Source organism: Nelumbo lutea, chromosome 4 (assembly GCF_056320005.1).
Source record: "Nelumbo lutea isolate HS-2025 chromosome 4, American lotus-T2T, whole genome shotgun sequence".
Lineage (NCBI taxonomy): Eukaryota > Viridiplantae > Streptophyta > Magnoliopsida > Proteales > Nelumbonaceae > Nelumbo > Nelumbo lutea.
Window position 1 is genome coordinate 19,402,294 of NC_142687.1, and position 60,138 is coordinate 19,462,431.

Below are 60,138 nucleotides of genomic sequence, written 5' to 3' on the forward strand. Positions count from 1 at the left end.
TCAACACAACTCCGAGAAGCACTATGATCTGATAATCCTAGGAGCTTCTGGTTTCACTGGAAAATACGTGATAAGAGAAGCTCTCAAGTTCCTCAATACCCCTTCATCTCCCCTCAAAACCATCGCTCTAGCAGGCAGGAATCCTACCAAATTGGTCGAATCCCTGAAATGGGCATCTCACCCTGCAACCCCTCCTTCCCTTCCCATCATCAGAGCCGATGTCTCCGACCCATCATCTCTGCGGGATCTCTGCACCAAAACCAAACTTATCTTGAATTGCATTGGACCCTTTCGCCGCTACGGCGAGCCAGTTGTCTCAGCCTGTGTCGAAGCGGGCTGCGATTACTTGGATATCTGTGGTGAACCTGAATTCATGGAGAAAATGGAGGCAATTTACCACGAGAAGGCAGTGGAGAAGGGGTCCTTGGTGGTCTCCGCTTGTGGGTTCGATTCGATTCCTGCGGAACTTGGATTGATGTTCAATTCTAGGCAGTGGGTGTCGCCGGCGGCACCAAACAGCGTTGAGGCGTACTTGAGCTTGGAGTCGGACAAGAGGATTGTCTTGAATTTCGGGACGTTTGAGTCGGCTGTTTTGGGCGTGGCGAATGCACATAACTTGCCGGAGCTGAGGAAGTCTAGACCCAAGAGACCTAGACCAGTGGTAAGAAGCCTTTTTTTTCTTATCTTCCTTCATCCTTCTGTTTTGAGGATTTTAATGTGATTATATTTTTTCTGAAGAAGAGAAAAGTATACATCTGTTTGCAGGTTGATGCATTTGGGATTCTTTCTGTCTTGTAATTTGTTTTGTACATCATTCATTCTTTATTATGTGTTCAGTTTTCGTTTTTTTTTTTTTTTTTAAAGGCAGTTTTCAGTTTTCATATTGGATCTGCCCTTCTGGTCTAATCGAATTGGGCCGGTATAACATGTATAGAAAAATAATCAATCTTGAGTTTGATTTTCGATTCTTCATAGTTTGGGTTTGTTCTCTATATGGGGCCTAGATTGCTTTTGCAGTTGCAAATTTTCTGATAGAAAATAAGTTATCAACCTGTGGAATTCAATTGCCATATCTCTTGATATATACAAAGAAAAAGAGTTTTTCCCCTACACTCAGGTGTCCTGGCTCATTATTTTCAGATTTCATTTCATAATGTGCCGAATTTTTTTATTCATAATGTTCCCTGCTATTTACATTAATTTTGTCTCGGATTGTTGGTGGATCAGACCTTATCTGAAGGCTGAGTACCCTGCTGTATTCCCCCTTTTGTGGGGTTGTTGCCTTTTTATCTAATGAAGAATTTTCTACCAAAACAAAAAACAAAAAAAAAAGAAAAAAGAAAAAGGAAATTTGTGTCATTGTTGATCAAAGTTCCAGTCGGATTCTTCCTCACTGTTTCATTTGTCTTTTAGCTATTGTGCTCAAAGCTTTTGCTTTCTGCTTTCTGTTCTTCCCCCTCTTTTTTTTATTTTGTAATTGGGGGTTCCCGTTTGATCCAAGTAATGCCGTGTTTTGTTCTTAAATCTAACTTTTATCTGCATCATTATTTAATTGATGCTCCATGAGTTGCATGCATAGGGGAGAAATGTGCAGCACTGCACTGCCTTCACCATGTTTGGATTGTTAAATTGGAGCCTTGCCCACAAGTACTCATCCCATAGACCACAAAAGGAAGGGAAAATTACTTAGGGGTGTTCTACAAAATGAATGTTTCTTGTTTTCATTTGTTTTTGAAATTGTCACATCAGTCAAAAAATAAAAGCATGTTCTTGAGTTCTGTTATTGTTTTGAGAGGCAAAACAACTACTTGGTTTTGCTACAAAAAAAAAATACATGTTTTGGAACCATATAAAAAATGTAAGAATTTATCAAGTCTACATAAATAATTCTAAGTATTAAAATAATTATTCTATTAATAGTATTTTTATTTGTATAAATTTATTGAAATTAAAAACCATTTATATATAAGAATTTGATAAATTATTTATTTTACTGATTTATAAAATAATAATTTTGAATATTATTCTTGTTATTTTGTACTTGGAGTTATTTATTGAATATACTATTTATTTAAATTAAATGTAAGAATTAATATTAATAAAAGATCATTTATTATTACGAAATGGAAGATGACTTGATGGTTAAAATTCTTGCACTCTTACTCATTAGATACCACTAAAAGGTGATGAATGATATCAGAATGCAACTCATAGGCTTCGCTTTGGGTATGAATTAGGTTTAAAGCTCATAAATGAACCAAACCACTCAGGCCTCAGCATAGGAGATTTGAGTTCATATGGCAGTGGTCATGAGTCATGACCGCCGCTCAAAGTTTCTTCCTGTTGAGTATTGAGTGTTTGACCGTTATTCAATATTTATCCAAACTTTGTTTTACGTTATCCTAATAACTTGGACCACTATGGTGTGTCTAATTACATTGGCGGTTCAGACTTTAATAGATTTTTTTATTTTTCAAAACATGGAAAATTTCTAAAAATTAAAAATATATATTTTATATGTTTTAAATGATTTTGATTGTAGGAAAGATCTATAAGATGGATATATCAATGTCTTATTGAAGTCATTAATATAATAACTAATTTATGTCAAAATGATAATTTTTAAAATTTTTAAGAAAAATCCAATAAGTTTAAAAAACAGTTTACTTTATATATTCTAATGATTTTCATGTTAAGTAAGAACTATAAGATGAATCTATCAATGATCAAACTAATTGATATAACAACAATCTTATCTGTCTTATAATGAATTTTAGTAGATTTTAAGCAGAAATAAAGTTATTTTATAATATTTATATCTTCTAAACTGCTAAATGCTAATACCGTTTGATTATAATCAAGGTTTTATAAGGTTAAAGGCCTAAGCCTCAAGGCGGTTTGAGGCATAAGCCTAAAACTTTATATGTAATTTTATTTTAGTTTTTATACATAGAAGATATTTACAAAATATTTAAATGTATGTATGATATATACAATTTATATTATAAAGTTAATTTATATAATTTTTTTACATTTTTTTTCATATTTTTTCTTTTAATGTGAATATTATGTTTTTTAAAGGGGGTGTTCTTTTACTGGATTTTGAGAGGGGAGAAAGTTGGTCAATGGGATTTTGATTCTCATTGACCAAGAATCCCATGTTCTTTTTTAGATTTATGTGGGGACCAAAGAAAGTTTATTTTCCTAGGTATCACTTATTCGGGCAAGTGATACCCATTCCCTAGGTGGGTAAATAACCTTCCCACGTGTGGGGAAAGTTAGGGGTGTAAATGGATTGAATTCGAATGGAATCAGGCAATATCCGAATTCAAATCCGATTAAAAGTTTGATATCCAAATTTGATTCGTTTCAAATTTGACTAATTAATTATTTTAGGCAATTAATAAATATATAAAATAAATATTTTATTTATATAAATATATAAATTATTTACATAATTTAATTATTATATATATTATATAAAACATTTAAAAATTTTATATATTATATATAAGAATTAAATAATCGATCGAATTTGAATATTTATCGAATCGAATCAGGTCATATCCGAATTCGAATCCAATTAACTATTTAGTATGAATAGAATATACGAATTCAACCAGTTAGATATTTGAATTATCCGAATTCGATTCGATTATATCAAATCTCAAATTCGAAATTGGATTCCCGAATACCGTTGACACCCCTAAGGAAAGTTGCCAACACTTGAATAGGACAAAATACACCTTTTAATAATGGATTTTTATGGCTAAAATGGTCATTGCCTTATTTACGTGAGAAATAAAAGAACATGGTAAATGCACTTACCCAGGTAAGTCTTTCCTCGAAAGCACTTACCCGGGTAAATAACTTACCGAAAAGCGAACGGGGCCTAAATCTTTATTTACATTTTGTTTCATATCTATAACATTTTCTGTCTGAATTATTTAAATTATATAACCTATACATGCAAATTAAAATTATTTGTAATATTTTTATGGATTAATTTGTTTCCTCGTAAAAGAAAATTGTTTCATATCATTATTTTTTTATATTTACTTTCATACTTCTAATCTCTTCTCTCCCTTCTCCAAAAAAACAAGCACATGGGCCCTTCGAAATCCCAACTTCTAACATCAAAATCATGTGAAACATGAAAAGCCAGTTTTCTCTTCCAAATACCAATGAGGAAAGAGTAGCAAGTAACAACATTGAAACGCATGAATCCAGCTGGCCCCTATTCCTAACGAGGAGATCGGATCTGCTTCTCATATAGGGCACCTCACATGCACATCCTACCATGCATTGGGAACATCTTTCATACTTTTAAGTTGTTATTCACGGGAGATGTTCCCAATGCAAAGTGGATGTGCATGTGAGGTGCCCAAGTGTGAGGAGCAGATCCCGTTCCCCTAACGAGATTGGCTTCAGTGCTCACACTGTTCACATAGTCTTTTACAGCTGTGAATTGGGAATATCTCTGTACTTGTATGTTTTTTTCATGGAGAGGCATTCCCGTGCAAGGGACTGTGCAAACGGTGTGAGGTACCCTCTCTCTCTCTCTCTCTCTCTCTCTCTCTCTCTACCAAATAAAATAAAATGGAAAAAAAATTCCTCCCAAGAGGGGAGAGAGCAATAAAAGAGATCTATATAGCAAGAGAGTGGTAGTGAACACTTCAGCCATGGAAGATCTATTGAACAGTTTTGATAATTGACCACAGAAAATAGCAGTTTATAGAAGAAAAATCTCCTATTTCAATCTCAAGAAGAAGAAGAAGCACACCCACCTGTTATTTGGTTGTAACTAAGGGTGTCAATGGACCGGTTTTGGATTAGGCCTCATTCAGTCCAAAATCAATTTAGACGGATTGGACAGACCAACAAGACATATTGGATTGGACCAATCTGGTCCAAAATATTTATTAGATTGGATTAGACCTGGTCCATTCGCAACAAATTTATATTGGATTAAGTTGGATTAAGCCAATATTTGGTCCATTGATATAAGATAAGAAGAATATATGTTTCAATGAACCAGGTTTGGGTTGAAACCAATCTAAATCAAAATAAATTTGAACAGATTGAATGGTCCAGACATTGAATTGGACCAGTCCAAATTGGTCCAAAACATTCATTGGATTGGATTGAACCTGGCCCATTTATAATGGACTCACATTGGACTGGATCGGATTGGACCAAATCCAGTCCAATTGACACCCATAGTTGTAACCAGTCACCGACAGCAATTACCTCCTTCAGTTAGGATTTGTATATAGCAGGCAGCACTGCATCAATAGTTCCGGTTCCGAATTGAGAAGAGAGAGAAAACTATTCTGTCATTTCTGCTCCTTAAGAAAACTATTTCCTTGAAAAGTGCAATACATTGAGGCTCTCTTCTTACACAACTCCATACCTCTAACACCTTCACGCAAGGCTACCAAGAACAGGCGATTTTTGAGTGCCTTGCCTCTAATGCCTTTTAAACTATGATTATAATATATTTCTTCATATGACTAACTTGTAAAAATATACATTTTTTATGTGTTTATATCTTATTCATAGCTCAATCTATATTTACTATTTTGATGTATTTGTAGAATTTGTAAAAATTTGTCTAACATATCCACACATATCTATGTCCACCATGTACATGCTTGTCCAAAGCATATTATGATACAAATCCATATCCAAACGCAATTTCCATTTCCGCCTGCTTAAGGGTCCTTGTGATCAATTAGGCTGCATTTGGAAACGATGCAAATATGTAGAGTGTAAAATGGTTCATATAAATTGTAAAATTGGGTTAGTTTTGCATTGACAAATTCACCTTCTTATCAAATAGACTTTTATCTGTAATGGATGCAAACATGAATTTCAATAAAGCATATGCTTTTTTTTTTTTATCAAAAGCCCACTGTAATGCAAATTTACTTCTTTTTATTGATGTACTTTTACATCTTATTATCAATGTAAATATGCATTGATTTGTCATTTGTCAATGCATAAATGTAATGTTGCCAAACACAAGCAAAAGTGAACCAGAGTGCAAATTTACCTCAAAACCGGGATTTACACTCCATTTGTATCGTTTCCAAATGCAACCTTACATAGAATTCAGAAAAGATTCCTTTAAAGAGATGATTAAAATAAAAAAAAAATCATTGAATTGGATGGAAAAATCTCTGTAAGATTAAATTAAATGGTGGACTAGGATTTAGAGATACCCAAGCTTTCGACAAAATTTGCCTGGAAGATTCTAAACAAATAGCTTTTGGTCTATCCAAACGCCAAAGAAATGCTCACAAGGCTTCTAAAGCCTTTTAGCTATGAGGGATGTTTTCCAATGTGATGCAAGGTGATAAACGGGTGAAAAAAAAAATAACATATGGGATGACTCATGGCTCAAACAGTTACCCAATTTGAAACCCTGTGGCCCAAGGCTTAATCCAAATGAATTAAAGTGGATTAATGAACTGATTGACCAAAGCAATGGTGGAAGCAAATTCTCAGTAAAGTCAACCTGTGTCAATTCTTAAATTATCTACAACAACTAAAGAGGGTAATATTAATAATGGTATGTCAAAAAATCAATGGAAAATAATTTAGACTCATAACATCCCACCAAAAATAAGAATTTTGTTTTTATTTTTTATTTTTATGAAGGTGTTGCTTAAACAGCATTGCAATTGGCAAAGAATTTGTTTAAATTAGGTGTGGTGAATAACAAAAAATAAAAACTCTCATTTGCAAGAAAAACCCTAAGAGCATCATTCATGCTTTAGTACTTTGTGATCATGCAAAAACATCTTGGTGTAGGTGCAAATTGGGTTTAACTGTTGATTCTATGCCTACAAAAAATGGTTTCAGCATTTTTGTGCTGACAGGATGATTTAGTGAGAAAGCTTCTCCTCAAGAATGCAAAAAATCTGTCCAAACTAATAAGGGAAATTTTCATTTTAGTACCCTGAACTTTGGGGATAGTGCTAAGTTGGTATCCAAACTTTTAAGTGTGTCACTGCAGTATCTAAACTTTCAAAAAGTGTCAAGTTGGTCCCTATCATTAACTGACTGTCAATTATCTATTGAAAATGTCAAAATTAACTTTCAAAAAAAGATACTGTTCATTATCTTCTACATTGAGACTAAACCAGTTATCTTCAAAGAAAAAGAGAGAAAAAACATGGAATATGATAAAGGGAAACAGTAACTGAAAAAAAAAAAAAGATATAACTAGATAAAAATGTATTTCAGATCTTAAGGTAGAAGGCAATGACTTCATTAGTCTAGAATCTCAAGCACTTCAACCACTTCAGTCTCAAGGTAGAAGACAATGAACAGTGTCTTCTTTTGAATGGTAACTTTGACATTTTCAACAAATAACTGACGGTCAGTTAACGGCTGGGACCAACTTGACACTTTTTGAAAGTTTAGGTACTGCAGTGACATCTGAAAGTTCAGGTACTAACTTGACACTACCCCAAATACTAAATACTAAAGTGGAATTTTCCCAACTAATAATTCATGGTATGGATCTTATTTTTGGCATCCTCCAAAGCCAGGAAACTGTCGAAGCAAATGTGGATGGTAGTTTTTCTAAACTGGGTTTGGGAGACTTTGGAATAGTGCTTAGAGATTCCAATGGATGTTTTTTGCTGGCCAAGAATGGTCCTTGTCATGCTTTATCTGCAGAATATTCTGAATTATTTGTTGTTACAGAAATTTGCTACCTTGTTGTGGATGTTGGGTTAGAAAGTGATTCCCAAACTGCTTTTAAAGCTCTTTCAAACAAATCTTATGATGCTTCTACTACTGTTTGGTTTTTGCTGAATGACATCTTCAAGATGTCTGATTTAAATGCTAAGTTCAGTTTCATATTCAGAGATTGCAATAAGGTTGCTCATGAGCTTGCAGCTACAGGGGTTGGAGCCTGGGGACTCGGTTTGATTGCAGCCTCCACCTTGGTTTAGTTTCTATCTTTGGATTGTTCTGGTTTTGGGGACAGCAGATGCGTTCATCCCCCGTAACTGTGTTTGCTCAATTGCTAGAGTCGTTTGTGTGATATCTTATAGTGCACCTCTTTCAATTGTACACCGGAAACATCTCCCTGGACTGAGGAACAAATCCGATTTCTGCTTGAAACCGGATCTGCTCCTCACAGAGCACACCTCGGACTAACCTCTCACATGTCCTGGCCGTACATTGACAACGCTGTGAGGTTGGTGTTGAGGCACGCTCTGTGAGGATCAGATCCCAATTCGGATAGCTTTACTACCCCAATTCAATTACTTCGATTTTAAGAGTTTCAATCATGGTTTTTAAAAACGACCCAGAAACCGAACCATTCAGGGGTCCGGTTACCGACCATTCAACCCAAACGGTCAGCCCATTCTGAGAAAAAATAAAAAAAAAATTAAAAATCAAAAAACGGTCAAAACCGTTGTAACAGTTTGAACGGTTAACTGCTTGGGTCAACAGTTTGCTGACCAAAATCAACAGTTTTGGACAAATTTCCGTTTTGAGAAAAACCGAACCGGTTCCTGATTTTTCCAGTCCAACCATCCTGTCCAGTCCGGTTTTGAAAACCATGGTTTCAATTCCTTGCGATATGCATCTACGAATTTGTGTTTGCATATGCTCCAATTTTTGTCACTCAACTTTGCCTAGGGACTACGATACAGGAAAAAGAAACAAATGATTTTATTTCCATATTTTTCTCTTCAAAAATTACATAAAATAAAAAATTAAAAAAAAAAACAACGGAAGAAAATTACTTGTACACAAGGAACAATCAAATTAATCCCACCCAACCTACGAAAAGAAATAAAAAAGGGCAAAAGAATTCAAAAATTAAAAAACAAAAATCCTGTATCGTATGCATGTTTGGTGATACTCACATACCAGACTAAAATACACAATTATGGACGGTGATACACATATTTGGTTCTAGGGTCCACAATAAGACCTTTCCCTCCATTCACTTCGAGGTCATGCCTGCAAAAACATACATCATCCTCCACTACTTAGATCTGTTCCATTTTAACTCTCTCTTGGATTGCATCCAACGCCTACACAACTAAATTAAAAAAAAAAAAAAGTACAAAAAGAAAAACCAAATGGGAGAGAGATTAGAAAACTCAACTGGAACACAAAATCAGGAATAGTCAACTGCTCGCGTGGAACATATCTGAACAGCTGCAGTAGCCGATCGACATATACGACTTTCTTCCATGACTAGATAGAACCCATACATATCAGTGGCTAAATCCATAACCATAAGATCTAGAAAACATAAATTAAAGTTCAAAGAAAAAACCAAAGGAAATGAAGAAAAAAAAAGAAAACGAAAAAAGGAAAGAGTTGGCTTCCGGCTATCTTCACTTGCCAATGATTTCTCTGAGGAATCTCACTTTCATTGGCACATGTTCTGCCAGCACTCAGAAACCATTGAATTGAAATCTTTAATTTAGGTTTTCTGAAAGCAACATAATATCCATACCATATTCTTGAAAAGGTTCTTAATGGAAAGCTGAAAGAAATACATATGAAGTCATTTTAGGGCTTCAAGACAATGAAGACATTAACTCGTTAGTTAATTAGATTAATTCAGATTAGCTGAATGTGATCGCTGTTCAGCGGGCTGTGGAACCAATGATAACACACAACACCCGAAATAATTCATGGGCCCCAAGTATTTTATTACTGGTGTTTTTTTTTTTGTTAATAGGTCTGAACAGCTATATTGCATTCAGCTAATCCTTTCTCCAATTAGATGATGAACATGCATTTAAATGCTACAGAATTTCACCAAAATGATTGAAGGGAATCTTTTTGACATACCTCACCATCTACGAGCAATTGTAGAGCAAGTATTGCTGTCTTCAGCCCAAAGGTAGGATGAAGAACGTATATTGCCTAAACATGATAGAGAAATTAGATTAAGAGAACCATGTGACCCTACTCAAATGGGAATACAAGTCTTCTTACATGAAGGTTACGCTGGTGTTTCCGACCAAGTATTTGTTGCAATCTCTTCATCCATCCTAAGTTTGGTTGACTGAAAATAAGAAATAAGGAAAGAGAAGGATACAAAGAAGAAGTTTTAATGAAATCTTCATGATAAAGGTTCCAGAAGACCAGAACCTAACTAGATTTGCAAAAGAAAATGATATCATCTACTTTTTCTCTTCTTTTTTTTCTTTGGTGATAAAGAATGAGTGTTGGATCAAGAAACCAACAATATACTTGAAGGGGAAGGGCAGAGCTCTTCCTCTGACTCACTTTTCTTTTTATCTCTCAGGATAAAACGGCCTTCTCCTTTCCTTTTTCCATATAATGTGCATGTGTTCCAAGTAATCAAAGGCTTTTCGAGATTTTTACTTACTTTAGAAAAATTTAACACAATAAAAAAAGAAAAAAAAAAAGTTTCAGTAACATTTCAAGATTTAACCGCTACAGAATTTTTAAGGGAAAAAATAGCAAAGATCAATTTTGGCAAGTGCCCCAGTTGTGCGGAGACCATTCCTCATTGGAAGGGAGCAAAAATAAGAAAATTTTCTTGGTCAAAAGAATAGGCTCCAAATGTTTATTTGTCATTTCAAGAGCTTAAAAATTGTGAGCAAAGCAAAGAACCGTCTGAAAATAGCATACTCAATCAACACTGTTTCTTGCTGCATTAGGTGCTACTCAACTTTTCTTCCTATAAACATTTTTTTGGAAAATTACAGACTGCCACCGTGTACTTGGGGGTAGTGACATTTAGCCCCCCAAACATTCATTTGTGACGAAGGCCCACCCTGAACTTTCAGATTACAGAACTTTTCCCCCACCACATTAATAGACTTGATGGTAAAGATAAAATTATGAAAATGCCCATTCAAAATTCTGTATTATTTTGTGTTTTTCTGTCTTCCTGTACTTTCCTCTTTTTCTTTGTCTGTATTTTTTATTTGCTTTTTCAATTTCTGTTTGTTGTATATTTTTCTCTTTTTACAATTTTCAGTGTTTTCTGTATCTTCCTGTTTTTTCTGTATTTCCCTATTTTTCTTTGTTATATTTTATGTTTTCTGTATTTTGTTTTATTCTTCTCTTTTTCTTCACATTTATTGTATTTTCTGCAATTTCCTATTTTTCTTTTATTTTCTTTCTTTTTGTTGTATTTTATCACTTTTCTACAAAATAATCTCATAAAATGATATAATTGCAGTTTGCAGATGTTTGAACATGCACGACTACATGAGAGCCACATGAGAATCTTTTCTGAAGTTCAGGGTGGGTCTTTCTCACAAATGGAAGTTCAGGGGCTCTTTGTCACGTGTCCAGATCACCTGGAAACAAAACAAGTTCCAACCCTCTACCAACATGATCTCACACCGCACATCTCATACATGGCGGGTCCCACTTTTATGGTGGATCCCAGTCTCATGGTGAGATGTGTGGTGTTAAATGAAGTTGGTAGAGGGTTGAACGTGTTTTGTTGGCAGAATATCTCAACTCAAGTGTCACTATTTTTGAAGACTTTGGAAAGAGAATTCCACAGCACAAGGTGAGGCAGTTAAGCATAAACCAAAATAAAAATAAAATAAAGAAGATGTGAGATTTCTTCATATTAAGATGGCCTTGGCATAAATCAATTTCTGGGAATGTATGGGACCCAGTGGAGGTGACTGAGATTCAGTTTGGTGAGGTTGCAAAAATCTTAGAATCCCAAAGCCTCTAAGAAGAGGAGGTGCATGAAGGATAATCTGGTAGAGGTTGATGGAAGCTCTAACCTCTAATTCATAGAGATCGAGTAGGATTGGTGCCTCTCTTTGAGATTGAAAAAACTCTAAATAGAGCCATATAGATACAGGAGTTCCATCACCTATCAGTCCAAGAAGAGAAGACCCTCCACAATTGGTTCTTAGAAGATTTCAGCCAAGTTGTGTGTTTGGTTTCAAGAAGGAGAATAATACAAGGAGAAGAAACACAGAGGGTTGCTGCCTACAGAAGAACCATGGATGCTGCTTTTGTTTCCTATGCTCAAGGTAAGTAGCAGTAGGAACAGTTTTAAAATCTATGGGAAAAATAGTGGCTATATTAGAGAAGATATCCATAGAACACTTGCAATCTCTTTGAAACCATAATTTCAAACAGCACTTTGCTCAGTTCCACATGAAATGTTTCTCCATCTTTTTCCCTGTTTATTTATTTATTTTGTTAGAGGGGGAAGGAAGAAAAGATGGAAGACCTTGGGGGAAAAAGTTCCCCATATAATATACAGTCTATTATACACCATACAGTGAGCCAGTTAAACAGGAGCTAAAACAAAATAGAATAAAAGATATAGTGTTGAAACTTCTACGTATTGCAAGACAATCATACCATACTTACAGCTGTAAAGATGCTGCAGAGTGGAAGTATACAATAGTATAAGGCTTCTGTATCAAGGGCTCAAACTCCTGAAATTTTAATAATTAAAACAGCAGTTCAGTCTCACAAAAACATTTGAGTAAATGGTAAGATTGATAAATAACTATCTCTGTTCAGCTGCCTGTGTAAATCATACATTTCCTATTAAAAATACTATTGAGAACTCCTTGAATGGTAACTGTTAACGCTGTTATTTTTTCCTATGTATAGTACCGCAGGGGTACTATTGTACTTTTGCTCCTTTTTTATTTTAGTTGCCGTCGCCCTAGTATATATATTAAAAAGCTGCACCACCAACAGTATCTTTGAGCTCTCAGTTCTCTCTTCTTTCATTCTTCTCTCCTGCATAACATGGTATCAGAGCAGGACTACCAGATCTGAAAGGAGAAGTCAAGCGAACAGTCCTTTTTTCTTCTTCACACCAGATTTCCAGATCTGCCGCCCTCATCTGCTGTTCGGCTGATGGAAGATCCCACATTGAAGTAACCTTTCTCTCTCTCTCTTACCTTTTTTTTTGGTCGTGTGCCAGGGCAGAACCTGTACTAGGTCTGCCGATTGGATGTGAGGTGATCAGCACCTCTTTCTTTCCTTTATTGTGGGGTCGACTGATCCCTGAGAAACTGTAGGTCGTGAGGACCTTTTTTGTGTGCTGCAACAACAGCTTTTATGGTAAACTGAAGGTCAGAAAGTGACCAGTACTTGCTGTAACAGTAGTCCTGTTGATGCGTATGTCAAGAGATGACCTGTATGCACTGTGGCAACACTTGTGTTGAACTTGTAAGTCAAGGGATGACCTGTTAGTGCTGTAACAGCACCTGTAACAACACTTTAAGGCTGTGTACCCCATTTAAGAGTTGTTTTTGAATCTGAAATCATGAGTGGTGAAGATTCTGCTACATCCGGTGTTTCCTCAATGCTGAATGGAATGAGTGGGGGTGTGGATCTATCATTTCCCATGACTGTTATCCCTCTTGATGGTTTAAATTATTTAGAGTGCTCAAGAGGGATCAAGCTATACATCACTGCAAGGGGAAAGATAGGTTATATTAATGGGAGAATCAAAGAACCACATTCTGGGAGTGCTGAATATGACAAATGGAACCAGGAAAATAGCATGGTCATGTCCTGGCTTTTAGTTTCTATGAAACCTCAAATAAGAAGGAATTTCATGTGGGCTGAAACGGCAAATGAGATCTGGGAACAAGCAAAATCAACATATTCGGAACTGCGACACTATGCAAAAATCTACCAACTACAGGTAGAATCGTCTACTTGTAAACAGGGGGAGAGGTGTCTATCTGTGTACTACTCAGACTTGACCTCTGTCTGGAAGGAGTTAGATCATTATCAGAGTGTGAACTGGAAGTGTGATGAAGATGCAAAACTGTACAAAAAACTCGTCTCCTAGCAGAGAGTGTTTACTTTCTTACATGGTTTGAACCCTACATATGAATCTATCAGAGTTCAGATCATAGGTAGCAAGGATCTTCCATCAGTTCAGGAAGTTTATGCTCTTGTACAATCAGAAGAAAACAGAAGGAATTTGATGAACAGTTCTGGAGGAGATGCAGTTGTGTTGGCAGCGAAAGGGAGTGTTACTACCGGTGGGGGAAATACTTCTAGGAAGGGAGATCTTCAAAAAAAGATGGATGACAAGGACAAATTGTGGTGTACTCATTGCCAGAAACTCCGACACACCCGAGACACATGTTAGGATCTTCATGGGAAGCCGAAATGGGCTCAAGATCTGAATAAGAAGCAAGGTTCATATATGAATAAAAAGTTAGGACAGCAAGGTACAAGAAAACATACTATGGCAAACATGGCTACTCAGGAAAATCAGCCCCCCCCATTCATATTGTGACTCAAACACATTCATCTGGATCTGACCCAAGGGAGGATATTATAAATTCCTTCTGTAACCATTTAGAGCTCTATGGTAGAGCAATTCGACATATGGATGCTCCTCCCTCAACTTCATTTGTGTCTACATCAGGTAACTCTGCCACAGCTTTCTGCTTCTCATAACCCTGACACTCCCTGGATCATTGATTCTGGAGCGTCAAAACACATGACTGGTACGTCCTCTTACTTTCAAACCTATCACCTTCTTTCTGGAAGAGACAAGGTGAGACTAGCTGATGGATCATATACTACCATAGCTGGTTAATGAACCATTTCTCTCCCTCTCGGCCTTACCCTCTTTGATGTTTTACATGTTCCGAAATTTCTCATTAATTTGTTCTCTGTTAGTAGTATTATTAATTCCTTGAACTATTCAATGACCTTTTTCCCTTCTTACTGTGTGATCCAAGATCTGGCCTCGGGGAGGACGATTGGTAGAGGATGTATGGTTGATGGACTTTACATGCTGGAGAATAAGGCTGGTCTTCGAGTCACAAAGTCTAAGAGTCAGTCCTGTAAGAGTCAAGTTTATTTATGGCATTGTCGTCTTGGTCATTTATCTTTTGAGTCTTTGAAAGTGGTGTTTCCAGAATTGTTTAAGTCAGTGTATGTTTCAGATTTCTCTTGTCAAACTTGTCAATTGAGTAAGCAGTGTAGAACTCATTTTCTTTCAAAAAATAATAAAGCTGAATTTCCTTTTCAAATTGTTCATTCTGATGTGTGGAGCCCTGTTACTTTACCATCTGAGAGTGGCTACAAGTATTTTATTACCATTATCGATGATTATTCTAGATATACATGGGTATATCCCATGCGGACCAGGGATAAAGTACCCAAAATTATCCAAGATTTTCAACGGATGGTCTTCACCCAATTTCAAACTGAAATCCAAATTTTTCAGTCAGATAATGCCAAAGAGTATTTTCATAGTGATCTCACGGAATTTTTTGCGTCACGTGGTTCACTTCATCGTAGCTCTTGTGCCCGAACACCACAACAAAATGGTGTTGCTGAAAGAAAGAACCGACACCTCCTTGAAATGGCCCGGGGTTTACTACTCCATATGAATGTCCCAAAACGCTTTTGGCTTGAGGTTGTCCTTTGTGCTACCTACCTCATCAACTGTATGCCCTCTCGTTGGTTAGAATGCAAAGCCCCACATCAGCTTCTCTTTCCTAAGGCTCCCCTTCTTCTCATTCCTCCTCGTGTGTTTGGTTGTCGTTGCTTTGTCCAAAATTTGTCCCCCACTCGTGGAAAATTGGATCCCCGTGCTATTCCTTGCATATTCCTGGGGTACTCCTTCACTCAGAAGGGATACTGTTGTTTTGATCCTGTTTCTCGAAAATTCTATATTTCCATGGATGTCTCTTTTTTTGAGAGTGAGCCTTTTTTCCCTGTTTCTCCTCAGGGGGAGAGTAGGAATGAGGAGAAACTAGTTCAGCTCCCTCCTCTTCCTAATCCTCCTCCTTTCCGTGTCTTCTTCCATCGTCATAAAGGCCAACCAAATTCAAGAGTTGTGGAGAATCTAGAAGTTGTACCTCCAGCGCCATTAAACTCTTTGGGGACGAATCATACCCACTCATGTATCTTGGTTCCCATTGATGTTCCTGACCCCATTGCAGTTGATACCTCTGTTGCTAACGACCTTGACCTTCCTATTGCTCATAGGAAAGGTGTTAGATCATGCACCACTAAACACCCCATTTCCCACTTTGTTTCTTATGAAAACATTTCACCTTCTTTTCGAGTCTTTCTCACATCCATTGACAGTGTCCCTATCCCTAAGAATGTGGCAGAATCTCTTTCAGTACCTGAATGGACAGATGCTATGAAGGAAGAAATTAATGCCCTTCATAAAAATGGCACATGGGAACTTGTAGATCTTCCTAAGGGAAATGATCCAGTTGGATGTAAATGGGTATTCACAATCAAACATAGGGTTGATGGCACGGTGGAGAGGTATAAAGCTCGTTTAGTGGCAAAGGGGTTTACACAAGTGTACGGAGTTGATTATGCAGAGACTTTTGCACCCGTTGCCAAAATGAACTCCATTAGAGTTCTATTCTCTCTTGCTGCTAATCTTGATTGGAATCTACATCAGCTTGATATCAAGAATGCGTTATTGAATGCTGACCTTGAAGAGGAAGTTTGCATGATACAACCCCCTGGTTTTCAGGCTCAAGGCAATGAACAAAAGGTGTGCAGGTTGAATAAGTCTTTATACGGGCTGAAACAATCACCGAGAGCCTGGTTCAGTAGATTCCATGCAGCGGTTAAATAGAAAGGATACAAGCAATGTCAATCTGATCACACATTGTTTGTGAAAAGAGGAGAAGGTAAAACTGCTGCTTTGATAGTATATGTTGATGATATAATTATCACTAGCGACTGGAATGATGAAATCCAAAAGTTGAAGAGTTTTCTTGCCACACAATTTGAAGTAAAGGATCTAGGTCCTCTAAGATACTTCCTAAGAATTGAAGTTGCCCGCTCAAAAAGGAGTATCTTCATTTCCCAAAGGAAGTATGTCCTACATTTACTCTAAGATACAGGAAAAATGGGAATGAAGCCAGTTGATTCCCCCATTGATCCTAACCATAAATTAGGTGACAACCAAGGTGAACCTATCAAGGATGTGAAACAGTTTCATTGACTTATAGGGAGATTGTTATATCTTTCTATGACCCACCCAGACATTGCTTATGCAGTTGGTGTCCTTAGCCAGTTCATGCATGCCCCTATGACCACTCATCTTGAAGTAGCAGAAAGAATCCTCCGATACCTTAAAAGGTTTCCAGGTGTTGGCTTGTTGTTTCAAAGGCATAGACATTTGAAAGTTGAAGGGTATACTGATGCAGATTGGGCAGGATCCCTAAATGACAGAAAGTCAAACTAGCGGCTATTGCACCTTCATAGGAGGAAATCTAGTTACCTGGAGAAGCAAAAAGCAAAGTGTGGTGGCTAGATCCAGTGCTGAAGCTGAATATCGAGCAATGGCTCATGGAGTGGCTGAAATTATGTAGATAAAGAATCTGTTGAGTGAGTTGGATTTTTCTAGTGGACAGACCTATGACCCTATTCTGTAATAACAAAGCAACCATAAACATTGTTGCTAACCCTATGCTACATGATAGAACTAAACACATCGAAGTCGGCAAGCATTTTATCAAAGAGAAAGTTATCACAGGGGAAGTGTGTACTCCCTATGTCAGCTCTGAGGATCAACTTACAGACATCTTTACAAAAGGACTACACCACTCAAGACATCATGATTTATGTGACAATTTGGGCATGATTGACATCTATGTCCCAACTTGAGGGGGAGTGTTAACAGCTGTTATTTTTTCCTATGTATAGTACCGCAGGGATACTATTGTACTTTTGCTCCTTTTTTATTTTAGTTGTTGTCGCCCTAGTATATATATTAAAAAGCTGCGCCGGCAGCAGTATCTTTGAGCTCTCAGTTCTCTCTTCTCTCTTCTTCTCTCTCTTTTCTCTCTTCTTTCATTCTTCTCTCTTGCATAATAGTAACCATAATCATTATTAAAAAATAAATTAGTACATTATACTTCTAACTTTCAAACCCCTTCCTTGGGGGTAGATGGGCCTAGCCTACCATATTGAGGTGCTTGGCACATTTTTGTATATCGTAATATGTAATACTTGCACATTCTTTCAATTTAATCAACAAACCAGTATGCTTTTTTGCTGATCAAAAAACAAAAAGCATAATCCACCCCTCCTGTCAGGTGACAAGCGCACCATTTTATATCTCTCATCTGCTCACTTTTCATTGAATTGGATTAAATACAGTTCTCTCTCCTTAAGTTTCCCCTATTCATTGCACTCTTAATATCTAATAACTGGCAATTCCCTATTCTGCATATCATATTTGCCGATTAATCACTTTCCCAACAAAGGTGTCCACATGCCACAAATCCCTTCTTCTTGATTAAATCTCCTTAGAGGAAGTTGACAAAACAAAAATAAAAGCTTTAGCAACCCATGACTCTATTGTTGTTACTTAGGGTACAAACTCAGACAACTAGATACCTATATTAGACAAGAGATTTCTATAATTTAGCATGTCTGGCACTGACACAAACACAATCCATGTACCTTTACTACATAGAGTACAAACCGCTCCAGATCAAGACATCGCAGCAGAAAATGAGCCCCCACAATAACCATAACAGGTCGCCCTTCACTATCTACCCCACCACGGTAACTGAAATACAAAAAAAAAAAGAAAAGACAGATCAACAAGTGTTCTGGATATCAGGATAATGATTATAATAATAATAATAACAGTAATTTATAATATTTCTGCTATTTTATAATATAAATACATATACCCTAAAAACTGATGACTACATTCTAGATATGGAACATCATATGCAAAAGAAGTACCCGTTTTGATTGAATAAATTGCAAAAACAAACAAATCTATGATGTGCATGCAAATAAAACTTGGCATACTTACACTATTTTCATTTCCGCAATTTCAGAAAGATTAAGGGAATTTGCTTTAGCAAGATATCTAGAATGAAGTGAGTATTCTTCTGCAATGGACAAGGGAGGACCACCAAGATCACCAAATCCAAGAAATTTAGCACAATTCCAACCACTTTGTGCTCGAGCAGCCTTCTCCCATTGTTCTCTTCGTCTCTGATCTGGATCCTTAATCAAAGACATGAATGCAGGATCCAGATATGAATCCAAATAGGATGAATTCCTGTTGAGATAACTTTCTTCAGTAAAATCATTCAACCAATGAAACAGAAAAGGGCACTAGCCTGTAAAAGATGGTTCAATTGCAATTTGCAAAGTAACCAAATTAACATATTTAATGTGAGTGCCTTGTCTATTGACATCATTCACAATTTGGGTGTACACATCGATATCACATAAAATTTTATGTGATAATATTTTGGGTCCCCCATGTTTCAGTTTGTTTTGACATAAAAAAGGCAGAAATTTTTCAGTTACATTCATGCCCCATTTATCTAAAGAAAAAAAAAAAAAAAACTTTGTTTGCTGCCCCTTTCCAAATTGGATGTTTGGAGTTTGTATTTACCAACAAATAAAACAAAACGGATGCTAAAGGTCAACCAAATGAGTTAAAGAGTCATGGTTGCAAGTGGCAGACTGGTGCTTTTTGAGCTATTCAACATTTATGTACATGAAAGTGATAAGGTTAAATAAGGAAAAAAACACGCCAAATACAGATATTTTTTCTGGTCATAAATCAATTGAAAGATGAGATTCATAATCGTTGCACATATTAGCTGATTTGAATCTTTCTGGGAATCAAAAGTTTAATCGTTAAACATTAAAACAGGAAATCAACATCAGCCTTGAATGAGGTCAGCAAGCAAGAACTTTTCAGCAGCAATCTGTATTAACTGTCTTATAAAAATTTAAAACACGAAGAATAGAAACAGATGTAATTTCACTAACCGTCTCATTGTTAACCCAACATCACTAACGGGAAGAGCTTCAGGAGTAATGGGAGGTTTTGGGACACTGGTAGTTATAGCAGGCAAGGGCTTTATTCTGATTTTGCGTTCATCTATTATTGTCTCACCATTCTCATCCCCAACATCAGCAGGAAGCTTTGACAGTGCCACCTCCTCCTCATGTTTATCTCGAGGAAAGTACAGCGGAAGAAGTCTACAAAGTGAAAAAAAAAATGATTAGGGAATAAAATCAACAAAGCTAGCAAGTAGCAGATCTCATTGTGGCCACATATAAGTTCTGTATCAACTTATTCAAATAATGGTATTTTTTGCACTAAAACAACAAAAAGAATAGCACATAGAACAGAGATACCTTTTATATATTTCAGTATCAGATGCCGTGGTAGTACAAAAAACAACAGCTGTAATTTTATCTTTGTGCTTCTCTAGAAACCGTCGAACAGTCCCTGGTTACCCCCACATAAAGATGAAATGAACAAAAGTAAATAGAATTAGGTTTCCTGAACAGAAAAAGGGGGGTGGGGGGGGATATCATTCTAGACAACACAACAAGGGCATTGTGGGATATCTCACTTATTGCCACATGTGCAGCAGGTTCACGAGGATAATTTTTAGCCTCTGTATATATACAGCCCATAGCAATGCTGCATTAGACAAACAAATCTAAGTTACTCAGTATCTTCACAAGAAGTAGAATGGACCTATGAAATGAACAAGGCTAGAAGTGCAATATGTAGAATATCAACCAACAAACAACCTCTGAAGTCCATTTTCTATAAGAAGTTCAAGGCAAGAGCGGTAGCAGTGACTCAGAGCATTCTCTGCAGCAGTATGATACTTGACTGCATACTTCGGACCAACAGTGTGAATCACCCGCCTGAAAGATCACAAAGATAAGTTTTCCAGGCTCAATTGTAATCTAAATATCCAGCATAGAAAAGCAACATAAAACCTAAAGGGTATTTTTTAAGTTAAATGCCAAGTAATGGCATAAACAATATCTTATCAGATGCATAAATCAGTGTAGTTAAGTTGACCAAGTGGCATCAGTGCTGATTTTTAGCTCCCCAGGCACACCCATATTGACCCAAAATGGGTTAGACAGACTACAATCAATATATTGAGGGAACACAATAACCTATTTGCCTCCATTAAGATGCTTACATCTATATCAAGTCCAACTGACTAGTTGGTCACCTAGGCAATAGGCCTCCAAAATACCCAGCTGCCACCTAGGCAACTCTTTAATCAACTTTTAAAGTTCAATGTATGTTCATCAAAAACAATAGCTGATAATGAATAGCATCCGTGCAACTTGACAAGCAAGCTCAAGAGGACCAAAAGAGAGAAAGAGAGAGAGAGAGAGAGAGAAAGAGAGAGGTTGCACAACTGAATACAAGTTACAGAAGTTTAATGTACATACATATACATATCCAGGATACTTGATCATAAGTTCTAGTTTTGAAAGGTCAATAGAGAATTTATCATTTTCTGAACTTCAAAATTATATTTCAATGTTTTAGAAGATCAATAATTCTTAGAATTAAAATTATCATGCGGTTATGTATGTTGACAATATGACTTAACATATTCCAAAAATTGGGCTGCAATATCTACAACTCTCTCTGAAACAATAAAAATATATCTAAATTTTTCACAAAGGGCATTAGGTGTTTCCCAAGTAGATATTGGGGGTGTATAACCAAGGTTCAAAGTATTGATACGTATCAGGCCATATTGGCCTATACGTACCGTATCGGGGGCTTCCCGATACACCCCTACAGGGGGTGTTTCGGGGACCCAACCAGTTCAGAGGGTGGATGGACCTTAAACCGGTCCCTCCGAACCAGATTTGAAAAAAAAAGTACAAAAATAAGCTACCGATATGCCACTACCAGCATATCGAGCATATCAATATGTTGAACCTTGTGTATAACCACATTTATGAAGCATTAAATCCAATCTTATACTTTCTAGGTAAGTACTAGCATGTTATAACTTTTTTTTTATCAAACTAGCATGTTATAACTTCATAAGTGAAGTACTTTCCAGAATACGCCATGAACGGGTAAACGCTGCTCCATCCAAAAGAGAAAAGACTGTTGCTTTTGTAGTCATTTAGAACAATTTGGGCTCACAGGTGGTCAGTGGGTGAATTCATTTGATGCAGAAAAGCATATATGAACTGGGCATCATTCGAAGTTTTATTCTTGTGTGTTCTAAGAAACCAAACAAAGACTTACAAATTTCCTTTTTCTTTATGTTCCAGACTATAGGAATATAGTCAATACAAATACCAAAAGAAAATATTCAAAACCAACAAACATAGACTCACCTAGCAGGTAGATCATATGCATTGGTAACCTTGGCCATTCCTGTTCGACATCCACCCTGTGAAAAATGAAGGGATATGGATATCAAGTTTGCCAAAAGAAAGAACTATATGACTTAGTGGAGATTAAGCAAATTATTTCAAGTAACTTTGTATTACCAGCGTCATGCATTCTTCAGCAAGACCAGGTCCAGCTGCAGCATGCAAACCAGGACTGCTATGTGCTTCATCCAAACTCTGTGAAATACCCACTTGAAAATTGAGTCTTCAGCCTTGGAAGTGAGCATATTTATTACTTGATTTCATCATGTAAGTTATTGAAGCCCATCATACTTAAGAGGCCATGTTAACTAGAAAAAGCAAGGACAGAACTGGACAACGTGTTGGCATGGAATTTATAGTAAATATTGAAGTGCCTGGCATGATGGATATCCATGTGCATGCATCCATATATGATGAGATAAAAGAAATCTAAATCTCTAGGTGTACAAAAATTTAAGACTTTGCACAATCCACTATTAGTACTTATTACTTAATGCAAATTTAATAGTTCAACAGAAAATTGGGAGCCAAACAATCATCAGTGAGTTGCAAAGATCCCATAAAGATAAAGGAGAGAGAGAGAGAGAGAGAGAGAGAGAGAGAGAGGAAAACGACTTTAGGAAAGTACTTATTGCTCACCTCATTTGTGGAGTTGACGACTGCATCAACCTCAAGATTCCAAGGGTTTCCCCGCCAGAGATATACCTTTGAGTTTATTTCATGATCGACAGGAAACCTTGATGTAGTCCCACTGGCGCCATTATCTGCTCCAGAAGCGGATGTGAGGGGATCCAAAAAGTACGAGCTAGGAAAGGAAACATCCTCGTTCTCATATGCCAAAGAAGACCTCTGCTCAGCATCGCTCCAACGTGGAACTTGATCAAGTTGAACCACACAGTCTCCGCTGTCTGTAGGTAGTCCACCCCGGGTGGTAGCCGAAGACACACTCCGGTACATCTCCCCTACCCCAAGGTCAAAGCTTTACTAACCTATCTATCGAGTTCCTCCAAACTAAAACCAGAAGCTCTTGGATTCCGCACTACTCAACGAACCCAAAATTCCCCCACTTCCACAACTGCGAATAAGAATTCCGCAACTCAACTCAAAGCCCTAGTTGATCAGTATATCATCCTGCAAAAGCAATGAATCCTTATCACGTCTAGAGTACATCAAATACGCATGTAAGAGCTATAATTCCGTCCAAAATTTTAGAAACAAAAACCCATAAAGGCGGTGATTTTTGGCCATCTATGCACGCCAATCACTGTCAATGGGAAAAAATCAAATAATATGACAAAACAGCTCGCCGTCAACAACATGATGGTATAGATATCTCCGATATCAGTCGATAAAATTAAGTAAGCAGTGAAAGGAATAGAAAACACAAAGGAAAATCATGTGATCACCACATCTGAAACCAGCAGAATTTAGGTATTTTGTTACGAGCACATACAAATTTGGAAACTGAATTGGACAGAATTTCAAAGAAGGAAGAAAGCAATAATGGTGGAATTGAAAACATAAACAAAAAAAATCCCTAGTTTTCGAGTTCAATGATGGAATATATGTTGAAGAGAAATACCTTAGCTTTTGCCCCCTTTCAACCCTCTCAGTGCTTGGTAAGGTTACAACTCAACAACTGTTCTTGCCGTATCGTGAATTCGTGTCTACCGTCTCGATGAATTTTAATTGATAGAGAAGAAAATAATTTACGGAAGGATGAAATATGTATTTTCTACAAATACCCTCAATATCTCTGACAAATAGAAAGAAACCCCTACCCTTAAGGATAAATTATAAATCCGCCCCTCCATGAATCTACGCTGAGTCGCTTACGGCCGCCTCCCTACTGGCTCAGGTCCTCAGCAGGCGCATGGCCAAAATAACAGATCGGCCCAATTTTTTATACATCGAGTATCGACGGCGTTTATCGGTTGAACCGGTAGTCCGTCACCCGGACGGAAAATCGTTTCCGTTTTGGGTTGTGCTTGGCCTTGGCGCCACGTTTACCGTTTACCGGAAGACGAAGGTGAAAATTGGAGGATCCGCAATCCGCATTTCGGACTTACATGTGTTTTTCTTTTGGGGGAGTCAAGTTACGGAAGGAGAGAGGTGCAGTGTCTGTTGCGGGAGAGTGTGTGGAGTGGGATGCTTCTTGGAAGATTGTCTAGCAGTCTAGGCGTCATTGAATTTGAACCCAATCTCTTCCTTTGCTCAAAATAAGGGGCTTAGGGTCTGTTTGGGAGGGCTGACGCTTTAGCTTGGTTGCTTCTATTTAACTCCTTTTGTATAAACCACGAAAAAAAGTTTCAGAGAAAACCATATTTTTGGCTGTAAGGTAGTTACTTACTTTGGGTGTTCTGGGCTTTTCAGCTTTTCACCAAGGCCTGGTTCTTTTGGGGCTTTTTGGAGTTTCGGTTTCTAACGTTTGGTAAGGCTGAAGCTTTAGCTGGGTTGCTTCCATTGAGTTCCTTCGGAGAAACCACAAAAAGAAGCTTCAGTGAAAAACTCTTGACAGAAAAAGTGATAAATTTCCCGAGAAAATCCAATAAATTTAAATATATATATATATATATATATATATATAAGAGATATTCTCAATATGTGATTGGATATTATATGAACAAAAAGTATTTTTTACAGCAGATCTGGAGTATTTTGGGCTTTTTGGGGTTTTCACCAAACTCACACTAGGGCCCATAACATGCATTGAGTCTATGTATTTTATGAATCTGTACCCAGCCCACCAAATATGAATCCAATACGCTTTATTTTATGTTATGTTATGAACTCAAACCCAACCCAACCCAACTACTTCAGCCAAGTCCTTCTACTGGAAATGGAAAGGGGGATAGGTTAGCGTTGGCAATTGAACCCTTTGTCACCCCACTATGTTATGAGACGGGATCCCGAAAAAAATTATGCACATACTCTGAAAAGTGCATTGTGTTAATAATTTCTAACCAGTCAACTGGAATCATAAAGGTAGTGGCCAATTAGGTGTTATTTATTAAAATTTATGTGTAGATTTTGATTGATCAAAACTCTTCTCCTACTATATCTTTTCAGCATCATAGATTTTTTCAATATACATATATGGGAGATATTTCTGATGTACAACTGGATACTATGAACCCATGTAAGTAGTGGTTTAGCATTCCAAAAACCCATATTGGCTTTCCGAAGCTTCTGGCATTCCCATGTTGGGCCCAACTCAGAATGCTAGAAGCCGTGCCCCGAAAGTCCTCCCAATTTTTTGCTTTCAAGAGATTTGGGCTCTTACGTTACATTCCCCTTGTAGAGGGCCTAAATAAAATAAAGTTGGAATGATTATTAATTCAGTGTAGAAAATTATTTCCATCAGATGGTTAAGGAGTGAAACTTAAAATTGATTTGGATCTTTGATGGAGTAGTTGATCCGCCAAATTAAGGCCGAATTAAATTATGTTCTGTTTGGATAAGTTTCTGCTTTTAAGCTTTGAGCTGTGGAAGACCAAACTGAGTCAAAAAGTATTTCAAGTGTTTGGTAAGAGCTACTTTAAAAACGTAATAATCTAAAGCCAAAACATTTTTTAAGTTCAAAGCCTAAAATTGGAGCTTTGTGATTTTTGGATTTAAAAGCTTAAATCTTGAAGTTTATCCGATCACAACCTAATATTATGGTAAAAATTCTGGGCCTTGGGTGAGTATCAGATGAAAGATAACGGACGACTAGGCTGGGTTCCAATGTTGGATTACAAATCAATTATAGGGGGTATTTTATAACGTGAATTGTTTTGCTTGTTTCTGGTTCCAAAAAATAAATCAAAACCAACTTGTTTGAAAACCGATTGTTTCTCAAAACAAAAAATAGAAGGGACATGTTATTGATTGTATATGTGTTTTTTGTAAAAATAGAGTTAAAGAAAATGCTTTTATTTTTACTGATGTGATGATTCTAAAAAACAAATTTTGTTTGTAATTAATTAGAACCGGAAATTGGAGAAGTAAAAGTGTTAAACCATACATATCGTTACGCAAACAAACGCCTATTACATCAATAGTAAGTATCAGGACGACTGCCGTCTTCTTATCTTTATCTATTAGAAAAGAGTAATGGTATTAGACCAAGTCGTGACTCGGGATCTTGCTGTTTCCACTATGCTCTGGATTGGGTTGTGAGTTGTGACCCCCAATCACATTCGGACATGTTTATTTCATATGTGTGGAGCAATTAATGTGTGATTACTTAAGCCATATGAATTAGGATTTAAGAAAGATATAACCAGATGGGCTTTGACTTGGTCAATCTGAAAGAACTGAACTGACCGAACCAATTTTATTTGTTCTGGTTTGGATTTTTGTATCGATTAATCATTATTGAGTTGGTTTTGGTTTCTGCATTTGTACGTGCAGTGGTAACGCTGCATATATTTATCCTTCCCTAGCCTCGCATTGGGAGATTGTGCATTGGCCGGCTCGAATTTCTGGTTCTTGCTCTTTATAAATCGACTGTTTTTTCTTTTGCTCCCAAAACCGAGTGGTCTGTTAATAATATATAAAAGTTTCTTAGTTTTTTTATAATTTTTATTATATTTGTGTCTAAAAGGTGACCATTTGACTCTCCCAATTCCACGATTTGGTTGTTTCTAGTTGGATGGCACTTTGAATATAAGTCTACTTAGATGGTCGGTCGAACTACAAGAAAGCACAATCAGAGAACTTGGTCGATCGAACCGAGTGGGCACTCCCGATGCTTAAATTAGCGAGATGGATATTGCAAGCTAAGAGATTTAGTAAGCTAGAGAGCAAGTAATCATGTGTACCTTATAACGTTGGGGTGAAGCCCTTATATAGGCGAGCTGCCGTAGGTCTTACAAAACACCTCCAAGATTCCTGGCCCGCACTACCAGGATTTTGTTCCGCATTCGAAGGTGGACTTCGTATGAATTGATAAGGCTTATCGAGTCCGTCCGATCCAGGCGGGGTAAGGATAAGGCTTGCGGACGTGCAATATGATCCCAGAGAGATCAGAGACAACTGGCTAGCTTCTAGAAGTTGGCTGCGTGTCACCTCGACAAGTCAGGCCATCACAAGCTACTCGGACCTCGATCTTGACCAAGGTGCCCGAGGTACCCAAGCTGACCTGGTTTGCTGAGGTGGTAGAAAATGTTGAATCATCGTCCAGTCATCAAGTCGATCCACGTGTCCACATGCTAACAAATCAGACCAAACTACCCTTCATCACCACCCATTTGAATAGTGGGTCAAGATGGGCCTAGTGACCCATAAGGGTCAAAAAACGGGTTAGGGTCAATTGGGTCAATGAGTAACATTGACCCTCTCTTTAGGGTTGGATTTATTCTCCTCAAACCCTCCCTCTCCCTCTCCCTCTCTCTTCTTCTCTTGCCCAGATCTTCGTTTAAAGCCAACCACCGCACCAATTCCTCATATCTATGGAAGGTGGACGTTGACCACCCCTCTATTTGAAGATGGCTACAACACCGACTCCACAGATCGGATCTATGGAAGGTGGGCACCACCACCTCTCTCTCTCTCTCTCTCTCTCTCTGATGTTGAAGTTGGTCGCTAAACCACACCACCACCCTCTAATCTACCACTCAAATCTCCGATTTGAATTAACCACCGCATCGCCACTCTCTCTTCCACACTCAGATCTTCAAATTGAAGATTTGAATCTTTACGATCAGATATTTCAGCCACTAGTGTTTTGAAATTCTAAATTTTGCAATTTGAATATGGAATGTATATTTTACATCATTTATGCAAAAATATTTTTGTAAATTTTTATCTTATTGTATGAGGTATTTTTTTTTAATTTGTTGCAATGTTGGATGCTATATTTAATTTTTGTTTGATTTTTTTTTTGAAAAAAATTACCATTTTATTAGTTTATCACTATATCTACAATTTATATCTTTTCTAATATGTATTCTTTGTAGTTTCTGATTTTGTCCGAGATTTTTTTTTTTTGAAAATATATCATTTTCTTGTTTTTCTACATTTCTTTTACTTTTTTGCTATAATATATAAATTTTTGAATATTTTATCATTTAATGTATCTTTGCAATTTCTATTTTTATCCAAATTTGATATTTTTCTAATTTTTTTTGTCTTTTCCAATTTCTTTTTTTTTTGCAATTTCTGATGTTATGAATATATATAGTATCATTTTTCTGTATTTTATATTTGAATTTTTTTTTAACTTTTTATCTTTCTTCATATATTTTTAGTTGATATATATATATATATATATATATATATATATATATATATATGTATATATGCGTGTGTGTGTGTGTGTGTGTGTACATTTTTCTGTAATTGTCTACAAATTTCCTGTGTTATTTTTGCAATTTCTAGTGTTTTACATGAAACATATATTATTTACCATTTTTTGTGTTTTTTATAGTTTTTATATTTTTATTTGAAAATTTGAAACTTTTTATATTCCTTTATTCTATGTTTTTCATACAATTAAAATAGAGAAAAGTAAAAAAAAAAAAAAAAAAAAAACTTAATTTAAATTAGAGTGTCAAATGGGCAGGTTAGGGTGGGTCAGTGTTAGAATGGGTTGTGACCCACAACATGGGTGGCAAATGGGTTAGCGGGTTGATATGGGTGGGTTGATACAACCAAACTCACCCATTTGTCAGAGCAAATTTGATAGATAATATATAATACAATTTCAGTTAAAAACACTTGATTCATTAATATATAAATAATTTACTATTTTACTATAATTTATTATCATTAAAACTATGCAGTGAAAAGTTAAGTTTTAATTATGTTATTTACATAAATAATTAAATATACCATTATAATCGGGTCAATCACATTGGACCCGATTATCCAGATTAAAAATCAAGATGGTTCTAGGTTTATGGTTTTGTGTTGATTAATAATAAATTTAGGAGTGAGGACTAGGACACCCTTGTCGAAACTCATTGACAGCCTTAACTTGACCAATCAAAACCGCCAAGGGGTTTTTTGTAATATTGGTTGATTGGTTACAACTTACAAGTTTTCCGATATCATAGTTAAACTCCTTTTTTATAGAGGATCTGATAGTGGAGAGAAGCATTGCTGCTCATTGGAATAAGAAGATATTTGTTATTGGTTTAGCTTAATTGGACAAGATCTGAGATGAGAGAATGGACGTCTGTCTAAACAATTCAAGCATTGTCTCTAACTTAGATTGCTAATCCATAGATTAATTGGTTTTCAAAATCTATAGATTAGCAATACATTCTATTCAAAGCCATATACATAGTCAAATTACTAGTGCTTAACTTATTTCTTACAAGTGAGAGGGATAGGGGTAGCCCAATTGGTGCACTTTGATGTTTTACTATTCACTTAAAAGAATAAAGGGGTGTCATGCATTGACTAATAACAACACCTTCTGTTTGGTATAGATGTTGCATATAAGAAAATGGTGTCTTTTTTTTTTCTTTGAAAAGTTGTTGCCAGGTAGGACTTTCCTATGGCAATAACAATACCTTTTGTTTGGTACCGAGTCCAGATCTGCTCCTCACCGCCTAGCACCTCACAAAGTCCTCACAAAATGTAAGGACGCCATGTGTCCCCAAAATCATGTGAATTAGCATGCGAGTGGGGAGCCTAACAGTCGTTAGTCTCCATTCCATTAACACCCCCCCCCACACCGAGTATTCCCCCTCCACAAGTCTTCTAATTTTCTATTCTTTCCCACTAAGCCTCTACTAAACCCTAGCGCCACTGATTGCACTGTTTTCTCCGATGGATGGCAATTTCATTGGCGACAATATAAAGTATCCCTGCGATCACCAACAAAACAAGACTAACAACTCTGCTAATTTCTTTTTCCTGCCTAAACTCTCATCCTTGTTCCTTTTCACGAAGGACCCAAACTAATTACAATCTATTAACTGCGTGACCATTATGGCACTATCGGTTCAGTTGCATTCAGATGGTAATCTTTTTGTATGAACAAATTAAGAATTAGTGGGATATGACATAAGAACTAGTTATTTAGAAAAAAAAAGGGGAAAAGTAGACAACAAATTCTAAAGTTGTTGGTCTCAATGAACAAACTTTCTAGAAATAGAAAACACTGTTCACTAGAACTAGTCTCTGTATGCTCCAGTTTGAACTAGAAAACACCACATTCATTTGAATCGATTTGGAAGAAAAGAGAGAGAGAGAGAGAAACAAAAAACCCCAACTTGAGATTTTTCAACAGCCTTTTGTTCTTAGGATTTTGGAAGATTTACTTGTGTTTGAATCATCAGAATTGAGTTGCCCTGTCTATTCTTGCTGATGAGATTAAGCCCCGCTAGAGAGACAAAAAGATTTGGATCCTAACAAGAAGAGAAAAAGAGGGCTTGGGTCCTTCGTGAAGAGAAAAGAAAGAGAAATGAGAGTTTGGACAGGAAAAGAGAGCAGCAGAGTTATCGAAATCTCATTTCGTCGATGATCACAAGGAGCCTTCATATTGTCGCCAGTAAAATTGGCAGCTGCTGAGGAAAGCACTGCAACCGGTGGAGGGTGCTAGGGACTAGGGTTTCATATTTTCATTGTTAGAGAGAAAACAGGAGAGACAAGAGGGAATACTCAAGCGGGGTGGGGGCACGGGCTAATGGAATAGAGACTAACGACTGTTAGGCTCCCCACTCGTGTGCACTAATTCACATGATTTTGAAACGCGTGGCATCCTCACGAAATATGAGGACTTTGCGAGGCACCAGGTAGTGAGGAGCATATCTGGGCTCTTTGGTACTGGTGCTCCATATCTGTTTTCAGCACCGGTGCCCATTATAGGAAGTTCATGTCACTGCCACATCATATACTTATTGGCTACAATGAATTTCAAATTGAAAAAACGTCGAATTCAACGTTTTCCCATAACACGCCTTCTCGATTTCCAAGGCATGGTTTAAAGTACCATTTTAAACCATGATTTTTCAACATGACGCTGGTGTATTACGATTCCATGGAGCAACAACGTCGATGTCAAACACCGCCAAAAATAGTTAGAAGTAGTGTTTTGATTTTAAAGACGAGTAAAAAGGGCACATGCAAGATGGAAGAGATGAATAAACAAATAGATGAAACCAACAGGTATAGTTGTGTCATTTCTTCTTTCAGTCTCATTATTATCAACAGGTATTGAGATTTGAGTTTCTCTGTCATTTTCTGTGGATTCATTTTCTACAGGTTCAGAACACAGTTTATTTTCAAAGAATTCAACATCTCTAGTTTCAATTATTATCTTGGACTCTAAGTCTAGAAGTCTATAGGCCTTGCTATGTTCTGCATATCCAACAAACATACTTTTCTTAGCTCTGAGTCCTAATTTGGTTCTTTTAGGATCTAGAACTCTATAATATGCTAAGCACCCCCACATTTTTAGATATGCTAAATTAGGTTTTCTTCTTGTCCATAATTCATATGGGCATTTGTTATTAACTCTAGAAATAATTATGTTATGTAAATGGCAGGCTGTTACGAGTGCTTTCCCCCACAGGTTTAAGGGTGCATTAGCTTTTAACAACATGTAGTTTATCATTTTTGTAAGTGTTCTATTTTTCCTTTCAGCCAGACCATTTTGCTGAGGGGTATAGGGAGCAGAACACTAATGTATTATTCCAAATTCTTCATATAAAGAATTAAACTCATTTTTAAAGTATTCAGCACCCCTATCACTTCTAAGGATTTTAGTTTTCTTTTCTAGTTGATTTTCAACTTCAGTCTTATATAGTTTAAACATGTCAAAGGTTCATTCTTAGTTCTCATAAAGTAGGCATAGGTGCACCTAGAAAAGTCATCTATAAATGTTATGAAGTATCTCTTGCCTCCTCTAGTTAATACACCATTGAGTTCACAGATGTCAGAATGGATTAGTTCTAGAAGTTGAGAATTTCTCTCAACACTAGGGAAAGGTTTCTTAGCCATTTTAGATTTTATACATATTTCACATTTTCCAGTTGATTCATTACTATAAGCAATTATACCTAGTTTGCTCATGTTCTTTATGGATTTAAAATTCAAGTGTGCTAATCTATCATGCTATAAAGGGAAAGAATCAATAATATAAGCAGAAACTTTTCCTTCATTAATACTTAATTTGAACATACTATTACAACCATATCCCTTTCCAACAAACATCCCATTCTTGGATATGATTAGTTTGTTGGATTCAAAGACAACTTTGAATCCCCTCTTACAAACAAGATTTACTGAGACCAAGTTCTTCTAATGTCAGGAACATGGAGAACATTCAGGAGAGTCAGTGTCTTTCCGGAGGTGAAGTTCAACTCTACGTTGCCTCTTCCAGCAACTTTGGCACATGTTTGGTTTCCCATCTGTACCTCCTGGCCATCAGTCACTTCTTCATATGTCTTGAATAAGGACTTGTCCTTACAAACATGGACTGTGGCGCCTGAATCAAACCACCATCCAGAAAACGATTCTGCCATGTTGACTTCAGTAATCATGGCCACGAGATTGTCTTCTACCATGTTTGTAGACTTGGTTTCGCCTTTCCAATATCGGAAGACTCGAGCATAATGCCCCTTCTTTCCACAAACCTAATAGGATCCTTTCTTATTGTTGCTCTTTTTGAAGTTCCCATCCTTCTTCTTTACTTGTAATGCAGGGTTAGTCTTCTTCGATCCGTTTTCCACAAAATTTACCTTAGAGTTCAGCATACCAGTCAGGGTCTTATCCTTACTGCCTCTAATTTGAGACTCTTCTTCAATACGAAGGTGTTGCTGAATTTGCTCCAAGGTAAGTTCTTCAGCCTTGTGCAGAAGCTTCTTCCTGTAATCCTTCCAAGAGGGTGGAAGTTTGGCAATGATTGCTCCCACTTGGAAAGATTCAGGAATGATGATGTTAAGGGATCGAATTTTATTGACTATCACCTGTAGTTCATGAACTTGCTCTAGTATAGGTTTATGGTCGTTCATGGTGAAGTCAAAGTATTCTGCAATAAGATACTTATTCGTACCTGCTTATTGCACCTTGTATTTGAATTCCAGGGCCTTCCAGATTTCTTTTGGAGATGTAAGTTCCTTGTAGAAGTTGTAGAGCCGGTCTGATAAGGCATTCAGTATGTGTCCTCAGCACAGAAGTGAGTCATCTTCCCATTTTGCTCTTTCTTTCTTTAGTTTCTCAGAGTCTTTGTCAGTGGGTTCAGGAAGTGATTGCAGATTCGGGTCCAACAGATAGTATAGTTTCAGTGTGGTCAGAAAGAAGATCATCTTATCTTGCCATCGGCTGAAATTTGTTCCATCAAACTGGTCTAGTCGAACAAGATCTTGGTTCATCATCTTGATCGAAGTCATGCTTGCTTCCGCCTCCATTGCAAAATAACGTTCTAAAATTGTTGGGGAATATGGGGTCACTGTAACTTAGGAGGAGAAGCTCTAAGGTGCGTCTGAAGACAATGTCTTTAGAACGTTATTTGCCCCCACTCAGTTTTACTGAGTTTGCTGTTGGGTTACAGGCAAATTCGTTCCCAGGATACAATAGAGCCTTGGGCGAGAATTTGCAACCAGCAAAGTTAAAGAGTCTCCAAAGAAACCTTATGTGAGACTATAGTAGACCGGACTGAGAGAGAGAGAGATAGTGAATTTCGAAATTGTGTTTTTGGAGTCTGATTCATGCTCCTTAAATAACTTGTGAAGAGGTATGAGGAAAAGGTAGGTGCTGGTTTAGAGAAGGCACCTTGAACAGTCACAATTTCAACCATTGTAATTGCTTAAAAAGTTGTTAACAGTTGGTGACTGTTAACTTTGAATTGTGCCTCTTGATCACACCCGATCGAATCGTGACCGTTGATCTCATCAATGGTGATCAACCGTCATCAACGTACCAAACCCAAAGCCGCCCATCGCAAGCCACGCACACCTCTAAAGCGCCTCATTGCGTCACACATGCGCACGCACGCGCGTTGCGCGGTATCCAATCCCCATACTCTCCTCTACTAATTCTAAGGAGTGTAAATCAGCTCCTATTGAAATATTGAAAACAAAACTTATAATTTTCCAATGTGGGACAAGTTCAAAACTGGGTTTTGTAAGAGAAAAACTGATTTTTTCAAATAAGTGTACAGGTGCAATTTCTCATGTAATTGACCAATCAAACCCATTGGATTTAATCTCTTATGAGATTAAAATCCAACATGTACTCGTATGACTCCAGCGGACCAATAGCCAGCACAAGCGGAAGCCCACTCACGACAATGCCGTTATTCAACACCTAAAGTGACTCTCGCTCCAAGCTCTCGAAGGTGTTTATTAGGATCCCTTTGGCTTGGATGAGTGCTCCACCATTTGCTTTAATTAATGTCGTAAAGAGGTGGGCTGGGTTGAAGAGGGGTGGAGGAATCCATGATTTTGGCACTGATACCCCCGTCAATGCTCGAGGTGTCTGCAATGGTGGGGAAGTGTGCAACGAGGGCAAGCATTTTAGCGGAGGAAGTGAAGAGGATATAGTTGGGAAGGGAGAGATTGGCAGCAACAGGAGCAACGGCATCGGCTAGCAGGATGTCAATGACGAGAGAAGAGAGAGGAGGGGAGAGAGAAGGTGAGCAGAGCGTCGGATGGCCTCAAATTGAAGAAAGAATGGGTCGATGCTGTTGGCAGTAGCAGGGTCCAACTCCAAGGGAAGGATGTGGAATTCAAGGGACTGAATTCTGGGGTGGGTGGACAGGAAGTGGTTGAGGTGGGATGATTCTGCAAGAGAGACTGTAGGGCGAACAACGAGAAAAGAGACCATACAACCATGGGCATCTAGCGTGACAGCCAAACGAAGGAAGGGGGTCAGATGACCCATGCCCAGCACTGGGAAGCAGAGCAACATGGGGCTTCACTGCCAGTCTGGGACGTAGTGACTATTAAGGGCCTTGAGGCTTAGCAGAACGGAGAAACCAAGAAATTGATGAAGATATAATTGCAGAATACCTGTATGTATATAAATTATAAATTAGGCAAACATATATTGTATTTGTTGTTTATCTACCGGGACCATGTGATGATGTATGGATTGGTGAAAAAATGCCCCATATTCCAGTGGAGTGAATAATATATTCACTGCTTGGTGTTTGGACAAAATCACAAAATTAATCCTAAAAAGAGCAATCTTTTTTGAATTCTTCCACAACTTAGATTGAGTATTAAATGAAATCGACTCAAGGTCTGCTCGTTTGTTCTGAAGCCTAACATTTGAAAGTACAATAATTATATTAAGAGATATATTGGTATTTGTGAACTTTTCTTTCCTCTGAACTCTCAATGCAAAGAATATTGTTCTAAACTCTGAATTCTAAAAATTATCAAATATCCATTTTAACCCCATATATGAGAGTTTTTGTTTGTCTATTTTGGGAGTATCATTGGAAAACAAAAACTTGTATAATTGCACTTTAAGAAATAAGAGATAAGAAAAAATGAACAACTATTTTTCTCTTAAAGTTAAAAAATTCCTCTTAAGAGATAAGAGTTAAGAAGAAACGAACAAGCCCTCAATCATTTGATTAGACATCCCCACCTAATTAAGTATAAGTTTTGCTCAACAGTTGACACTATGGTCCCGGTTTGAATGTTTAACCATGTGAAAAGAGGTTAAAGAAAACAACTTAAAGAAAAAAAAAAAAAACAGTTTGCACTTGGCAAGCAACTTTGTCAAGGGACCCAACCTCAATATTTGAGCATCTAATGAGCTTCAGTCATCATTCCATCCATTAAATTCTCTTCTATATGCTTTCTTTCTTTTGCATTCTCTTCCACGAAACTTGTAGAGCTTATCATTGGTTTTGGTTACAGTTTTACCCCGGATGATAAAAGCAAAAATACTAATCACCATTGTTGAAGCAGAAACAAGATTTTTTACAAGGAACCTCACTTTCTATGATTCCTGTTTCCTGATACATGAATGATGGTTTTGCTGGCTCTGTTAATTTATGAAGTATTCAACCATTTAACCTTCAAGCATGGCTTTAGCAGCATCAATCAGCAAGGGTCTGAAACCAACTGAAGCTCGACCAAGCACGGTATATCCATCCTTATCTTCAACATCCACATCTGCTCCATGCCTTATCAAAAGTAGAGATACCTGTCAACCAAACACATCTCAACTAAGATTTGAGGATTGGGGGAATGGCAAACTCCAAATCTTCAAGTTACCTAAATCAGAGAATCATGGTTCCACATCCAGTTCCCACGACTTTTACTTCCTCAGTCACAGAATGAGATAAGAAAAACTAGGGAGTATTTTCACTATTTCACAACTATTTATTTATTTTCTATATTTCCGATTTCCTTTAACTGCACAGTCAGATGTCTAACATTTAAACATGTGGTGTGGTGACTTTCATGCAATAAAGAGGTTAGCTCTACAAAATTATAGAGCAAAAACTTGTGTTTGGGTTTTTATCTATGAGGGGAAAACTTGTATTTGGGTTTACAGGAACCATAACCAGCCTGGGCGCTGGGCCCCATAACTTGTCCTAATTAGGATTATCAGGACACCTTTCATGGTTTCCTACCTTGAAGATCAATGTGTGCAATAATCAGCTTAAATTCTAATACAAAATGTGTGTTCTTAAAAGCACATAAGATGTTCTGAACACATCTGATCATGGTGATTTTTTATATAGGCCCTCTCTAGGATCATCCAATGACGGCTCCTTATCTTTTGTATATGTACTTTGAGCATTTGGATACTGTTTTTTATTTTTTATTTTTTTTTTAGCATTTGGATATTTACTTGGAGCTCAAAATTGTAACACTAATTTACAAGGAGAATCAATTAAATAAATAGTATTTAGTCTGCCACACTAACACTTTTTAATTCAATGGGCAAAAGAACCCTTGAGAAATCAGGTAGAACTAATTGCCTTTTTGCCACTAGCTAATTGTATAAATACACAACTACACATTTATGTATTTAAATAAGTCTAAGTACTTGCAGAGTTGCAGAATCTTGGGAATGAATTGTAGATTTATTCTCTGTACTTGCACAGTTGCACTGATTTATGCTTCCACACTATTTTATTATTCCATTATTTATATTAGAAAAAAGTGAACTTTCAAAAAATTAAAGCATACATGCCAAGTCCCTAAATCACTATTCTTTTTTCCTGGGCTTGCATCAGATATCTTGTAGACTTACCAATGTCAGATTCTGATACTTGTACCCAAATCCATGTAAGGGTACTAATATATGTTTATTTTGGAGGCAGCAAGGAACTTTCTTCCTATCCTTGCGTCTCCATTACAATAATAATCTGGTTGAATACGAAAATGGGAGTTAAATAATTCAATTCTCCCCACTAGTAGAAAATATAATAAAATTTACCTCTTTGTTATGGCATAAATGGAAATTAAATATTTCAATTCCCCCCACTAGTAGAAAATTTAATGCAATTTACCTCTTTGTTATGGCATATTACTGCATTCATAAGAGGAGTTTGACCTGCTTTATCAATAGCATCAACCTCTGCTCCTTCTTCAATCAACATTTCACACAGCTCTGCATTCCCTGTGCTTGCTGCTCTATGCAATGGTGTGCAGCCAACCTGAACCACAATACAACTCAGAATATCAGTGATGGAAGAAAAGAGTAGACACTCGGAGCTTGTATCAACAATCCACATGCTTGCTAGACTGATGTAAACAGAGTGGACATTAAATGCAAAACAAAATCATTTTAACACAAGTGTCAAAACTGAGCGTTGAATGAAAGAGAAAATGGTTCAGTTTGAAGTAACAAGCCTTGTCCTTGAGATTGATTTTTGCACCATGAGAAATCAGAACTTCAGCTATTTTCAACCATCCCTTGCTAGCAACGTAGTGCAGAGCAGTGCGACCACCATTATTTTTTAAATTGACATCAGCTCCTGTTCATGGTAATCCTATTTTAGATTTGCATATAAACCACAGTAGATATGGCTGTAAATAGAACGGATTGGCAAAATAGGATTCATGTAGCCAACCCCATATAGTTGGGATAAGGCATGGATAATGATGATGATGATGATGATATAAACCACAGTAATAAAACTGTTTGTAAAAAAATGTGAATGCTTAAATGGATTTTTGTTTTTCCTTTTTTTTGGTCACCAGTCATCACAAATGCTTAGATGGATGCATGATAATGCTAGAAAAGACAAGGAGAAAAATAAGAGGCAACAAGAGAAAAGATGTTCTGGGGTCCATTGCTTTATGTAAGGGGTTCATTCTGGTATTGTATTGGTGTAGTGGCTAGCCAAGGCTATCCACCTATGTAATGTACTATACTTATTATTAACAAAATTCCTGTTTTTCTTACTGATCAAAATAACAAAAAAGCTGAAAAGAAATCTCCCAACAGATAAATTAACCATCCAGTCTATGACAAATTTTGGATTGTCACAGACCTAAAAGTTCTCAATTCATCAGTGTCCAAAGTCATATGTCCAAAAAATGTGTGGCAGAAGTGCAAAAGTTTAGATGGACAATTGGAAAAACTAACAAGAATAGGACAAAAAATGAGCTTATTTAAAGGAACCTAAAAGTAGCTCCAATAGGTGATAAATGAGGGAAAGTAGACTAAGATGGTCTGGGGATATGGCACCAAATAGAAAGGAATGGTGGAATAGTTTTCATGAGCCAATCCCATGTAGTTGGCACAAGGCTTTGGTGATGCTGATGATGGAATTTACCATGAAATATTCCTTACGAAACAACAAAATATATCATCAGCATGGAAACAATTTACACAAATGAGTTTCCCTTTCAAAGATGTTCCTTTTTCAAGTTCCTCTGCCAATCTCCCTCTCATCAGAGTTTCCCTTTCAAAGAAGTCTGGTGTAGGCCGGTCCCCCCCAAGGTTATGGCTTTGTGTTGGGAAGTGTGGCATGGTAAAGTAAACACGATGGACAACCTACAAAAGAGAAGACCCATCCTTTGTATTTCACCAAACTGGTGTATTCTTTGCAGATCTCATGGTGAGGATTGTAATTATCTATTTTTATCTTGTAGTGTCACTGCAGAGCTCTGGGCTTGGCTTCTATCTTTGTTTGGATCTAGTTGGGATATGCCAGCAGAAGTAAGCACAATCTTTAACCCTTCTTTCTTCTCTTGACCCCATAAAAGAGGAAGGAAAATGTGGAGATGCTCACGAGCAGCATTGTTATGGACAGTATGGGAAGAAAGGAATGCCAGAATCTTCCAAGAAAAAGGAAGAAGCAGTCAAACCTTAAAGGACTGCATTTTGTCTAGGTCTTTACATTGGTTAAATACTAAAATTATTTAACCATTTTACTTTTGCTGATTGTTGGAAGGATTGGAAGTTGGTAGCAAGCTGTTCCTCCTACAAGGGAAGGGTAGTGACTAGCTGGGTCCCCCCTCCTCTTGGTTCTTTGAAGCTGAATTTTGATGGGAGTAGCCAGGGTAACCCGGGTCCCTCTGGGAATGGGAGGTGTACTGAGGAATGAGGCTAGAGAGGTTGTCTTAATCTACTCTGGCCCTTTAGGAGTTGGGAACTCTATCCGAGCAGAACTGCTAGCTGCAATACAAGGAATACTTCTTGCAAAAGAAGTGGGCGTGGAGCAGCTTCTGATTGAAGGAGACTCTAAGACAGTGGTGGACTTGTTAAATAGTCTGGAGGATGTCACTTGGGGCTACAAAAATGAGTTAAAGAAATTCAAATGGCTGACAAGAAATATGTCTATAACAGTACAATGGGTTGGGAGATCAGCTAATGCTTTTGCTGATGTCTTGGCAAAACAAGGGATAAATAGGGAAACATTGTTCTAGGCACAATTGTAACTATTTTAATTTCAACATTCATATTTTCTTTGTTGTAGTTTGTGTATTTGCTGTTTGGAGAGGCTGCTCCTCGCGCCTCTAAGGGGATCTTCTTGTATCTATTCATTATTTTAATAGAATTGATGTTATTTATCAAAAAAAAAACAAACAAACTACATAAATGAGGTGCATAAATATATAGGATATAATTCTTTATGCATGTATGTCAAGAGTTCCTAGTCACTAAACAATTGATGGACCATGGACCCACTAATATAGAATCGAAGTATCAAATTGCTCATTTCAAAAGTCCAGATCACCTTCTGGACTAGCTAGGATGCCAAAAAAATCAAACTATGAATATTACAAGAGATGACAATGCAGCCTGAGTTTTGACCTCATGCAGCAAGTGTCACCCACTGATGCAAGATTAAGAATTTCTTAATTTTCATTGATCAACATATTAATGAAGGAAGAGAGATACAAACAAGGAAACATGGCTAAAGAGACCTGAGCCTCTAAAAAGCACTACCATAAAAGTCCAGACTCCAGATCAAATGCACTGCTCATTGGTGAGATCCACTGCATCTAAATCTTCTGATAAGGGGGAGGATCTGATCAGGTCACCTCATGTGAGGGAGGTTTAGAATTATATGTGTTATAATTCAGGTCTGCCTTAGAGTCCGGCCTGACTGAGTTCAGTTATGTAGAAGAAGAAAAAGTGATAAAGAAAGAGAGAAAGATAGAGAGAGAAGAGAGAATGCTGGTTCGAACTGAAAGAGTCAACTTGACTTCTCCCAATCGGCCAGTAAGAATTTATATTATTATTAAAACGTAACTGAAAAGACCTATGTGCCCTTATTTAAGTTAAGAGCACATGTTTCAACACAACATTACAGATCAGCAGCATCAATCAAGGTATAAAGACAGAAATACCCCTACGCTAACACTCCCCCTCAAGCTGGTGAGTATAAATCATATACTCCCAGCTTGTTACATATGTAGTCCACTCTTCCCCGACTCAAGCCTTTTGTAAATAAGTCAGCCCACTGATTTCCTGTATTAACATGTGTAGCGTCTAGCTCTCCATTCAGCACCTTCTCCCTCACAAAGTGACAGTCAACCTCAATGTGCTTGGTTCTTTCATGAAACACTGGATTAGAAGAGATATGAACTGCAGCCTGATTATCACAATAGAGCTTTATTGGAGTGTTAATGTTGTACCCTACTTCCTGTAGAAGGTTCCTTAGCCACACTAATTCACAAGCGGTGTGCGCCATAGCCCTATTTTCTGCTTCTGCACTACTTCTTGCCACAACCATCTGCTTCTTACTTTTCCATGTCACCAGGTTACCTCCCAGAAACGTGCAATAGCCTGTAGTAGACCGCCTATCAAACATAGAATCGGCCAAATCAGCATCAGAATACCCTTCCATTTCAAGTTTTCCCCCACTCTTGTATATCAGACCGCGACCCGGGACCCCTTTTAGATAGTTCACAATTCTCAGAACTTCATTCCAATGAGGAATCAGAGGTTTTTGCATGAACTGGCTTACCACACTAACTGCAAATGAGATGTCTGGTCTGGTAATGGTTTGGCAGTTCAGTTTGCCCACAAGTCCTCGATATCTGCCGGGGTCTTCAAACACTTCACCCATATCACTGCTTAACTTGGTATTTGTGCCCATGGGTGTTTCAGTTGGTTTGGCACCCAACAAGCTTGTTTCTTCCAGCAAATCAAGCACATACTTCCTCTGGCACAGGTTAATCCCATACTTGGATCTCGCTACCTCTATCCCCAAGAAGTATTTCAGTTTACCTAGATCCTTTGTCTAAAAGCGATCCTGCAGATAAGTCTTCATCCTGTCAATACCAATGTCATCATTCCCAGTAATAACAATATCATCTATATACACCACCAACAGTATTTTTCCTCCCGGAGAGTCATGACTAAATACAGAATGGTCAACTTTGCATTGTTTCATGCCAAACTTCTTTACCACCTCACTGAACCTACCAAACCATGCTCGAGGGGACTGTTTAAGCCCATATATAGCCTTCCTTAGTCTGCACACTTTACCATCCTCCCCCTGAGCAACAAACCCTGGAGGTTGCTCCATGTAGACCTCCTCGAGTAAGTCACCATGCAAAAAGGCATTCTTAATATCAAGACGATATAGTAGCCACCCATACATGGCTGCAAGAGATATCACAACACGAACTAACCCTATCTTAGCAACCGGTGAGAAGGTCTCTATGTAGTCAATGCCATAGGTTTGAGAGTACCCTTTTGCAACTAATCGCGCTTTCAGGCGTTCAACACTACCATCAGGCAAATACATAACCGTATAAACCCATTTACAACCAACAGCTTGCTTCCTAGGAGGAAGAGCAGTGAGGTCCCAAGTATGATTATGATGAAGGGCTGAGAGTTCTTCTTCCATGGCACGGCACCACCCTGGAGAGGCAAGGGCTTCCTGGACATCTTTAGGAACAATAACTGATGATAACAAGGTAACAAACTGGCGATAGGAAGCGGAAAGGTGAGTAAGAGAAACATAATTGAAAATGGGATGAAGGGTGCAAGTACGTTTACCTTTCCGCAAAGCAATGGGTAGATCAAGCTCAGATGCTAAGTGCGGGTCTGGTGCCGGATCCGTCGACGGAGATGTAGCCGGAGGAGTAGTAGCTGGTGCACGTGGGCGATGTGTATACACATGACGGATAGGTGGGCGTTCAACAAGTGGTGGCATCAGAGGCAAGGATTTGGTCACAACTGGAACAAAGGGAGGAGAATCGATAACGGAAAGTGGAAGAGGAGGAGGTGATGAGGAGGAAGCATCACCAGACCCCAAAAAGAACAGAATAGACTCAAAGAAACTGACATCAACACACACAAAGGACCGTCGAGAACCAAGATGGTAACACCTATACCCTTTCTGGGTCCGAGAATAGCCAAGGAAGATGCACATGAGAGAACGGGCATCAAACTTGTCATTCTCGGGACCTAGATTATGGACAAAACAGACACACCCAAAAACTCTCGGCATAAGAGGGAACGGAGACAAAGTGGGAAACAAGACATGAAACGGAGAATGACCATCAAGGATGAATGTGGGCATCCGATTAATCATAAAACAAGAGGTAACCACTGCATCACTCCAAAAAGGTTTGGGAACATGCATGTGCTGCATTAGAGATCTTGTTGTTTCAAGGAAATGGCGATTCTTTCTTTCAGCCACCCCGTTTTGTTGTGGGGTGTAGGTACACGAGGTTTGATGTATAATGCCATGTTGGTCCAGGTATTCCTGAAATGATGAGGATAAATATTCGCGGCCATTATCAGAACGAAAGACTTTGATGTGGGTACCAAATTGGTTACGGATCTCAGCATAAAATTTTTGAAAAACGATAAACAATTCACTTCTTTCTTTCATTAAATAGAGCCACGTCATCATTGAAAAATCATCCACAAAAATGACAAAATATTTGTATCCATTATATGACATCACTTTATAAGGACCCCAAACATCTTAATAAACTAAAGAAAAAGGACTCGACACACAGTTATCAACCCTAGAACTAAAGGGAACACGATGGTGTTTCCCAAACTGACACGACTCACAATCCAAAATAGAAAGCTGACTCAAGGACGGAACCAAGGACTTCAAGACTTTGAGCGACGGATGACCAAATCGGCAGTGCCACTGGAGAGGAGAAAGAGATGACTGGAGAGCTGTTGAAGTTCTACCACCACCACCATCAAGATAATACAGTCCACCTGCTTCATGCCCTCCACCAATCTTCATCCCCATCTTGAGATCCTAAAAGACACACATAGAAGGATAAAAGGTAATGGAGCAGTTAAGTGATTTGGCCAACTTACTAACAGACATAAGGTTAAAGGGCAATTTAGGAACATACAAAACTGATGAAAGGGATACAGGATCTAGGTCAACATTACCAACACCACAAATTGATGATGTGGAACCATTAGCAAGGGTGACAGATTGTGATGTTGAGCAATGAGATAAGGAGGAAAACACACCTGGAGTTCCAGTCATGTGATCAGAGGCTCCAGAGTCAATGATCCAGGGATTGGGTGTAGATGCCAGACAAACCTCTCATATTCATCACGGGGAACACTCACCATCTCCTTCATGGGACCATCTGTGGATGTAGGAGGCAACTGGTCAGATGAATGATTCTCCTGTCTAAAGCTGGAACTTGAGTCACTGGTCGCAGCATGATTGGCCCAGGTTGAGGGAGGATCATGTAAATCATAACAATAGTTGATGGTATGTCCATCCATACCACAATGAGTGCACTTCCTCGGGCCTGAGCTACATCCTCTACCACAGGCTCCCCCTGAATCTCTACTCCCAATACGACCACCACCACGATTATGAGGAGACCCACCATTGCCACTTCGGCCATATGCAGAACCACTACCACCACCACGGCCAGATTGAGCTCCCCGAGCTCCACCTCTACCACCATGGCCTCTCGATGCAGCAGAGGCAGATCTATCTGAGATATTAGAGTTCTCAGTAGATCCGATAGGAATCCTCCGAAGTCGAGCAAATACCTCTTCTAGAGACGGAAAAGCTGATCCCCCTAATATCTGAGCCCGTATTGGTTCATATTCAGACTTTAGTCCCACAAAAAATCTAATCACATCAAGTTGCTCTCTCTGTTGTTGCTGAATCTTGACATCAGAAGTGAGAGAATGATAGACATTCAACTCATTAAGTATGTTCCTCATGTTGGCATAGTACTCCTCAAGACTTTGATTGCCTTGTTGCAGATTAAAGTACTCTTGATAAAGCTGATAAACTCTGGTTGTATTGTCCTGCCCCGAATACAATTTCTTCGCATGGTCCCACACATCTTTGGCAGTATCAAGGAACATGAAGTTCACACTAATCCTAGGTTCCATACTGTTCCACAACCATGTGATGATCTGAGCATCCTCTTGCTCCCAGTCTTCATACTCCTGAGAGTCAGAGGAGGGTTTCTCCTCTCTGATGTGTTTTACCTTCTTCTTTGCCTTCAAAAAGACTTCAACAGATTTAGCCCAAGGCACATAATTCTCTCCATTTAACTTAATGGAGGTCATCTGAACATTCAGGTAGTCTGTAGGCACCATCACACTAGGTTTATAATCCTTATTGTCTCCCATTATGTTATCACCAATTCTGCACACTTGCTGAATTCTATTATCACTAAGATCTACACACTACACACCACTAGGTCACACCTGTCACACTGATTGCAGCACTAATTGTTGCTGGAATGTGTGCTCTTTACACCACAAACCCTAGATCACACCTGTCACACTGATTTCAGCACTTGTTGTTACTGAAAAGTGTGCTCACACCACAAACCCTACTCCTACAACTACCTGAAATCTCACCACTATATAATCATATCTCTTCCTTCAAAATGCATAACAGATATCATGCACTGAAATCTCTTACCTTATCGCTGATGTAACACCCATATGAGCAGGAGAGCAGTCCACACACAACAGTCGCTTCACACATAACAGCCACACACAACAGCCACTGCCCACACAGTTCAGCCCTCTATTCTTCCTCTACTACAAGAGGACGATCTCAGAAATCACAGCAACCGACCACATACGACCTGACTGGAGGCATAGAAACCCCCAAGGGAAGAGGGCGATCACTCCTTTTCAGCCCTTTCCCTTATCTCCAATCGAACACAGAAAAAAAAGGAGGAAAACCCTAGATAGGGTGCGCAGAGAATGAACCCTAGGCAAGCAGAAATCTAGGCAGATTTAACCTAGCTCTGATACCAAGTTACAATTTTGGTCTGCCTTAGAGTTTGGCCTGACTGAGTTCAGTTATGTAGAAGAAGAAAAGGTGATAAAGAAAGAGAGAGAGAGAGAGAGAGAAAGAGAGAAGAGAGAATTCTGGTTCGAACTAAAAGAGTCAACATGACTTCTCCCAGTCGGCCAGTAAGTATTTATATTATTATTAAAACAAGACTAAAAAGAACTATGTGCCCTTACTTAAGTTAAGAGCACATGTTCCAACACAACATTACAAATCAGCAACATCAATCAAGGTATAAAGACAGAAATACCCCTACGCTAACAGTTCCTTTGGACAGACCAATATTCATTGCCTTGGGCATATAATAACAGGTGGGAAAGTTTGTAAAGACCCGAACAAGGTTTCAAGCATGGTCAACTGGCCTAGACCATGGAACCAAAAGTCACTTAGAGGGTTCCTTGGACTGACTGGTTACTACAGACGTTTCATAGCTGGTTATGGTATGTTGGCCGCACCTCTCACTAAGTTGTTGAAGAAACAATCCTTTACATGGGATGAGGCGGCAGAAGGGGCCTTCCAATCTCTTAAGAAGGCAGTCACATCGCCTCCCACCTTGGCTCTTCCAGATTTCAGTAAAGAATTTGCAGTGGAAACTGATGCTTCAGGGAAGGGGATTGGTGCAGTCTTAATGCAGAATGGGCAACCATTGGCCTTCTTCAGCCGAGCTCTATCAGCCCAGGCCCAAGCCAAGTCCACATATGAGAAAGAGTTGATGGTGATTACCTTAGCAGTACACAAATGGAGGGCGTACCTTCTGGGAAGGAGATTTACAGTGCGGACTGATCACCGAAGCATTAAACATTTATTGGAGCAGAGGATTCTCAGCCCAGAATAGCAAAAATGGGCCTACTAACTTCTGGGTTACGATTTTCATATTGAATATAAACCTAGGCCTTCAAATGCAGTTGCAGATGCACTATCCAGGGTAGAAGATTTCCAGCTGATGGGCCTGTCTAAACCCAATTACCCCTTGTATGACCTCATCCAGAAGGAGGCACAATCAGATCTAAAACTCAGTCGGATCCGATCCCAATGGAGCAAGGATCCCACTTTAGTGTCAGGGTATTCCATAACTGGTACTACACTCTTCTATAAAGGCCGTGTGGTAGTAGCCAGCAAATCAGAGTATCAGAAGGAGTTGTTCAAGCTATTTCATGACTCGTATATAGGTGGGCATTCCGAGTTTCTCAGAACCTACAAGAGGATAGCGAGCCATTACTACTGGAGGGGAATGAAGCGTATGGTTCAGAGTTATGTGGCCTGTTGTGACATATGCCAGCAGCACGAGTATAGCACCCAGTCTCCTGCAGGTCTAGTTCAGCCCTTAACCATTCCAGAATGAGTATGGGAAGACATTACCATGGATTTTATTACCGGGTTGCCTAAATCAACAGGGAAGTCGGTGATCCTAGTGATTGTGGACCGCCTGAGCAAATATGCTCATTTCTTGGCGCGACCACAGCCGTACACAGCTTCCACAGTGACTCGAGCTTATGTCCAGGAGGTAGCCAAATTGCACGGCACTCTGAACTCTATCTTGACCGACAGAGACCCCCTCTTTATGAGCAAATTCTGGGATTCTTATTTTTCTGCTCAAGGAGTACATATGCTTCACACCAACAACTACCACCCCGAGACAGATGGGCAGTCCGAGGTGATTAATCATTGCCTTGAAACTTGTGTTGTTTCATCTGAGAGAAGCCCAAACAGTGGGCTTACTGGCTGCCATGAGCCGAATATTGGTATAACACCACATACCAAGCTTCAGCAGGGACCACTCCATTTAAAATAGTTTATGGGAGAGATCCTCCAGCCGTGATTCCTTACGAGAAGGGGACTCCTACAGTGGCTGAGGTAGAAGGCCAGTTATTGGACAGAGATGAGATTTTGAGATCCCTCAAGCTGCATTTGCAGAAAGCCCAACAGCGCATGAAGTTAGCCTATGATCGCAATCATCGAGAGCTTGAATTTGCAGTTGGGGATTGGGTCTACTTAAGACTCCAGCCTTACCGACAAGCTTTGGCAGCCCGACGGGTTTGGCAGAAGCTAGCTCCTAAGTATTTTGGCCCATTCATGGTGATTGAATGAGTAGGGAAGGTAGCTTACAAACTGGAGCTTCCTATTTCCTCGAAATTACACCCAGTTTTTCATGTCAGCATGTTGAAACCATGTCTAAGTCCTACCACTAAGGTCGGCCAAACCCTCCCACAGTTCACTGAAAACGGGGACATATTGATTGAGCCACAACAAATCAGAAATATAAGGTGGGTCAAAATGGGCAAGAAGTTACACAAGCAGGCCCTGGTCATGTGGAAGAACTTGCCACCAGAAGATGCCACATGAGAGGACTATGACAAACTGAAAGACCAATATCCTCACATCAACCATGAGGACAAGGTGTTTCTTGAAGAGAGTGGGACTGATAGGCCCTCGACCACCCATTCGGGCCCATCACAGGAGATCCAGGCCCACGACATGCAGCAGCCGGGCCAAGCATGAGAGAAGCACTCGATCTCCCATGTGCAACCGCCACTGAGGTTTGTTTACGTGAGGAAGCCACGTCCCTCCAGTTAATTAGCCGTCTCAGTCAAGCCATGTGCAGGAGAGGCTGAAGAGAGAGTATAAGTATTGTATTACCTCACCGATTCTGGGCATGAAAAATGAAACCCTACTGATCTCCTCCATCTCTCCTCCTCTCTTCATCCTCTCCTCTACTCTACTCTGTTTTCAGGAGGGTGAGCTCCCTCGAACCAGCTCAGGTTTTCAGATTATCAAAGTGATCTTATCAGATACCTTGTAAGGCCACTAATAGTTCAGCCCTATTAGGATCTCCCAAACCCACTGGGCCAGAGAATAAGGCTAAAATGTTGCAGTCCTTATCTCTCAACACGCCTCCTATTCCAGAAGGTCCTGGGTTACCCTGACTACTTCCATCAAAATTCAACTTTTAACTACATCTAGAAACCCTTTAGGGATGCAACTTGGGCAGGCCTAACCTGATCCAACCAACTCTTCCTAGGCTTGGATTCAAATTTTCAGGTTTTCAGCTGGGCCCAGGCCTAACAAAACCTTGGACCAGGCTTTTATTGTATTTGCCAAGTCTCATTCAATTGCTAGGGATGATCCATTCCCCACATTTTTCTACCTTCTTGTTCAATTTTCTTAGTCCCCTTCAATGGCCAAAGAAGGTAATTTAATCTGTTTGGAAATGTGCACAGTGCACTCCCATTTGAAGAGTCCTTACCTCAGCCCTTGTGGAATTAGTGTTGAGGGGTATTGTGCCAACAAAAGAAATCAAGCAAATAAACTTGGGCCTATTATCAGGCTGGGCTTGGATTAAAGCATCGGGCATACTGATCTCAACCCAAGCTCAGCCTGATAATAGGCCCAAGTTTATTTGCTTGATTTCTTTGGTTGGAACAATACCCCTCAACACTAATTCCACAATGGCTGAGGTAAGGACTCTTCAAATAGAAGTGCACTGTGCACATTGCCAAACAGATTACATTACCATCTTTGGCTATTGAAAGGGGACTAAGAAAATTGAACAAGAAGGTAGAAAAATGCGGGGCATGGATCATCCCTAGCAATTGAATGAGACTTGGAAAATACAATAAAATGGTGGCAAAATATCTGGAGCAGTTATGGAGCTTGGCACATTTCCTAAATGATATTAAAGAAATCCTTGGATGGAATAAATGCTCAACTTAGATGGATTCAAGGAGAGATAAACTCACAAGAGGAACATCTAGTCAGATTAGAACTACAGTCTTTTAAAAGGCTTGAGTCGCTTGACTAGGCTCACAACAAAGTGCATTTTGCAAGTTGTATCTCACTTGAACCTTAGTAACCCCTTTTTTTTGGTACTTGAACGGTTGAACCCAGGAGCTCACCTGACTTGTTGTTATGTTTTGATGAATTGACCTTGAATTTGATGCTCAGTAGGCAATTCATTATGTTTCAGGTTGTGCTTATGATGACCAGGGTTTAAACATTTAGCCTATGTAGGATGTTTACATGGTTGTATCTTTTATGCGAACAACACAATACTCTAACCAATTGAGCTAATAATACTTTTTGAAATATCATATTACTTTCAGAACTTGATGTTGCATGTTCTTTTATATTAACTATTTCTTTGGATTTTTTTTTTCAAAAAAGTGGTTCCACACTTTGTTCAAGCATGCATCTTACCTTGTGGCTTGCACATCAGGCTCTAGGAACCCCTAGCAAACAAGCCTCAACCAAACACAGCATCACCACAAAGGAAGTTCTCACTTTGTGCATTTGTTCTTGACATTGTTTTGCATGTCATTCTGAAAGCTATTTTAGATAAAATTAACTTGCAAACTCTTCAACTTCTCACCTCTGCTCAGCAAGATCTCAACAATCTCAGTATTTCCACTGCTAGCAGCAGAATGTAGAGGTGCCCACCCTTCTTCATCTGTACTGTTCACTACGCTAATAGATGCATCAACATCTGACAGTGTCCTCACGACCTGTTCCCAAAAAATGAAGAAAATTGAAGTAATATTAATTCAACTGTAGCATAGAAATGGCTCATTGAATAACAAAGAAGAAGGGATAAATGGGGAATCCAATGTTACGACCCATTTTTTCCCATATTGGTAGCATGGGATGCTAATGCAAGGTATCCCACATCAGTAGTATAGGATGCTGTTGTGGGGTATATATATGTTTGGGTTCCCTCCCTCTAACAGCTAGCTTTTAGGGGTGAATTCTCCTAAGTCACATAACAAATGGTATGCACATAACATGGAGGCGGGACTGCAGAGCATGGTATATTTGTCCTATGTTGGTAGTACGGGATCCTAATGCGAGGTATCCCACCTCATCGGTAGTATGGGATTATGGGGTATATATGTGCTTGGGATCCCTCACTCTAACAGCTAAAGTTATCCTAAGGCACATAACAAATCCATAAATAAAAATACTAGACAAGAAACATGCGATAAAAGGAACTGCACTCTAATGACTAAGGAGAAGAAATGTCCATTACTATTAACCATAACTGGAGCCAAATTGAGCAAAAACTCTCTGTTCTTGCTTATTGCATTAAGCAACAGGAAAGAAATCTCTAGAAAAAGAAAAATGCAAAGTAAAAAGGAAAAGAGTTCTAAAACATCCTTATCCAAATGCGAAGCAAAGAAAATTAAAACCAGATTCTAGAAATATGAAAAACAGAAGATTTTCTAAATTAACTCCCCCAGATGCAAATGAGTACCAGAAGAACAGAACCCTATAAGATTTCGAAAAGTGACCTCAGCATGACCAGATGAGACAGCGACGTGAAGGAGAGAACGACCGTCGTCGTTTATCAGCGACAGAGCTCTGTGAAGATGCCCCTGAGAAAGAGCTTTGAAGATCGAAGCGTCTCCTTTCTCAGCTGCTTTGAAGAGATCTTCGTCCTTGATTTGGTTCTGAAGAATTTCCCGTTTCGGAGAATCGATGTCCATCTCCATCAGGGAGTAGGGTTTGTTCTTACCGCCTTTTTCACTTGTGTAAAATGAGGAGAGAGGGAGGGAGAGAAGCTGAGTTCCAGTCATTCAATTTAGATCACCAATGTTTTCTTACATAGTCTGACTAGTCAATTATTTGGGCAGCTACTTATCATTTTGTTATTGATAGACCAGCGGGTTCGACAGCCGTTGATCGATCAATCAAGCGGTGTAAGCAACATGATGACGTATCCGGGCAAATTTAAAATTACCCTTACTTTCTAATCGACAAATTGTATGATTAATTATTGTCTTCAATCACCCTTACTGATTAATTTCCGTCACACATGACATTTTTTAAACCCAATATTATCCTTCATCCCTCTCCTTCTCCCTCCTCATCCTCCTTTATCTTTTTCTACAAATCGAGCTCCGCCTCTGCCTTTTATCTCCGTTTCCGTTTTCATCTCCATCTCCACCTCTACCTCCATCTCCGTTCCATTAGATCCATCTCCTTGTATGTCTGAAACAAAACCCATTTCTATATCTCCAAATCCCACGAGCCACTCACATTTGTAGAAGCATCATAGAAGTGCAGCTCCACTTTGAGAAAACCCTAGAAAAGAAACAGATTGTCGATTGGAAGTTCTTATTTTTCTTCTTCACATTACCCATTTATACAATAAAAAAACCTCTTCCATCGACACAAAGATGTCAGAACTCGGAAGAGGATCATGGACGCCAGAGCCTACTCACATTTGCAGAAGCGTTTCCAATTAATAAAGTGTAGGTCCACTTCGAAAAAACCCTAGAGAATAAACAAGCTCTCGATCTACAAAAGAAGGAACTTTGGAAGATCTTCCGATTCTTCTTCATCTTTCCTCGGTCTAGTGTTCGCTACCAGGCTTAGTCACCCCGCCTCCAATGCTGGCACTGGCATTGGCACTACCGGGTCTCAACAGGGCTCCTCACGTTTGCCCACCTCATCTTCTATGTCTCCATGGCTCAAACCCTCCGTTGCATCAATGAATTCAAGCACCGGTGGAGATGCCACAAGCTAACGCTAGGGCTGGCTGCTACAACTTCCAGCAACGATAGTGATCTTCTTCTTCCTCCGCCCCTTCTCCTCTTCGTTCTCCGATGACGGATGATTTAGCCCGACCTAATAAGTAAAGGTCATGTGGACACAATCTACAAGTAGGATGACAACTCGGCAAAGGGAGCCTAATCAGCAGTTTGGGAGCTCGGGTATTCGTGCACCTTGGCATAGAGCCACCTTAGCATAGAGTCACCTCGGCACCAAAGCCAGTTCGACACCTAGGTACCGAAGTGACACGTAATCAATTCCAAAAGCTTCTCAACGGACTTTGAATCTCCTAGGATCACGTTGTGTAACGACAAGCCTTATCCTCTCCCCGGATCAAACGGTAACAATAGACTTCATTGACTGGTATGTTACTCTCCTTCTAAAGCGAAAACGGATTTCATCTACGTGGACCGAGGATCCCAGAGTCATTTTGTGAGACCCACGACAGCTCAACTATATAAGGGCATCAACCCCTCTAAGGCTCAAGTACGTGTGATTTAGTGCGTTCTAGCTCTCCTTATTCTCAAACTCTTAGCTTGCATATCCTATTACTAATTTAAGCATTGGAGTGACCTCACCGGGTTAGTCACCCTAAGTTCTCTGATACCTCATTTTCCTTGCAATTCGAGTGACCTACTTGGCTACAGGCATCCGAGCTGCCTTACGGCTATGAGCATCTAGATCGCGCACCATCAATTGGCACCGTTTGTGGAAACAATTGAAATTCCATCCCAATCCTAGTCTCAATTTCATTTCAATCTCAACCTCAATGGCATCTTCCAACTATATCGGAAAGAGCGACATGAACGTCACTAGGGGGTAAGAGTAGCAAACGGTCATTCCCCAAGGTCCCTTGGCGACCATTGGCCAGTACACCATTCCCCTGACAGTCTCAGGGGTTCCATCACTGTCTGTGTCAAACACTACCCAACAGGTGAATGTCTCGCTCCCCAAGTGAACACCACGTTCTCGGAGCCCTCTGTGATTCCCCCTGGGGTTAGGCATTCCCAGTTTAACGACCTCCTCCAGAGTGTCCGAACAATGCAGATTCGGATGCAACAAATTCACCAGTTCCAACAATATTACTTCTAATAGCAGTACCAACAACAATTTCCACCGCTATAGCCGAACCAACCAACAAATCAACATCAAGGACAGACTCAAAACCAAAACCAACATCGGGCCCATCAGGGTGTTCGCCAGTCTCCTCCTTGCGGTGAGAGAATTTCACAGGTGTTGGTCCCTCCCTCGGGACGAACCTCGCCATGGGGCAAAGTAGACGAACAGCATACTCCTCCAGCCTCACAAAGGGGGAACTCGAAGGATAGGCCCGAACCCAGCCAGCCCAAGAGGCATAATCGACAACTTCAGCATCAGGACAATGTAGATCGTCAGCTTGGGGCCCGAGATGCAAGCTCGAGAGGAGACCCCTCGGTACCCTGTGACAACCAGCACCAGTCACGTAGCGAAGAAGAAGCAGTGAGAAGGACCCCCGATCCACCTAGCCCCATCATTCGGAGCAAGATTGAGATACCTGACAACACTGAGGCTGGCAGCACAAATGCAACACCAGCAAAGAAGCAGTAGTGGCAACGTCGCAAGATTTTCCGTTCCTCAACAAGGAATAGCCCGTCAGTGAAGCCCAGCCACCTAGTAGATCGAAACCAAGAAAGGGAAGAGGTAAGCTCGGTGGTCACAAAAATGGCACATGCTCTGTTGAGCCGGCCATCCCCCTGTCACTCGAGCTCCTAGCGGCCCCAATGCCAAAAGATTTCAAGGTACCACCGCTAAACAAATATGATGAACCTTTTGACCCCCAATGATCATGTAAACGCTTTCTAGTCCTAGATGCATCTTGCCGGGGCCGACGAGGCTTGCATGTGCGTGGCTTTCTCCACCACATTCAGAAGAGTAATGCGGACCTGGTATAGGAACCTCGCGCCGGGTTCCATCAGAAGCTGGGCGCAATTCGCAAACATGTTTACGGCCCACTTCATCACCAGTAAGAAGTGCCCGAAGTCGCAGGAGAGCCTTTTGAACGTGGTGCAGAGGGAAGGAGAATCAATTCGGAGCAACATTAAGCATCTCAACGAGACTTGCTTACAAATACCAGACCTCAATCCAGCGTTACGTCTTACCGCAACTCGGAAAGGAATTACTCACAAGGAGTTCAAGTGGCACGTCGTAGCAAACAAGTCAAAGAACATCACCGAGTTCCTCAGGTTGGCCGATCAATTCATCAGCACAAAAGAGGAGATTAACCAGAAGACAGAAAACCAACAAGGTGAAAAGAGAAAGAGAGAAAAAGAAGGAACGAGCAACAATAAACAAAAAAGGAAAAAGAGCAGGTCCCCAAGGAGAATAAGCAAATCATCGTGCTCGAGGAGCAAGTCCCCCTCTTGAAGTGAACTAACTAAACTCCCCTTAACGTGAAGCGGAGAGATCTTAATGGCTATAAAGGACTCTTCCATTGTCAAATGGCCATCAAGGCTATGGGGAGACCCAACAACCAGGAACCTGAATGTTTATTGCCACTTTCATCGGGACCAAGGTCACAACACGAAGAATTGTAGAAACCTCCGCAATGAGATTGAGGAACTCATCCATCGCGGGTATTTGAAAAACTACATTTTGCTCAAGGAGAAAGGGCAAGGGAATCGACAAGGAGATCGGAAGAAAAAACCAATAAGCAGAACGAGCAGTCACCTCGCCCGCTACCTGAAGAAAGACCGATCCGCGGGGTGATCAATATGGACACTGGTGGATCCATTTTAGCGGGGTGCACAGCAACAGCAGGGAAGACTTTGGCCTGGGAACTGGAGCACGAGGCAGAAAACCCACCAAAGCGACTTTGGATAGAAGAACCCAATTTTTTCACCGATGACGATGCTCGTAGGATTCAGTACCCTCATGACGATGCCCTTGTCGTAAAGTTGATCATCAATGACTTCGAGATGAAGCGGATCTTGGTGGATTTAGGCAGTTCGACCGATATCCTCTTCAAAGGAACTTTTGACAAGTTACAACTATAGTGGAGTGATCTGAAACCAACGGATACTCCATTAGTAGGGTTCAGTGAAAAGGAAGTTAAGCCTATAGGACGGGTCATAATACCAGTGGAGGCGGGCAAGTGGCCGAACATTGTATGGTTTGAACATACATCCTTGGTGGTCATGACTCCGTCCCCCTACAATGCAATTATAGGTCGGCCCATCACACATGCTTTACGTGTGATAGTATCGACTTACTATCTCGCGATGAAGTTTCCGACAGATTGCGGGGTAGGGGTCATACAAGGCGATCAGCTGGAATCCCGTAAGTGCTACGTGGCTTTCCTCAATGGAAAAGCAAAATTAGCGAAAAACGTCGAACTGAAGCAACTAGTAGACTATACCGAGGAGCAAGCTGCCCCGATGGAAGAGACAGTCCACATACCAGTTTATGAGACCGATCTGACCAAGACTCTCCCAATTGGTGCCCTGATAAGCGAACCGCTTCGAACACAACTAGTAAGTTTCTTACTCAATAATTTAGATGTTTTCGCCTGGTCCGCAGCAGAAATGCCTGAAATCAACCCTAGTGTGATAACTCATAAGCTTAATGTGGACCCTTTAGTCATGTCAGTTAAATAAAGAAAATGCAACCTCGCCCCGGAGCAGTGGAGGGTAGTCGATGAGGAGGTTGGGAATCTCCTCGCTACACACTTTGTTAGGGAGGTCCATTGCCCGAGCTGGGGTCGCCAGCCCCGTGTTGGTGAAGAAATCCAATGGCAAATGGCACATGTGCGTCGACTACACCGACTTGAACAGGGCCTACTCAAAGGATTACTTCCCACTACCCATAATAGACTGCCTGGTAGATGCGACCTCAGGGCATGAGTTTCTGAGTTTCATCGATGCCTACTCTAGCTACAACCAAATTATGATGGACACAAATAACCAGGATAAAACTGCTTTTGTAACCAAACTCGAGATGTAGTGTTATAAAGTCATGCTCTTTGGTTTGAAAAATGCTGGAGCAACTTTCTAGTGACTTGTAAACAAAATTTTTAAGCATTTGATTGGCAATAAAGTGGAATGCTATGTTTATGACATGGTCGTGAAGACCCAATCTTCTAGATCTTTAATCAATGATTTAAATGTTGTTTTTCAAATTTTAAGAAAATACAATATGAAGTTAAATCCAAACAAGTGTATCTTCGGGGTATGCGACCACCCTAGAAAATCAAGGAGGTCCAACGACTAACTAGCCAGGTAGCTACCCTAAACCAGTTTATGTCTAAATCGGCAGGTCGGTGCCTCCCCCTTTTTAAGGCAATTAAAAAGAATGAAACTTTTGAATGGGCTGAAGAGTGCCACCTCACATTTGATGAGCTGAAAAGGTACCTAAGTACCACCCCGGTTTTAACCCAACCTGAGGAAGGAGATGAATTGAAGTTGTACCTCTTCGCGAGTGACGAGGTGGTCATCTCGGTACTGATTAGAGAAGTAGACCGGGTCCAACGACCAGTCTACTATGTAAGTAAAGTGTTGCAGGACGCGGAAAGCAGATATCTTGACATCAAGAAGCTGGCGTATGCACTTGTAGTAGCAACTCGGAAATTGTGCCCACACTTCCAAGCCCATTCCATCGTCGTCCTTACCAATAGACCTTTGAGGCACATCTTACTTAAGCCTGATGTATCAAGGAGATTGACGAAATGGTCTATCAAGCTTAGCGAGTACAATATCCAGTTCAAGCCACGGCCAACGATCAAAGCCCAAGTCTTGGTGGACTTCGTAGCAGAATACAAGTTCAGCACACCAGGCCCTGAATCAACTGAGCATGCTAATGTGTCAAATGCGTCAACTAGCGCGGCACTTGTCTCGGTCGAATCAATACTGACATGGGACGAGGATATGACTCGTCCAACCATCGAGGAAGTGGTGTGAGACTGATACTGTATGGCCCGAGTGAGGTGAAGCTAGAGTACGCTCTCCGGTTTGGATTCGAGGCATCAAACAACGAGGCGGAGTATGAAGCACTAATTGTCGGGATAAACATGGTGAAAGAAATGGGTACAGAACATCTCATTGTATGCAGCAATTCACAATTGGTAGTCAATCAAGTCAATGGCGACTCAACTATGATGGCCTACTTAACCAAAGTCAGGGAGATCCTACGGGGTTTCATCTCTTGTTTCATCAGGCAAATACCGAGGTCTGAGAATGCTGAGGCCAATGCCTTGTCACAACTAGCAAGTACCAACGACAACACCCACTTGTTGATTATCTACTCCATGGGACCCTACCTGTAGAATGGAATGCAGCTCGGAGGGTAGGATTGATACATCCTTATAGATGGACGGTTGTACAAGAGGTCCTTCACACTCCCCTACCTACGTTGCTTGCGACCCTCAAAAGCTGAGTGCGTACTCCACGATATCCATGAAGGGTTATGTAGAGGACACTTGGGGGGCAGAGCGCTCGCCCAAAAGGCATTAAGGCAGGGCTACTATTGGCCCATTATGAAGGCAGATGCACTCGAGCTTGTTAAGAGATGCCCTCCATCAACCTATTGCTGATATAAAGTACTTGACTAGCCTGTTGCCCTTCGCGTAGTGGGGAATCAATATCCTCGATCCATTTCCGTTGGCAACTAGGCAGAGGAAGTTCTTGGTTGTGGCAGTGGACTACTTCATGAAGTGGGTGGAAGCCGAACCGTTGGTAAGCATCACAGCCCGGAATGTGTAAAATTTCTTTTGGAAAAACATTGTATGTCGTTTCGGACTGCCCAGAGTTTTGATATAGGATAACAGGAAGTAATTTGAGGACATTAAATTCCAGAATTGGTGCGCCGAGATGGGGATTCAACAAAATTTCACTTCGGTAGCACATCCCTAGGCAAACAAATAGGCCGGAGTGTCGAACAGGGTTATCCTCCGCGGATTGAAATCTCGCCTTGCGCGAGCTAAAGGGTTGTGGGTGGACGAGCTACCCAACGTCCTTTGGGCCTATTAGACTACCATCAAGACCGTGACCAGCGAGACACCCTTCAACCTCGCATACGGGACAGAAGCCGTGATTCCAGTGGAGGTTGAAGCACCAACATTGCAGATCGAAGCATACAACGAAGAGGTGAACAACGACGAGCTCCGAACTAAATTGGACCTTGTTGAGGAGGTACGCGATTTGGCCCACATTCAAACTGCGGCTTATCAACAGTGAGTAGCTCAGTATTATAACGCTCGAGTCAAGAAGCGACTATTTCGAGTCGGCGACTTGGTCCTCCGTATGGTAATGGCACCTAAGCCCGACGTGGGTAAGCTCGGTCCAAACTGGGAAGGTCCATATCGAATGAGATGGGTGTTCGGAGAAGGAACCTATGAGCTCCAGACCATGGATGGAAAACAGGTACCTCGAGCTTGGAACGTTGACAACCTAAGGAGATACTATATATGAAACCCCAACATAGCCGGAAAAAAAAACTAAGTCCACGGGATCACCAAGCTGATCCTAAAGACGACGAATTGGAGAGAGGACCTTAAGTCACTCCTAGAAGCCTAAGGGCTATGGCGCCGAACTAACAAGATTTCGACACGATATAATACCTAGTCGCCTCTTCGGCATGGGCAGAGAAGTCCTACTTGCCTCTTCGGCATAGGCAGTCTAAGATCCAGTCGCCTCTTTGGCATGGGCTCACTAAGACCTAGTCACTTCGGCATGGGCAACCGAAAACCCCAATCGCTTTGGCATGGGTAAGGCAAAGTAGCCCGGGCATAGACAGGTCGGGCATGTACCCTACAGTGTTTGTTCACCCTAGCGTACAATGACAATGGATTATTCCTATTCGATTCTAGCTTGCCATCTTGGGAGTAATCTATACTTAGAAAAATTTGTGCTCCCATTTGAGTTTAGCTCGCCAGCTCGGGAGTAATCTATACTTATAGAAATTTTTTGAACACAAGAAATTTTGCGAATGTTGTATTCCATTAATGAAGCATTTCGGGTACATAGCAAAAAAACAAATAATAAACATAATGATTACACTATATAGCCGAGCTAAGAGGCTCGGGACATTGAGTATTTACAAGGGGCTCCAAGAAAAGACACATCAGTCAACTCGGAGCTCCTCATCCCAAATAGAGGTGTCAGTTGGCAGATCGGTCTCCATATGGTCCTCAATGGCACCATCTCCTTCTCCCTCTTCCGCAGTCTCATCGCCGAGAAGGTTGTCGTCGCTCTCCTCCTTGGAGTCCAGGTCCTTAACGGCTTCAATGACAATCTCCTTGGTGATCTTTGATGTTGTGATGGCACTGAGTTCAAGGTGGGGGAATTCACTCCGATTCAACCATTTGCTGAGCTTAAAACCCTTGCGGCAGCCCACTGTCCCGGCCTCGACTAGTAGCTCGTGGTGTTCCGCCGAAGACTTGTACTCCTCGACGGCCTTGATCTTGGCCTCCTCCATTGCCTGGAGCGGAATATCAGTTCGCTCCTTCACTAGCACCTCAAGGTTCTCGTTCTCTCTCTTAAGAGTCGCCTCGTGCTCCTCAACTCCTCTCCTCCATCAACAGAGTCAACAATTCCTTCTTAGCTCGCGCATCATTTTTCAACTAGTTGATTTCATTGTGAGCCAGGTTTAGTTCGGAGTGGGCAGTTCGGGAAGACTCCTCGGCCTCGAGAGCTTGTTTCAGATTCACCTCGAACTGGTAGGTCAGGGCATTGATCGAAGAGTTCACCTACCAAAAGAAGAAACAAAATCTAAGTATGGAAAAAAATCTAAGTGTAGTATAGCCTGAAGGTTGAGTATGT

General features: G+C 39.7%; 3 protein-coding genes and 1 pseudogene across 9 annotated transcripts in view; 1 reads left to right on the forward strand and 3 right to left on the reverse strand.

Moving 5' to 3' along the window:
* LOC148854390 (putative mitochondrial saccharopine dehydrogenase-like oxidoreductase At5g39410) overlaps nt 1-972 on the forward strand; it is a 1,096-nt gene extending 124 nt beyond the window's left edge. Inside the window, exons 1-2 of the mRNA XM_088985358.1 lie at nt 1-661; nt 766-972. The exon at nt 1-661 is cut by the window's left edge and continues 124 nt beyond it. Coding sequence (XP_088841484.1) covers nt 1-661; nt 766-798 — 694 coding nt within the window. The 3' untranslated portion in view covers nt 799-972. The remainder of the gene's footprint in view (nt 662-765) is intronic.
* A 7,701-nt stretch (nt 973-8,673) lies between these two features.
* On the reverse strand, nt 8,674-24,290 carry LOC148854391 (appr-1-p processing enzyme family protein). 7 transcript variants are annotated; one of them, XR_016113084.1, is made up of 15 exons: nt 23,750-24,238; nt 22,807-23,298; nt 22,285-22,362; nt 22,129-22,184; nt 20,551-20,670; nt 20,367-20,437; nt 20,146-20,239; nt 19,774-19,986; nt 18,797-19,048; nt 18,433-18,541; nt 12,370-12,437; nt 9,985-10,054; nt 9,838-9,912; nt 9,140-9,526; nt 8,674-8,991 (listed from the first exon to the last, which is right to left on the reverse strand). XR_016113084.1 is itself a non-coding variant. In XM_088985359.1 (15 exons), the coding sequence occupies exons 2-15, from the start codon at nt 23,122-23,124 to the stop codon at nt 8,916-8,918; spliced, it is 1,692 nt and encodes a 563-aa protein (XP_088841485.1). In that variant the 5' UTR covers nt 23,125-23,298; nt 23,750-24,290; the 3' UTR covers nt 8,674-8,915. The 7 variants fall into 7 exon arrangements, 3 of the variants coding, with proteins under 3 accessions (XP_088841485.1, XP_088841487.1, XP_088841486.1); XR_016113085.1 differs by having other exon boundaries at nt 9,140-9,231; nt 12,361-12,437; XR_016113087.1 differs by having other exon boundaries at nt 12,361-12,437.
* Nucleotides 24,291-34,305: 10,015 nt separating this feature from the next.
* Nucleotides 34,306-35,181, reverse strand: LOC148854392 (UDP-glycosyltransferase 708G1 pseudogene; annotated as a pseudogene).
* A 649-nt stretch (nt 35,182-35,830) lies between these two features.
* LOC148854393 (Ankyrin repeat family protein) lies at nt 35,831-52,261 on the reverse strand. The gene is made up of 5 exons (XM_088983477.1): nt 51,085-52,261; nt 50,169-50,301; nt 37,926-38,050; nt 37,583-37,729; nt 35,831-36,264 (listed from the first exon to the last, which is right to left on the reverse strand). The coding sequence occupies exons 1-5, from the start codon at nt 51,367-51,369 to the stop codon at nt 36,130-36,132; spliced, it is 825 nt and encodes a 274-aa protein (XP_088839603.1). The 5' UTR covers nt 51,370-52,261; the 3' UTR covers nt 35,831-36,129.
* Between the last annotated feature and the right edge of the window lie 7,877 nt (nt 52,262-60,138).

Bases quoted from the DNA above. Each gene is read 5' to 3' on its own strand.
- LOC148854391 (XM_088985359.1), bottom strand. From the start codon at position 23,124: ATGTACCGGAGTGTGTCTTCGGCTACCACCCGGGGTGGACTACCTACA. The intron at 20,240-20,366 runs GTGAGATATCCC...GGGGGTAACCAG, and splicing joins TGCTGCACATGTGGCAATAA to GGACTGTTCGACGGTTTCTA. The intron at 19,987-20,145 runs GTATCTCTGTTC...TTCACTTTGTAG, and splicing joins GATACTGAAATATATAAAAG to ACTTCTTCCGCTGTACTTTC.
- LOC148854393 (XM_088983477.1), bottom strand. From the start codon at position 51,369: ATGACTGGAACTCAGCTTCTCTCCCTCCCTCTCTCCTCATTTTACACA. The intron at 50,302-51,084 runs GTCACTTTTCGA...TTTTGGGAACAG, and splicing joins TCTCATCTGGTCATGCTGAG to GTCGTGAGGACACTGTCAGA. The intron at 38,051-50,168 runs GTGAGAAGTTGA...TACCATGAACAG, and splicing joins TGAGATCTTGCTGAGCAGAG to GAGCTGATGTCAATTTAAAA.